At 48.0% G+C, this 61,631-nt stretch overlaps 2 protein-coding genes across 2 annotated transcripts; one reads left to right on the top strand and one right to left on the bottom strand.

Moving 5' to 3' along the window:
- The first annotated feature begins 917 nt into the window (after positions 1-917).
- On the top strand, positions 918-37,436 carry mettl9 (methyltransferase 9, His-X-His N1-histidine). The gene is made up of 5 exons (XM_072269160.1): positions 918-1,383; positions 6,500-6,690; positions 11,144-11,353; positions 13,250-13,434; positions 34,662-37,436. Exons 1-5 carry the CDS (start codon positions 1,291-1,293, stop codon positions 34,865-34,867), a joined length of 885 nt encoding a protein of 294 aa, XP_072125261.1. The 5' UTR covers positions 918-1,290; the 3' UTR covers positions 34,868-37,436.
- Positions 14,521-30,406, bottom strand: LOC140203209 (immunoglobulin superfamily member 6-like). Its single transcript, XM_072269161.1, has 6 exons — positions 30,239-30,406; positions 25,154-25,507; positions 22,494-22,579; positions 18,335-18,376; positions 17,345-17,434; positions 14,521-15,605 (listed from the first exon to the last, which is right to left on the bottom strand). The coding sequence occupies exons 1-6, from the start codon at positions 30,306-30,308 to the stop codon at positions 15,546-15,548; spliced, it is 702 nt and encodes a 233-aa protein (XP_072125262.1). The 5' UTR covers positions 30,309-30,406; the 3' UTR covers positions 14,521-15,545.
- Positions 37,437-61,631: the final 24,195 nt, after the last annotated feature.

The following is a 61,631-nucleotide window of genomic DNA, read 5'->3' as shown; positions in this document are numbered from 1 at the left end:
CACACACACACACTCACACTCTCTCCCACACACACACACACTCACACTCTCTCCCACACACACACACACACACACACTCACACTCTCTCCCACACACACACTCTCTCTCTCTGACACACACTCACACTCTCTCCCACACACTCACTCTCTCTCACACACTCTCTCTGTCACACTCACACTCACATACACTCACACACACACTCACTCACACACACTCACATACACTCTCACACACACACTCACTCACACACACAGACACACACTCACTCTCTCTCTCACACTCACTTTCTCTCTCTCACACTCACTCACTTTCTCTCTCTCTCTCACACTCACTCACTCTCTTTCTCTCTCTCACACTCACTCACTCTCTTTCTCTCTCTCTCTCACACTCACTCACTCTCTTTCTCTCTCTCTCTCACACTCACTCACTCTCTTTCTCTCTCTCTCTCACACTCACTCACTCTCTTTCTCTCTCTCTCTCACACTCACTCACTCTCTCTCTCTCTCTCTCTCTCTCTCACACACACAATGCTACTACAGCTCAGGCATCATCTGTAGAAAAGAGTGGACAGACGACGTTTCGGCAGGACTCGGCCCGAAACGTGGACTGTTTAATCTTTTCCATAGACGCTGCCTGGCCTGCGGAGTTTCTCTGGCATCTTGTGCGTGTTGCTCGGATTTCCAGCGTCTGCAGGTTGTCTCCGCTTGCTCTCTAAGTCGTGCTGCCCCGGTTGCTGGGACGCCCATCCCGACCAGTGGCGGGTCTCAAGTCGCAGCGGTGTTCACTGAGGTTACCGAGAGAGGAGGTTACAGATTTCCCTCTGCCGGTGGGAGGCGGGCCGAACGCAGCTCCGCTTCTCCCGGCACCTATCAGCAACGGGAGGAAAAGGAAGTTGCATTTAAACCGGGGGAGCCGGCCGGGGAGCGGAAGTCCGGCTCGGGTTTGCAGCGTCCCGAAGCCAGCGTGCGGCTGCGGAGTCGGTTGTGTCTCTTGGCGGATTTCACGCTGCGGACGCCCCCGGCGCTGGCCGGGCGGTCAGACGGGGGGCAGGGTTTGACGAGGTGGCGAGAGAGCATCCGCCTCTCCCCCCGGAATCCCCGGCCTCTGTGTGAGCTCGGGGCTCAGGGCTTCCCCCGGAATCCCCGGCTCGCGGGTGGCTGAGGGCTTCCCCCGGAATCCCCGTGAGCTCGCAGGGGGAGGGGAGGGCTCCCCCCGGGGTCCCCAGCACGGCGCTGAGGTGCGCGGCGCTGCTGCTCTGTTACTTCGCGGCTCTTTTAGAGCTGCGGAGGATGTGGAGCAGCAAATACCTGAGAAGCCCCCTGACCCGCGCCCTGCTCCTCAACGCGCGGAGCCGGCACAGCGACGACCCCGACAGGATGCAGGTACACGGGGGCGGGGGGCGGGGGGCGGTCGGTCAGCGTCTGTGTACGGAGAACGTTCCTCGGGACTTGAGGGGGAGAGGAGAATGGGTTAGAACATAGACCAGTACAACGCAGGACAGGCCCTTCGGCCCACGATGTGCCGACTACATCTCCTGCGAGCCCTTTATCATCTATGTGCCTAAGAGTCTATTAATGTCTGCCTCTACCACCATCCTGGCAGGGCGTTTCACACTACCGCTGACCTCCCGTACATTACTCCAATCACCTTAGAATTTTGTATTGGCCATTTCAGTCCGGGGAAAAGTCTCTGGCTGTCTACTTGTTCTAAGTCTCTTATCATCTCGTACGCCTCTATCAAGTTACCTCATCATCCTTTGCTCCAAAGAGAAAAGCCCTCGCTCCCTCAATCTATCACACCGAACAACAAGTTTTTCACAAGTGTTGCTTCCTCAGAATTTTTTTTTGGGTTTATGATAGATTGCTTGAAGAACACAAATATAATTTCAAATTTCTATTGTGTAGGGATTAGGAGAAACAGGGAATTAACTTTCATTGCATAGAATTAGAAAGAGGTGACATTTGAAGGTGTTGAATCGTGGATAGAGCAACGAACTGGAAGGGTAAAAAGACCCTGATGGGAGTTGTATATAGACCCCCAAATAGTAGTAAGGATGTGGTCTACAAATTACAACAGGAGGTAGAAAATACATGCCAAAAGGGCAATATTACATAGTCATAGGGGTCTTCAATATGCAGGTAGATTGGGAAAATCAGGTTGGTGCTGGATTCCAAGAGGGAGAATTTCTGGAGTGCCTATGAGATGACTTTTTAGAGCAGCTCATGTTTGAGCCCACTAGGGGATCAGCTATTTGGAATTGGGTGTTGTGCAATGAACCAGAATTGATTAGAGAGCTTAAGAGACCTTTACGGGAAAGTGATTATAACATGATCAAACTCACCCTGAAATTTGAGAAGGAGAAGCTAAAGTCAGATGTATCAGTATTACAGTGGAGGAAAGGGAATTGCAGAGGCATGAGAGAGGAGTTGGCCAGAATTGATTGGAAAAGAACACTGGCAGGGATGATGGCAGAGCAACAATGGCTGGAATTTCTGGAAGCAATTTACATCCCAAAGAAGAGGAAGTATTCAAAAGGCTAGATGACACAACCATGGCTAATGAGAAATCAAAGCCAACATTAAAACCAAAGAGAGGGTATAAAATAGAGGAAAAATTAGTGAGAAGGTAGAGGATTGGGAAGCTTTTAAAGACCAACAGAATGCAACTGAAACAATCATTAAGAAGGTAAATATGGAATACAAAAGTAAGCTAGCAGTAATATTGAAGAGCATACCTAAAGTTTCTGCAGATACATGAAGTGTAAAAGAGGGCGAGAGTGGATATTGGACTGCTGGAAAATAATGCTGGAGAGGGAGTAATGAGGGACAATGGTGAAGAGGTAGTAATGGGGGACAACGGTGGACACACTGAATAAATATTTTGTATCAGTCTTCACTGTGGAAGACATTAACAGTATGGTGGAACTTGCAAATGTCTGGGTGCATGAAGTGTGTGAAGTTATAACTAGAAAGAAGGTTCTTGGGAAACTGGAAGGTCTGAAGGTAGATCAGTCACCTGGACCAGATGGACTACACCCCAGGGTTCTGAAAGAGGTGGCTGAAGAGATTGTGGAGGCATTAGTAATGATCTTTCAAGAATCGCTGGATTCTGGTCTGGTTCTGGTAGACTGGAAAATTGCAAATATCACTGCACTCTTCAAGAAGGGAGAGAGGCAGAAGAAAGGAAACTATAGGCCAGTTAGTCTGACCTCAGTGGTTGGGAAGATGTCAATTATTAAGGTTGAGGTCTCGAGGTACTTGGAGGTACATGATAAACTAGGCTGTACTCAGCATGGTTTCTTCAAGGGAAAATCTTGCCTGACAGATCTGTTGGAATTCTTTAAAGAAATAACAAGCAGGATAGACAAGGAGAATTGGTTGATTTTGTGTACTTGGATTTTCAGAAAGCCTTTGACAAGGTGCCACACTGGGGCTGCTTAACAAACTATGAGCCCTTGGTATTACAGCAAAGATTCTAGCATGGATAAAGCACTGGATGTCTGGCAGGAGGCAAAGAGTGGGAATGAGAGGAGCCCTTTTTGGCTGGCTGCCGGTGGCTAGTGGTGTTCCACAGGGGACTGTGTTGGGACCGATTCTTTTTACATTATCTGTCAGTGATTTGGATGATGGAATTGATGGCTTTGTTGTAAAGCTTGCAAATGAGATGAAAATACGTGGAGGAGCAGGTAGTTTTGAGGAAGTAGAGAGGCTACAGAAGGACTCAGACAGATTAGGAGAATGAGCAAAGAAATGGCAGATGGAATACAGTGTCAGAAAGTGTATGGTCATGTATTTTGGTAGAAGAAATGAAAGGTTTGACTACTTCCTAAATGGAGAGAAAATACAAAAAAACTGAGATGCAAAGGGACTTGGGAGTCCTTGTTGAGGATTCCCTAAAGGTTAATTTGCAGTTTGAGTCTGTGGTGAGGAAGACAAATGGAATGTTAACATTTATTTCAAGAGGACTAGAATATAAATGCAAGGACGTGATATTGAGACTTTATAAAGCACTGGTGAGGTCTCACTTGGAGTATTGTCAGCTGTTTTGGGCTCTCAGGTTCACGAAAATGATTTCAGGGTTAACTGGCTTGTCATATGAAAAGCGTTTGTCTCTGGGCCTGTATTCACTAGACTTCAGAAGAATGAGGGGTGACCTCATTGAAACCTATCGAATGGTGAAAGGCCTTGATAGAGTGGGATGTGGAGAGGATGTTTCCTATGGTGGGAGAGTCTAAGACCAGAGGACACAGCCTCAGAATAGAGGAGTGTCCTTTTAGAATGGAGATGAGGAGGAACTTCTTTAGCCAGAGATTGGTGAATCTGGAATTCTTCGCCACAGGCAGCTGTGGAGGCCAAGTCCTTATGTATATTTAAGGCAGAGGTTGATAGATTCTTGATTGGTCAGGGCATGAAGGGTTACGGGGAGAAGGCAGAAGATTGGGGCTGAGAGGAAAATTGGATCAGCCATGATGAAATGACAGGGCAGACTCGATGGGCCAAATGGCCTAATTCTGCTGTTATGTTTTATGGTCTTATAATGTGTTTAATTGCATAACGGTGTTGACGCTTTGCAATAGTTCAACTGAGCTAAAAATGTTTCATTGATGATTTTTGTTTGTACTCAGTGTCTGAGGCTTCTCACTTAAATGTCCAACAATAATCAGCCAGCATTGATGGATTCCAGTTGCCCTGATACCGTTTCACCATGACCGCAATGTCCTGGTGAAACCTTTCACCGTGCTCGTCTCTGACAGCACCAAGATTTGCATGTTGTCTACTAGCTGCATGTAGTTTGGTGCTCTGTAGTTGCCAATAAAATTTTCAACAGCATCTTTGAATGCCTTCCATGCGATTTTCTCTGGTCCCACTAGGAGTTCTTCGAATTGCCTGTAATGATGATCTGTTTGATTTGTGGACCAACAAAATTGCCTTATTTAATCTTGGCATCAGTTATTCTGAATTGAATTATGAATTGAAATAACGAATGTAGGCAATTTCAAAAGAATGGAGTGTGATAGGGAAATTTCATGGTGATTTTCATGATCAGTATTCAGGAAGCAAAATCTTGTTGTCTAGTGTCGTCTTAAGAAATCCAGACAACATCCTGGTGAATCTCCTCTGCACCCTCTCTAAAGCTTCCACATCCTTCCTGTAAAGAGGCGACCAGAACTGAACATGATATTCCAAATGAGGTCTAACCAGGGTTTATAGATTTGGGTTAAAATTCTCAGAAGCAGAAGGGTGGGGGTTGGTGGATGGAAGAGATGATGTGGATTAGTTGGAGATGATACTGGACATGGGATTTGACCAAGAACGAGGCAGTGAGGAAGGTTTATGATGCCACGTACTGAGAAACAGTGAACAGCGTTTGTTTGCAGGTCATCCAGATAGATCATTCCAGACTTAAGCCCATCGAGGTAGTGCAGAAGAAAAACTGCAGGATTTGGTATTACATTTACAGAGAAAGTGCACTGCAGCCAATAAAGTGCAAGATCATAACAAGGTAGATTGTGAGGTCAAGAATCTATCTTATCATACTGGGGGACTGATTGATAATGGGGTAGAAGCTGTGTGAGCCTGATGGTATGGGCTGTCAGGGTTTTGTATCTTTGGCCCAATGGGAAGGGGGAGGTCAGTGACCAAAGGTGTTGGGGGAGGCGGCGTAGGGGAAGAGGCCCATTGAGTCTGCTCTGCCATTCCATCATGGCTGATTTATTTTCCCTCTCAACCCCATTCTCCTGCCTTCTCCACATAACCCTCGACACCCTGATTAATCAAAAATCTGTCGACTCCACTTTAAATATACCTGATGACGGCCTCCGCAGCCGTGTGTGACAATGAATTCCACAGATTCAGCACCCTTTGGCTAAAGAAATTCCTCCCCATCCCCGTTCTAAAGGGACATCTCTCTATTCTGAGGTTGTGCTCTCTAGTCCTAGACTCCTCCGCTATAGGAAACATCTATCTTATCCACATCCACTCTTTCTAGACCTTTCAATAATTGGTAGGCTTCAATGTGATCCCCCCCCCCCCCATACTTCCAGAGCATAAAACACTCCTCTTACGTTAACCCTTTCATTCCTAGGATAATTCTTGCAAACCTTCCCTGGACCCTCTCCAATGCCAGCACGTCCTTTCTTGGATAAGGAACCTAAGAAACTCCAATTGCGATCTGACCAATACCTGATAAAGCCTCAGAATTGTACGCTGCATTAGAAGTCATTATAATATTGATATTTAGACAGGTACATGGATAGGAAGTGTTTAGAGCAGGGGTCCACAGACCCCTAAGTTACTGGTATTGGTCCATGGCATAAAAAACATTGGAAGCTCCTGTTCCTTAGGGATACGGGCCTAATGCAGGCAAATGGGACTGGCTGATGGGGCATTTGGTCAGGGTGGCTGACCTGGGCTATGTGACTGACCGGAAAGGGTGGAGGTACAGCAGAGAGTTGGAGTGCCGGGGACTGACATGGTGGACTTTTTGCTCCTGTTCCAGTGGTACACGTGTGACACGGAGTCGCTCCCCGCGCATCTGCGGCTGCGGTTTGTTCAGAGTCACCTGGACGCTGGGACCCAGGCGTTCCTGAAGCAGTGCTCGGAAAAGTCCAGCTGGCTCTTTGTCCAGATGTACTACTCCCTCGTCACCTCGGTCTTCGGCTTCTTCATGTCCAAAACCTCCATTAACGGGTAAGGAGGGGCAAATGATACCTGTGTTGCTGCTGAATGTGCTGGTATCGTACTGGTTAGCTCAGGTTCAAGTTTATTCCCATCTGACTGTACCTGTATACAACCAAACAAAACATTCCTCCAGACCACAGTGCACCTACAAACATATATCACACACAGCGCATCAAACAAAATATTACCATAAATCAGTTAATAAAATATAATTTAAAATGCACATAGTGCATTGCAGAGATGAGCAGTAAACAGCTCCCTGTCCTAGTGACAAGACCTCAGCGGTGGCAGGGTATTCATTAGTCTCACAGCCTGAGGGAAGAAGCTGTTACCCAGTCTGACAGTCCTAGTCCTGATGCTGCTGTCCCTCCTTCCTGACGGTAGTGGGTCAGAGAGATTGTGCGATGGGTGGTGGGGATCCTCAGCAATGCTTTGGGCCCTTTGTCTGCAACTCGCCTGGTAAGTGTCACAAATGGGGGAGGTGGGGGGAGACCCTCTATGATCCTCTCAGTGGTGATTTTTACTGTCCTCTGTAGGGTCTCGCGGTTTGATGCCTTGCAGCTTCTGTACCACACGAAGGTGCCTGGTCAGCTTCCATTACGGATGAAGGCAGTATGGAAAATCCTTTTTGTGTTGTCTGACCTGACCATCCTTGATCTCGCCCTAACCCCACTAAGGGAAGGAAATGTAGAGATGTATGAGGATCTCAAATTCCTCGAGCCAGGGCAGCACACCGAACGTGCTGCGAATAAACTATCCCCATGACGATACGGAGGCCAATCCATACTGCAGCACAGAAACAGGCCATTCAGCCCATTGAGTCCATGTTAGTCTTTGAACACAGACGTAGAACACTACAACACGGAAACAGGTAATTTGGCCCATCTAGGCTGTGCTGAACCATTAAACTGCCTACTTGCACTGAGCTGCACAGCGACCATACCCCCTCATTCATTTACCCGTCCAAACTTCTCCTAATTGTTGAATGAACTTGAATCCACCACTTCCACAGGCAGCTCATTCCACACTCTCACCGCCCCCTGAGTAAAGACGTTCCCCTTCTACAGTTCACCTTTCACCCTTAACCCATGACCTCTGGTTGTAGTCTCACCCAACTTCACTGGAAAAAGCCTGTTTCCATTTACTGTATCTATACCCCTCGTAATTGTGTATAGCTCTATCAAATCTCCCCTCAATCTTCTACGCTCTTCCAATCTTATTCACATCTTTTCTGTAGGTTGGTGACTGGAACTGCATGCAATACTCCAGATTAGGCCTTAGCAATGTCTTGTACCACTTCAGCAATTGCCCTGCACCCGTCGGGTGGCCAGTCGTTAGGATGTGTTTAGCTCCCAACCCAAGGCCTGGAGCTCGCAGTCTGAGATCTCCATTCTGACTATTCGAAGGAGGGGAATCGTGAAGGAGCATTCGTGCCTGCTCTACTATTCCAAACCCCAACTCCTTCCTTCCAAAAATCAATCACCGTCCCCGAGCAGACTGGGTACCTGGTGCTCCGAGCCTGTGTGGGACGGGGAGCTGTGTAAACCTGTAACATTATCTCCGTTCTTGCATCCATTGCCGCTGTCCGACCTCCTGAGTTTCTAGCACTCTCAGCTTTTGTCTTGGATTTCTGGCATCTATGGTTTTGTGCAAAAATTAAATTAAAAGCATCCATTAGTCTTGTGAGACCATGGATCTTCGCCTGGAAAGTCTTCACTCTCCAGGGTGCAGGCCTGGGCAAGGTTGTATGGAAGACCAGCAGTTGCCCATGCTGCAAGTCTCCCCTCTCCACGACACCAATGTTGTCCAAGGGAAGGGCATTAGGACCCATACAGCTTGGCACCAGAGTCGTCGCAGAGCAATGTGTGATTAAGTGCCTTGCTCAAGGACACAACATGTTCCCTCAGCTGGGGCTCGAACTCACGACCTTCAGGTCGCTCGTCCAATGCCTTAACCACTTGGCCACGTGCCCACACTAGGTTTTGTGCAAGAGGAACAGCAAATGTTGGAAATACTTGGTTGGACAGTACCTGTACGGAGAGAGAAAGGGTCAACACACAACCAATTCTACAGATACTGGAAATCCAGAGGAACACACAATCTCAGGTTGGAAACCATCTGTCAGAATTGGAAGCAGGGGGCACCTCTGATTGGATGAAACCGGCTAATGGTGGGGATGAGGCGGCACCAAGGTGTTCCAGCCAATGTGTGAATGGGAGCTGCTGGGGAGTGGGAATATGGATGGAGAAATGTTGGAGTTGAAAGGTACCGAGCGGAAAGCCGTACCCGGCAGGTCAGGAATTGTCTTACATTCCCAGAGGAGGAAAGAATTGTAAAGTAAAAAAACGAGCTGAACCATTATCATAGATGGACAGCTGATATGGAAACAAGAATCTTTTACCTGAGTTTGCAAGTAGCTGTGACACCACTCTCTGGCTATAGAAATTTCTCCTCATCTTCATTCTAAAAGGATGCCCCTCTATTCTGCGGCTGTGTCCTCTGGTCTTAGACTCTCCCACCGTAGGAAACATCCTCTCCACATCCACTCTATCAAGGCCTTTCAACATTCGATATGGTTCAATGAGGTCACCCCTCATTCTTCTGAATTCTAGTGAATACAGGCCCAGAGCCATCAAACACTTCATACGACAAACCATTCAATCCAGGAATCATTTTCATGAACCTCCTTTAAACCCTCTCCAGTTTTAGCACATCCTTTCTAAGATAGGGGGGCCAAACCTGCTCACAATACTCCAAATGAGGCCTCACCTGTGCTTTATAAAGTTTCACCATTGCATCCTTGCTTTTGTATTCTAGTCCTCTTGAAATGAATGCTAATGTTGCATTTGCCGCCTTCACCAGAAACTCAAACTGCAAATTAACTTTTGGGGAATTCTGCACCAGGACTCCAAAGTTCCTTTTCACCTCAGTTTTGTGTATTTTAGAAAATAGCCGACCCTTTCATTTCTTCTAGCAAAGTGCATGACCATACATTTCCCGACACTGTATTCCATCTGCCATTTCTTTGTCCATTCTCCTAATCTGTCTTTCTGTAGTCTCTCTACTTCTTCAAAACTACCTGCCCCTCCACCTACCTTCATATAATCCGCAAACTTTGCAACAAAGCCATCAATTCCATCATCGACAACGTTCACATGAAATGTTAAAAGAATTGGTCTGAACACTCCCCTGTGGAACACCAAAGTCATGGGCAGCCAACCAGAAAAGGCTCCCTTTATCCCACTCTCTGGATTTTATGTTGGCTTTGACTTCTCTTGTTAGCCTGGGTTGTGTCATCTTTACTTTAGAATACTTCTCTCTCTTTGGGAAGTATATTTCCTGTGCTTTCCAAATTGCCTCCAGAAATTCCAGCCATTGCTGCTGTGCCATCATCCCTGCCAGTGTTCTTTTCCAATCAATTCTGGCCAACTCCTCTCTCATGCCTCAGTAATTCCATTTACCCCACTGTAATACTGACACATCTGACTTTAGCTTCTCCTCAGCTTTCAGTGTGAGTTTGATCATGTTATGATCACTTTCCCCTAGGGCTCTTTTACCTTAAGCTCTCTAATCAATTCTGGTTCATTGCACAACACCTAATCCAGAATAGCCGATCCTCGAGTGGGCTCAACCACGAGCTGCTCTAAAAAGCCATCTCATAGGCACTTTAGAAATTCCCCCTCCTGGAATCCAGCACCAACCTGATTTTCCCAGTCTTCCTGTATATTGAAGACCCCCATGACGATTGTAACATTGCCCTTTTGGCATGCGTTTTCTATCTCCCGTTGTAATTTGTAGGCCACATCCTTACTACTGTTTGGGGGCTGTATACAACTACCATCAGGGTCTTTTTACCTTTGCAGTTCCTTAGTCGTATCCAATTCAGGTGCAAGCTGTCCCTTCTGTACAGGTCCCACCTTCCCTGGAAGAGAGCCCAATGATCCAGAAGTCTTCTGGCCTCACTAGCCCATAACACATTTGGCAATCCTGAGATCACAACCCTGGAGGTCCTGCCCTTTAACATAGTGCCTAACTCCCTGAACTCCCAATGCAGAACCTCGTCACTTGTCCTACACATGTCATTGGTACCTACATGGACCCTCACTTCAGAATGCTGACGACTCCATCTGAGATAACTCGGACCCTGGCAGCCTCGAGGCAACGTACCACCCGGGAATCTCGTTCTCCTGTCCATTCCTCTAACAATTCCCTATCACCAATACACCAAATACGGTCTCACCAGTGCCTTATAAAGCCTCAGCATTACATCCTTGCTTTTATATTCTAGTCCTCTTGAAATGAATGCGAACATCGCATTTTACCTTCCTCACCACGGACTCGAGCTGCAATTTAACCCTTAGGTTAGGTGCAGGAGAAAAGATTTGATCTTTGGGGAGGGTGGGGTGTGCCGACGCTGGGTTGGAGAATTCCTCAGCTCTGACTCTCCCCTCTTTCTGTACAGCCTACTGGGACGAGGCTCGATGTTTGTGTTCTCGGAGGCACAGTTACTCGGTCTGCTGCAGGAGGGTCCTGACTGGAGGGCCAGCCGGATGCTGGATCTCGGAGCCGGCGACGGCGAGGTCACCAACGTTATCCGCCCTCACGTGGATGAGGTTTACGTCACCGAGGTGTCCCCCACCATGAAGTGGCAGCTGAGGAAGAAACGGTTCAGGTAACCAGCACAGGCGAGTCACCGGGGACGACGGGAATGGCCGGGGCAGCAGATAAAATCCAGCGGGGGGGGGGGGGGGGGAGGTGCAGTGGGAGGGATGGAACGGAAGTCAGAGGCGTAGCAGTTGGTGTAACGCTTTACAGCGCGGGCAATAAGCTTGGGGTTCACTTCCCATTGCTGTCTGTAAGGAGTTTGTACGCTCTCCCTGTGACCGCGTGGGTTTCCTCCGGGTGCTCTGGTTTCCTCCCACAGTCCAGAGACATACTGGTAAGGGTTAGTGAGTTGTGGGCAGGCTATGTTGGTGCCGGAAGAGAGCTGACACTCGTTCATGCAAATGTGACATTTCACTGGATGTTTCAATGTGCATGTGACAGACAAAGCTGATCTTTAAACAGAAGCTTTTCACTGTGTCTCAGTACGTGTGGCAATAATGAACCTTTTCCAGTTTGTTAGGTGGGAGGGTCACAGGCAAGAGGGTGTATCCTCACCCAATGTCTTTGTAATATGGGAGGAGAGTTCCTGTACATTTACATGAATTAGGCAATTATAAAGAATTATATAAAAATAAAGTTGGAGATTAAAATGAGAAGTTGGGTCTTTATTCTTTGGAGCGTAGAAGGTTGAGGGGGGACTTGATAGAGGTATTTAAAATTATGAGGGGGATAGATAGAGTTGATGTGGATAGGCTTTTTCCATTGAGAGTGGGGGAGATTCAAACAAGAGGACATGAGTTGAGAGTTAAAGGGCAAAAGTTTAGGGGTAACATGAGGGGCAGCTTCTTTACTCAGAGTGGTAGCTGTGTGGAACGAGCTTCCAGCAGAAGTGGTTGAGGCAGGTTCGATTAACGTTTAAAGTTAAATTGGATAGATATATGGACAGGAAAGGAACGGAGGGTTATGGGGTGAGTGCAGGTCGGTGGGACTAGGTGAGAGTAAGAGTTCGGCACGGACTAGAAGGGCCGAGATGGCCTGTTTCTGTGCTGTGATTGTTGTATGGTTATAATATGAATAAAATGTGAATAAATACACAAATACCAGCAGGTATTTACAATGTAAACAGCATTATAAACAGTGGTTTAAAGTGTTTACAGTGCAGTGACAGGGTTAATAGATAGAGGGGGTGGGGGTGGGTACTAACTAGAATGGTTGATCAGATGAGTTGCCCGGGGGAAGAAACTTTTAAGAGGGAGTGAAGTTTTTGTTTTAATAGCCTCATAATGCTTTCCAGAGGGGGCTTTGGGAGAGGCAGTTTTCCAGTGGGTAGTGTCCACTATGATTTTCCTGCCCGCTTCATTGTCCGGGACACATGCAAATCCTGAAGGTAGACTGGAGCCAATGACCTTTCCTACTGACCCAGTTCACCGTGGTTTTGGTACACTGCCAGGGGACGCTGCACTAAACCAGACAGTAATGAACTGATGTGAGGGTGCTCTCTGTGAAGAATTGAAACAGTATGGGACAGGGCAGTACGGTGACATAGTGGTTAGCACAACACTGTTACGGGGCCGGCAGCCTGGGGCCGTTTCCAGGCTGCTCCGCGAGGAGTTTGTGTATTCTCCCTGTAACCGTGTGTTTCCCCTCCTACATTCCAAAGACATACGGGTCAGTAGATTAATTGGTTGTATGGGTGTAATCGGACAGAAAGGACTGTTCCTGTGGCATATCTCTAAATAAGTATGTTCTGAAGATTAAGGAATTTTACCAACAGTCACAGAAAGTACAGCCTCTGCCGAAGGAGAGATGGTTCTCCAACATGACACCCAGGAACCTGAACAGAGAGACTGTGGAGTTGTGGGCGGAGAGGAGTCACATTTCTCCTGACGTTGAAAATCATCTCCACGGTTTTAAGGGCACTCAGCTTTTTTAATCTGAGCTCTTGTCCCCCTGGGATTTGTAGGGTGCTGGAGATCGATGAGTGGCAGAATACGGGCTTTCAGTATGACATCGTCAGCTGCCTGAACCTGCTGGACCGCTGTGACCGGCCCCTCACTTTGCTGCGGGACATCCGGAGCGTGCTGGAGCCCCACAGGGGCCGCCTGCTGCTGGCTGTGGTCTTGCCCTTCCAGCCCTACGTTGAGAATGGTGAGTAACGTGTGGTCTGTGACGGTGGGCGGGGATGGTGGTTGTGGGAGGGATGGAGCCCCTCACTGACTGAGGCCAGAGTGAGGCATGAGCACGTCCCTCGCTTGTCCGGGTCAGACAGAGTCAGCTTCCTCCTCATGGTCTAAACTAACCTCCCCTCAAAGAACTCCTCCTCAGGGAGGTTGTTATATTCTGGGCTGGGCCCTCTGGTTCTGGACTCCCCCTCCCCATGGCTTTCAATCCAGGCCTTTCAATATTTGGTAGGTTTCAGTGAGATCCCCCACATTCTTCTAAACTCCAGCGAGTACAGGCCCAGAGCCATCAAATGCTCCTCATACATTAACCCTTTCATTCCTGGGGTCATTCTCATGAACCCCCCTCTGGGCCCACTCCAAAGTCAGCAGATCTGTTCTTAGAAGTGGCCCTAGCTGCTCACAATACTCTGTGCGGTCTGACCGATGCCTTATAAAGTTTCAACATTATTCCATGCTTTTATATTCCAGTCCTCTTGAAATGAATGCTAACATTGCGTTTGCCTTCCTCACCACCAGCCCAACCTGCAAGTTAACCATTAGGGAATCCTGCCCAGTGACTCCCAAGTCCCTTTGCAACTCTGATTTCTGACTTTGCTCTCCATTTAGAAAATAGTCTATGTCTTTATTCCTTCTGCTAAGGTGCCTGACCATACACTTCACTACACTGTTTTCCATCTGCCACTTATTTGTCCATTCTCCTAATCTGTCTGAGTCCGTCTGCAGGTCTCTGTTTCCTCAACACTACCTGGCCCTCCACCTATCTTCGTTTCATCTGCAAACTTGTTTGCAAAGCCATCAATTCCATCATCTAGATCATGGATATATAACATAAAAAGTAGTGGTTTTATGTTATAGAACCCCTGACACCCCCCCCCCCCGCCAAACACCAGTTATCTCCAGCAGCCGATCAGAAAAGGCCCCTTTATTCCCACTGTTGGCCTCTTGCCAATCAGCTAATCTTCTATCTTCACATCATCTGCAAACTTTGCCACGAAGACACCAGGGAGCAACTTGCATGAACCTGCTTGATTTGATTCAGTCAGTTCAAAAGTTTTAATCTTAAATATTTTAATGAGCTTTGGTACAACAACTTCTATATTTTCTAAGACTGACAGATATTTACTGAGCGTTACGTTTTGGCAGCTGACGAGACTCGGGTGAGGCCTCGCCCAGTTGATCAAGCTGTATTGTAAGCACGATCCTGTCAGTATTCCGTGTGCTGTCGGCGCCGGAATCGCATCTGGCCTGTGGATTGGTGTCCAAGCGAAGATCCGTCCCAGTTATCGGATGATGGGGAGGTGGCCCGTGGACCACGTGGTGGTGTGGGGCAGGAGGTGGCACGATGCATTTCCAAAGCCTGGATTACTGCACTCCGGAGTTCTGCCTGGGCCCAGTTGCCCTCTGATTGTGGGGGTGGGGGGGGGTCCTCTGCGGCCCCCCTGGGTGGAGGGGCTCCCATGGGGAGGATCTGCCAGGACCTGAACTCGGAGAGGGAGCAGTTCCAGGTGGTGATAGTTTGTGACAGGAAGGTGGTGTTCCCAATGTCTCGAGCCGGTGTTCTTGCCAGTGGCGGTGTTCCTGGGATTGGGCGGGGGGGGGGGGGCTTTGTTGGAGCAGCCTGACTGAGAGAGAGTGGTGCATTTTGTAGAGGGAGGGAGTGTGTGGGTGGGCTCTGGTGGTCATTGGGTCTACGAGGCTTTGGGTGGGAGCTGATGCAGGTGCCTTTGTGGCCAATTTTGCGGACGATGCAAACACGGGTGGAGGTGCGGGCAGCGTATCTGGGGAACGATTCGGAGAACGGGCAAAGAAGTGGCAGCTGGAGTACAGTGGGGTTGGTATCCACGGATGCAGGGTGTCGGTCGATCGGATGCTTTGAACCTCTACCTCGGGGAGGGAGCTGTCACTGAACGGCCTTCAGGTCCTGGTCCAGGTTCAGCCACTGCGTACAGAGGGGTCGTCCGAGGCAACGCGTGACCTTCCCCGGCTCCTCGGCAGAGGGGACGAGGAGGAACTTGCCTGGCCTGGAGCCAGTTAAACTTTAACCGATTCTCGACCAGACGGTCTGCCTTCTGGGTGTCACATGTTCTGATAGATGGAGTCATCAGTGGCAGCACTGTTGCTCTGCAGCTGTGGCTGCTAATGGGGGAGGCACAAGAGATGTCAGAACATTAAACAGGACACGAAGAAGCCCACTCTGCCCAGGCATCCCCTCCCTCCGCCACAGCACCATCCACTAAACGTGCCGCGGTCCCTCGCCAGGCTCCTGTGACATTCCGTAAGACTTGGGAGCAGAATCAGGCCATTCAGCCCATCGAATCTGCTTTGCCATTCCAGCATGGCTGATTTATTATCTCTCTCGACTAGAGTTGCCAACTGTCCCGTATTTGCCGGGACATCCCATATATTGGGCTACATTGGTTTGTCCCATACGGGACCGCCCTTGTCCCATATTTCCCCCACTAAGGTAGAGCGTTCCAATGAAACCTTTCATAAGCCAAAATGGCGTAAAATGAAGAAGCAATTACCATTAATTTATATGGGAAAAATTTTTGAGCGTTCCCAGACCCAAAAAAATAACCTACCAAATCATACCAAATAACACATAAAACCTAAAATAATTCTAACATATAGTAAAAGCAGGAATGATATGATAAATACACAGCCTATATAAAGTAGAAATAATGTATGTACAGTGTAGTTGGGAAGATTAAGCCAAAACCGATTTGTGTGGGGGAAAAAATCGGCACGTACGCGTATGTGCACGTCACGCATCCGCACACAGGTGCCCACGCAAGGCTTCATGGTCATGGTAGTCTTTCGCGGGGTAAACCCAAGTGTCCCGTATTTGACTGCTACTTTTGTCCCTTATTTGGGAGTGAGAAAGTTGGCAACCCTACTCTCGACCCCATTCTCGTCATAACCCTGACTAGTCAAGAAACTATCAGCCTTTGCTTTAAATACTGTATACCCACTGCCAGCTGTGCCAATGAATCCCACGGATTCACCACTCTCTGGCTAAAGAAATTCCTCCTCATCTCTGTTCTAAATGGATGTCCCTCAATTCTGAGGCTGTGCCCTCTGGTCCCAGACTCCCACTTTAGGAAACATCCTCCCCACGTCCACTCTATCTCAGCCTTTCAATATTCGATAGGTTTCAGTCAGATTGCCCGTCCCCCCATTCTTCTAAACTCCAGAGAGCCGTCAGATACTCCTCATACATTAACCCTTTCACTGGACCCTCTCCAATGGCAGCACCTCTTTTCTTAGAAAAGGGGCTCAAAACTACCCCCTCCCAACCCCAAGATCACCACATCAGGGAAGGATGCCGGCCTGAGACTGGCGGGAACACCGCCACGCGTAGATTCCCCCTCCGCATCACAGACCCTTTCCAGGCCCGCGTCCCGACAACCCCTCCACTCACGAGGGCTGCAGTGGGTAGTGAGGCTGTTGAGGCCGGGCAGAACCCCGGACTGCGATCATCGAAGCTGCTTGTGGAGAGGCACAAGAGACGATGTTGAAGATGTCAGAACATAGAACGTCACTGGAAGATGCTATTCAGCCCATCTAATGGGTGCCTACTAAAGTCATAGGGCACTACAGAGCAGGAAAGAGCCCTTTGGCCATCTAGTCCATGCTGATCCATTAAAACCTGCCTATTCTCATTGACCCACACCCAGACCATCCATGTACTTCTCATCTCTCTCAAATGTTGAAATCCTTCCAGCTAGCTCGTTCCACACTCTCACCACTCTGCGAAGAAGTATCAAACCCACCATCCAACAGCTGGGCAGCCAGCGAGGTTTGCAGCCGCTGCGTTGGGACAGCCTGTGTCACGGTGGCGGGGGGAGGGGGGTGCGAGCTTGCGGCATACTTACAGAGGGGGGGGTCTGACTCCCCTTGCGGAACTTGCAGTTGAGCTCGCGGGTGAGGGCTTGTACCACACGACTCTTCTGTTCCTTGTCCGGCTGTGGGTGGGGGCGGGGAGAGAGAGAGCCGGTCAGTGGCGGATTTGCGGGGTGCGGGGGCTTGCGGCTTGGAGAACGGGGAGATGGTCAGCAAGGGTGGGGATGAGGAGAGAGTCTGAGGAGGACAGGAGCAGGGAGTTGGAGTGGAGAGAAGGTTGGGAAGAAGGAGCAGGGTGGGGGAGGGAAAGGGTTCGGAGACACGGGGGGGTAGAGAAAGATACAGGTGGGGGGGAGAGGGGAGCCGGCAGGAGAGAGAAATGATCATTGGTGGGACAAAGTTGAGAGGAGGAGGGAGATAGGAAGGGCGAGGGACAGTGTCAATGCAGAGGGAAGAAGATAGACAATGGAAGAAGAGGGGGAGCTTTTGGGACAAGGGGAGTTGTGTTTCTATAGAAACACAGCACATCTCAGGTTGAGTTACACCCCTTGAGTCAGTGGTCACTGTTGAGACCCCCCCCCCACCACCCCTACCTGACTCTGGCACAGCAAGATCCCAGAAACAGCGTGGCCACTGACAGGGTGTCAAACTGACCCTTACTGCAGGGTCAGAGTCTGCCCAGGGCTGGCGTTTTTGCCTCCCTTGGAAAGCTGCATCTGCCTGACAGGTGGGAGGAGGGTTAACAGGGCTGCCTGGCGGTGTCGCCCCTGGCCCCTGGCCCCTCGCGCACTGCCTGGCGGTGTCGCCCCTGGCCCCTCCCTCTCGCGCACTGCCTGGCGGTGTCTCCCCCTCGCCCCTCGCGCACTGCCTGGTGGACAGTGGGCCTGGTGTCTGTGGCAGGGTCGCTGGGTGCAGACTGGGGCAGAGGGAGAGGAGGAGAGCCAGAGCTAACACAGTGAGGGGCGATTGAGGAGGTTAGCGGGAGGGTCGGTGTATAGAGCTGGTATGGCGGTCTCACTTACAGCTTTGCCATGGGGATCGACCCTCAGCGACCAGAGGATTTGCTGCAGAGAAATAAAACAACAGGATGATGTGGTGGCTGTAAAATTCATCTTCCCCGTCCTTGAACTCAGCTCCCATGCTCAAAGTTCGAAGTAAATTCATTATCAAAGTACATAATATGTCACCATATACAACCCTGAGATTCATTCTTCTCGTGGGCGTACAAGGTAAACACAAAGAAAAACCATAGAGTCACTGAAAGATGGCACAGTACAAGCCAGGCAAACAACAAATGGGCAACAAAAATTAAACTGCAAATACAAAAGAAAAAAAGCAAAGTAATAACAATAAATATATAAATAATAAATATTGAGAGCAAGAATTTTAGAGTGCTTGAGAATGAATCCATAAGTCATGGAATCAGTTCAATGATGGGGCGAGTGAGGTTATCCCCTCGGGTTCAGGAGCCTGATGGTTGAGGGGTGATAACTGTTCCTGAACCTGGTGGTGAGAGTCCTGAGACTCCTGTACCTCCTGCCTGATGGTGGCAGTGAGAGGAGAGCATGGCCTAAAGGGAGGGTGGCCCTGATAATGGGTACTGTTTTCCAGCAGTAAGGTTCCTTGTAGGTGTACTCAATGGTGGGGAGGGCTTTACCCGTGATGGCTGGGCCATCTCCACTACGTTTGTAGGCTTTTCCGTTGACAGACATTACTGTTTCCATACCAGGCCGAGATGCAACCAGTCAATACACTCTCCACCGCACATCTATAGAAGTTTGTCAAGACTTGAGATGACATGCTAAACTTTCTTTTTCTTGTACCATTGTAATCCCAGCACAGTGGGTGGAGTTGGGAGAGACTGCATGTTCTTGTACGTGAGTCACTACCAGTTAAAGTGTAGCTGTCGGAACATTGCCCTCTAACGTAGGAGACACCGAGTCCAAAAGGAGATGGATATAGATGCATAGTGACTCCACATCCAGTGTAGATCTGGCCTGTTACCGAGGCCACAGTACGGGATGTGCTGTGAGGCTTATCCCGAGTAACCTCTGGGACGACTGGTTTCTATTGAGTGGTGAGAAAAGCCAGACTGGCCAAGTTTGCAAACAGTACAAAGAGCGAGGCAGGCTGTGTTCAGGGAGCAGGGAGTCTACAGAAAGACTTGCAGGGATGAGAAAAATGGGAATACAAAACCACGTCACAGCCCACTACCGGCCCCTCGGCCCACAATATTGTGCTGACCTTTTAACCTACTCCAAGACCAATCTGACCCTTCCCTCCTACATTGCCGTCAATTTTTCTATCATCCGTGTGCCTATCCAAGTTTCTTCAATGTCCCTAATGTGCCTCCCTCGACCACCACCCCTTGGCAGTCTGTGTTTTTAAAAACCTGCCTCTGACATCCCTCACTTTATTTTCATCCCAGCTCCCTCTAAAGTTGCCCCCTCGTATTAATTATTCCTGCCCTGTCAGAAAAGTCTTTGGCTGTCCATTCGATCTTTGCCTTTTATCATCTTGTATACCTTTACCAAGCCGCTCTCATCCTCCGTCATTCCAAAGAGGAAATCATAGTTTGCTCAGCCCATTCTTGTAAGATATATTCTCTAATGCTCTCGTTATCCTGGTAAATCTCCTCTGCACCCTCTCTAAAGCTTCCACATCTTTCCTGTAATGAAGTGACCAGAACTGAGCACCATGTGGTCCAGCCAGGGTCTTGTAGAGCTGCAACATTACCTCGTGGCTCTTCGACTCAATTCCCACCCCTTCCACTTTGGCACTCACAACCCTCAATGAAAATTTCCCCTTCAAGGTCTCCTTAAATATTTCACCTTTCACCCTTAACCCATTGTCTCTAGTTCTCGTTTGACTCAACCTCAGTGGAATAAGCCTGCTTGCGTTTACCTTATCTCTACCCCTCATAATTTTGTATCTTTCTGTCAAATCTCCCCTCGTTCTCCTACGCTCCAGGGAATAAAGTCCTAACCTATTCGACCTCTCCCTAGAACTCAGGTCCTCAAGTCCCTCCCAGCAACTTCCTTGTAAGTTTTCTCTGCACTCTTTCAATCCTATTGACGTCTTTCCTGTAGGTGGGCGACATGAGTCGGGGTGTGAAAGGTTACGGGAAGGAGAAGGGGGTTGAGGGAAATGCATTGGCCATGATGAAATGTTGGCGTAGGCGATGGGTCGAATGACCTAATTTGGCTCCCATGACTACGGCAATGCACTGTACTCCAAATTAGGCCTCAGCAACCTTCAACATAACATCCCAATTCCTGTAGTCAGTACTCTGCTTTATGAAGGCTGTGCTGAACTCTTTTAGTGACCCTATCTACCTGTGACACCACTTTCAAGGAATTATGGATCGGTATTTCCAGATCCCCCTGTTCTACTGCAGTCCTCAATATCCCTACCATACAAGCCCTCAAAGTTCAAAGTAAATTTATTATCAAAGTACATGTATGTCACCATGTACAACCCTGAGATTCATTTTCCTGTGGGCAATCACAGTAAATACAAGAAACACAATAGAATTACTGAAAGGTGGCATGCAACAGATTGGACATACAATCAATGTGTCAACGACAACAAAGTGTGCAAATACTCAAAGAAAGAAATAGATAAATAGATATATATGTATATTTAAATATGGAGAACGTGAGATGAAAAGTCCTTGAAGGTGAGTCCATAAGGCCATAAGATATAGGGACAGAAGTAGGCCATTCGGCCCATTGAATCTGCTCTGCCATTCAATCATGGGCTGATCCAATTCTTCCAGTCATCCCCACTCTCCTGCCTTCTCCCCATACCCTTTGATGCCCTGGCTAATGAAGAACCTATTTATCTCTCCCTTAAATACACCCAATGACTTGGCCTCCACAGCTGCTCGTGGCAACAAATTCCACAGATTTACCACCCTCTGACTAAATTAATTTCTCCGCATCTCTGTCCTAAATGGACGTCCTTCAGTTCTGAAGTCGTGCCCTCTTGTCCTAGACTCCCCTACCATGGGAAATAACTTTGCCATGTCTAAACTGTTCAGGCAATGAGTTGTGAGAACATTTCAAGGATGGGCAAGTGAAGTTGAGTGAATTTATCCCCCCTGGTTCAATAGCCTGATGGTTGAGGGGTAATGACTGTTCCTGAACCCGGTGGTGTGAACCCAAAGTACCTTCTTCCTGATGACAGAAGCGAGAAGAGAGCATGTCCTAGGTGGTACGGGTCACTGATGATGACCTATTCAACCTTTCCCTATAACTCAGGTCCTCAAGTCCCAGCAACATCCTTATAAATCTTCTCTACTCTTTCACTCTTATTGACAATGTTCCTGTAGGTGGGTGACCTTGGTCTCATGAGTCAGAGCTTGAGAGGTTATGGGAAGGAGAATGGGGTTGAAGGAAGTGGATGGGCCATGATGAAGTGTCAGAGTAGACAATCTACTTTCCTGCAATAACACTCCACTCTGTGTAGACGTGCTCAATGGTGGGGAGGGCTTTACCCATGATGGACTGGGCTGTAACCACTACTTTTTGTAGGATTTTCCATTTAAGGGCATTGGTGTTTTCGTACCAGTCTGTGATGCAACCAGACAACCTACCCTGTCCCATCCCGACTTATCCTCCAAAAAGTGCAAAACCTCCACCATGGATGTGATGGTCACGTTCCCAAGGAAAATGCACTATGTTTCCAGTATCTTTAATTTTGGGTGGTGGGATGGAGCTCCTTCCCTCTGCTAGCCTGCAGGTCACCCTTGGGCAAGGTGTGGCACCTGCTTCGCCCCCCGATCAGGGTCACGTGAAACCATGGGAGCAGATGGTGGATGGTTGTACGAGCAGCCGGTGCAGATCACGTGACCACTCACACCAGACAGATGATCTCTGAAGAGTATTGATAATGGCTGGGGTCACCTATCTTGTAAAGACACCGCCCAGAAGGCAATGGCAAACCACTTCTATAGAAAAATTTGCCAGGAACAATCAGGATCAAAGATCATGATTGCCCACATGATATGACACTGCCCATAATGATGATGTCATACAACTTGACACATAATGATGATGCTGGTTCATTAATTTAAGGGGGCACAAGAAACAGGCTGAAGTTTGAAAATGGGTCAGAGTGATCCTGGAACCCCAAACAGGATCTGCCCTCCCTCCCTCCCTCGAGCTGGGAGCTACTCACCACGAGATAGACGGTGATGCAGATGGCGTAGAGCGACAGGACGCTGAGCACTAATGACTTGAGCCACAGGATCGATCTCTTCTGATCTGTAATGAAAAGATACTCCCTGCTGAGCAACACACGCACACTAAATGCCGCAGGAACTCAGTAGGCCTGGTAGCATCTATGGAGGGGAATAAACAGTCAATGCTTCATGCGGAAAAATCTTCAACAGCATCCCCCCACCCCCCAGCAATTACCCCTTGTCCCATCTCCAACCTTCCAGACTCTTCCACGGCCTTCTGCCCACTCTGGAGCCTTTCATCTCTGATGATGATGAGATATTGGAGAGGGTCAGGAGTAGAAGCAGGAGTGAAAGGGTTAATGTATGAGGAGCGTTTGATGGCTCTGGGTCTGTACTCGCTGGAGTTCAGAAGAATGATGGGGGATCTCATTGAAACCTACTGAATATTGAAAGGCCTAGCTAGAGTGGACATGCAGAGGATGCTTCTTATGGTGGGAGGTCTGGGACCAGAGGGCACAGCCTCAGAATAGAGGGACGTCCCATTAGAACAGAGATAGATGAGGAATTTCTTTAGCCAGAGTGTGTTCAATCTGTGCCGTGGATAGCTGTGAGCCCAAGGTGTTGGGTGTATTTAAAGTGGAGATTGATTAGTCAGGGTGTCAAGGGTCACAGGGATAAGCAGGAGAATGGGGTTGAGAGGGAGATTGAATCAGCCACAGTGGAATGGTAGAGCAGACTGGATGGGCTGAATGACCTAATTCTGCCCCTACAGTACCCTGCAAAAGCCTTAGGCATGTCTATCTATCTATCTATCTGAAGATTTTTACACAGTACTGTATTTGTCAATATGGAGTGGAGAGCAAATTTGTAAATCTGGTGGGAGCAAAGGATTTCGGGAATGGCGAGGGTGGAGCACCGTGGGAGGGGTGTGGGACAGCTGGCAGAGAGGGGAGTGCCAGGGGTGAGGGGATAGCGTGGGTGCAGACTGGAGACCCCAGCCAAGGTAATTTGATCCCAAACAATTGGTTTATTAATCATTACAGAATGTGTCTCTGGTGCTTCCCGCTCCCTCCCCTCTCCCTTCCCCTTTTTCCAACCATGATTCCCCTCTCCCTGCCCCCTTCCCACTCTCAGTCCACAATAGAGACCCCTATCAGAATCAGGCTTATTGTCACTCACAGATGACATGAATTTTTTTGGGGCAGCAGTACAATGCAATACATAAAATTACTACAGTACTGTGCAAAAGTCTTTGGCGTCCTGGCTATATATGCATGTGTCTAAGATTTTTGCACAGTACTGTATGTCTTTAGGATCTTAATTCAACCACAAGTCCTCTCTCCTGTTCAAACCTCACTCCTTCTGAACACAGTGCCTTCCGCTCTCTCCACACCAACTGCAGACACAAATAAAATCCCTCTCGTACTGCTCTTTTCTGTTGTGAGATCACCACGGGTCCGGCGCCTCTGATGCGTCTGCAGACGGTCTGCCGTGGAGTGAGGGGGCCATGCGTGTGCGCTGACGGGTGGGTTGTCCTGCCTTTCTGCCTGGTGTGTTCTGTGTTGTATTGAACGTTGTGGGCATGCCACGTTGGTGACACTTGCAGGCTGCCCCCAGCACAATCCTTGGTTGTGTTGGTTGTTGACACAAACGATGCTCACTGCATGTTTCAATGTACACGTGATAAAGAAATGCCCACCACCTAGGCCGTGCTCTTTTCTCAGGTAGAAGGTACAGGTGCCTCAGGACTCACACCTTCAGGCACTTGAACAAAAGGGGATAACTACACTCCTTCTATTTCTGGTGTTCCTACAACCAACAGTCTCACTTTAAGGATTCTTTATCTCAATGTCTCATGTCCTTGTTATTTATTGCCTTTTTTTTGCATTTACACAGTTTGTAGTCTTCAGCACTCTGGTTGACCTTTCATTGATCCTGTTTTTATAGATTTGCTGAGCATGCCCGTAGGAAAACTAATTTCAGGGTTGAATGTGGTGACATGTTTGTAGTTTGATAATAAAATTTACTTTGAACTTTGAATCTGAATTACTTCATGAAAGTCCGAGCCTCAGGTGCCTACTTGCAGGAATTGTCAGTCCAATCTCAATCCATCTCATAGGTCTAGGATCACTGGTTTCTCCCCTGGGACCCCCGTCCCACCTCTCAGCTGCAGCCGGGGTCTTGCCCTCTCTCCTCCCACTCCCAAACCCTGGACCTCTCTAAAGGTCAAAAAGATGAGATCAGTACTGATGAAGGGTCCCGGCCAAAACGTCGACAGTTTATTTGTTGCCTGACCTGCTGAGTTCCTCCGCTTTCTTATGTTTAAGATTAGCTTTATTTGTCACATGCACTTCAAAATACACAGTGGAATGCACTTGCATCAATTACCACAGACCAAGGATGTACTGAGGACAGTCTGCAAATGTCGCCATCTCCTGGTGTCGTACAACATTGCATGCCCACAACTTACTAACCAGCACATCTTTGGACTGTGGGAGGAAACCAGAGCACCTGGAGGAAACCCACAAGGTCACAGGGAAAATGTACAAACTCCTTACAGGCAGCGATGGGAATTGAACCCGGGTCCCCGGTACTGTAAACCGTTGTGCCGCTATTGTGTTCAAATGCCCGTGTGCATGCGGTGTCTGCGTCTCACCTCCAATCCTCGTCCCGTTTCCCATTTTCCTGGCCTGCCCAGAGGGGACAGGGTACGCCACACAACAGTAGTAAGTGACGCTGTCCTCCCAGCTGACCCTCGGGATATTCAGGCTTGCCACCCAGCTCTGGGTTGCTCTGTCTGGCTGAGGCTTGTCAGTGGCCTGCTTAACCTTGCAGTCATCCAAGCACTGGCTCCTCGTCTTGCTGCCGTGGATACTGAACCAGGTGACAACAGGGGATCCACTGCAGTGACAGGTGGTGAAATTACAGGAGATGGTCAGGTTGCTGGTCAGCTGATGAAGAATAAGAGGAGCCTGGCTGACTGTTACAGTGCATACCCGTGCGGCCACACCTGTTGGGAAGAAATATTGTTCCTCAGTACTTCCTTGCTAATATTAAACACATCACTGACAAGACCTCCATGTCCATGCTAAGGAGGCTGAAAGAGATTAAGGGTATTGATCTTCATTAGTCCCCCTCCCCCCCCCCATTGAGGGAATGAGGAATAAGAAGGCTTCCTGAACAGCCGGTAAGCCGGCTGGTGGCACAGTGGCATCAGCGCCGGACTTCAGAGCGAAGGCTCCCGAGTTCGAATCCAGCCGGCTCCCTTGCACGCTTTCCCTCCGTGCTGGGTTGAGCATCGAGCTAGCAGCTCGGCCTCGTAAAAACAAGAAAGTCTGCTAAAAAAAACACGCCGTCGTGACAGCGTCCCGATGACTGCGCTCGGAGTTAATGGCTTTCTTCTTCTTCTTCTTCTGAACAGCCGGTGACTCACAGTCTGAGCAAGTGCAAGTTCAGTTTATTGGTATTCAACCATTATACCACCAAACGAAATGACGGGTTCCTGTGATGCATGTATAACTCACACGACACAGCCTAGACCGGACGTGGAGAGGACACTGGGAGAGTCAGCAAAGTAATAGTACCACAAATAAATTAACAAATAGTTAGGTGCATTTGCAACACAAGTTTAAATGTAAACAGTTTAATGCTACTGAGTTTAGTAGTCTCACGGCCTGGGGGAGGAAGCTGTTTCCATCCTCACAGCCCTTCTCCTCCTACCGTACTTCCTGTAGGATGCAGATGGCATTTACCAGGACGTTGCCGGAATAGAGGGCATGCGCTATAATGAGAGGTTGGACAGAGTTGTGTTGTTTTCTCTGGCACAGCGGAGGCTGAGGGGGCCCCGATAGAGATTTATAAGATCATGAGGGGCTTGGATATAGAGTAGACAGACAGTATCTTTTCCCCCAGGGTCGAAATGCCTGATATCACAGGATATGCATTTAAGGTGAGAGGATAATTTCAAGGCAGATGTGCGGGGCAAGTTTCTTTTACTCAGAGTGGTGGGTTTCTGGACCATGCTCCGTGGGGTGGTGGTAGAGGCAGAAACATTAGGGACTTTTAGGAGACGTTTAGAAGGGCACATGAGGAAAATGGAAGGGTATGGACATTGTGTAGGCAGTAGGGATTATTTAGGTTGCCCATTTGATGACTAATTTGTGGGTCAGCGCAACATTGTGGGCCTGTCTGGCCCTGTCCTGTTCTGCTCTGTGTTGTGTTGTTGCATAGAATGGGAGGGATCATTGGCGATGGCAAGGCAGCACTCTGGGTAAACTTCTGTGACAGAAGATGTTGTCGTTTGTGACCAGACCCTATCACGTGGCTCTCAGGGCAATTTTGTTTGCCTAATGCTTTCTATTTTCAGGAAGCCAGCAGCTTTATGTGAGGAGGAGATTTCTGAAATTCTCTGCATGGTTACCGGCAGTGACCAATACCGGTTTGGGCAATTGAGGAAGAACAATGTATCTGCAGAACTAAGGATTTTACTTAATCATAAAAGATTCTGCAGATATATTTATATCAAAATACGGTGCAGAACAAGCCCTATTAGCCAAGGAGCTGCACTGCCCAGCAAACCACCTATTTTTACCCTAGCCTAATCACAGGACAGCTCTATAAGACTGTATGACACAGGAGCAGAATGAAGTCTATTCCATCTTGGCCAACTCATTATCCCTCTCAACCCCGCCTTCCGGCCCACACCCGCCACGCTTAACGTCCCGACCAAACAAAAACCTCTCAGCCTCCTCCGTAACTATACCCAATGACTTGGGCTGCACCGACTCTCCACCCTCTGGCTAAAGAAATTTTCCCTCATCTCCATTCTAAAGGGACTTCCCTCTGTTATGAGACTCTCCCACTCCATCCAGACCATTTAATAATCAATGAAATTTCCCCCTCTCCTCTGGACCCCCTTCAATACCAGCATATCTTTTCTTGAGTAAGGGGCCAAAGTGCTGTTCGACCAATGCCTTATGAAGCCTCAGCATTACATCCTTGTTCTTGTCTACTTGTCCTCTTGAAATGAATGCTAGCATTGCATTTGCCTTCCTCACTACTGACTCAACCTGCAAGTCAACCTATGGGGAATTCAGCACGAGGACTCCCAAGTCCCTCTGCACCTCTAATTTAGAATTTTCTCCCTTTTGAGAAAGTAATCCACACCTTTACTCCTTCTACTAAGTGGATGACCATACACTTCCCTGCACTGTTTTCCATCTGCCACTTTTTTGCCCATTCTCCCAATCTGTCTTGAGTCCTTCTGCAGACGCGGTGTTTCCTCAACACTACCTGCCCCTCCACCCATCTTCGTATTGTCTACAAACTTGGCTACAAAGCCATCAATTCCTTCACCCAAATCATTGGACATACAACATGAAAAGATGCTGTCCCAATACCGACCCCTGTCACCAGCAGCCAGCCAGAAAAGACCCCCTTTATTCCTGCTGTTTGCCGATCAGCCAATCTTCTATCTGTTTTTCTTGTAATACCATGGGTTCTTATCTCATTAAGCAGCCTCATGTGTGGCACCCTGTGAAAGGCCTTCTGAAAATCCAAATCAACTAACTCTGCTTTGTCTATCTTGCCTGTTATTTCCTCAAAGAATACTAACAGATATGTCAGGCAAAATTCACCCTTGAGGAAACCATGTTGACTGGCCTATTTTACCATGTGCCTCCAAGTACCCGGAAACCTCATCCTTAGTAATAGACTCCAACATCTTTCCAACTACTGACATCAGGCTAACTGGCCTGTAATTTCCTTTCGTCTGTCTTCCTTTTCCAGTCGTCAAGACCCATGCCAGAACGTAGTGATTCTTGAAAGATCATTACTACTGCCTTCACAATCTCTTCAGCTACCTCCTTCAGAACCCAGGGTGTATGCCATCTGGTCCAGGTGACTTATCTTACTTCAGACCTTTCAACTTCCCAGGCACCTTCTCCAGAGTAATAGCAACGACACTCTCGCATTTCTGGCATTTTGCAAGTGTCTTCTGCAGTGAAGATTGATGTAAACTGCCTTCTGTTACTTTTTAAAAGCCTCCCAGTCCTCTACCTTCCCACTAATGTGCCCCCTCTTTTGCTTTTATGCTGTCTTTGACTTCCCTTGTCAGCCACGGTTGCCTCATCCTTCCTTTGTGCGAATATAATTATTAGGGAGATTGGTGGTCTCTCAGTTTTCCCTATTTCAGGCAAAGAGCATACCACTACCACCGGACCCTAGCTCTGTACTATCAGAAAAATAAAACTTACTTATTTTCTTACTTGGATCCTCTGCCTGCCCTTGTCCAAGCCTGTTGAGGAAAAGCCGGACCACTCTAACAATGCCCCACTCCAGCAATGGCCATTCCACCTACACCTCCTTTCTTTTTATTGACACCGTGCTGATTTCAGCACAGTAAGAAAAAAGCTGCAGGCTCCAGAGTGCATTTTAATCTTTGCACTATGTCTCTAGTGAATGAACCCTTGCACACCGATAATAACCAACTACCGTACTAATCGGTACACCCTTGGACCTTGGGAGGAACGCGGAGCCAACTCATTCCCGCTCAGGAAGGATGTACAAACGTCTTGGCCCGAAGCCCTTCATCAGGAGTGGAAAGGAAGGGGGAAGGAACCAGGAGTAACAAGGTGGGGGAGGGGAGGAAGTACGTACAAGCTGGTAGGTGATAGGTGAGGGGGAGGGTGGGTGAGTGTGGGGTGAAGTAAGAGGCTGGGAGGCGATAGGTGCAAAAGGCAAAGGGCTGAAGGAGAAAGTGAGGAAGAGGGGTAACCAGAGTCAGTTATCTGGACTATACAGCTGGACAGCACAGTAGTGTAGAGGTTAGCTTAATGCCTTTACAGCACCAGTGACCCAGCGTCAGACAGAATGAAGCTCCCTCCACACTGTCCCATCACACATATCTCCAGGGTCAGACACACAGTGAAGCTCCCTCTACACTGTCCCATCACACACTCCCGGGGTCAGACAGAGTGAAGCTCCCTCTACACTGTCCCATCACACACTCCCGGGGTCAGACAGAGTGAAGCTCCCTCTACACTGTCCCATCACACACTCCCGGGGTCAGACAGAGTGAAGCTCCCTCTACACTGTCCCATCACACACTCCCGGGGTCAGACAGAGTGAAGCTCCCTCTACACTGTCCCATCACACACTCCCGGGGTCAGACAGAGTGAAGCTCCCTCTACACTGTCCCATCACACACTCCCAGGGTCAGACAGAGTGAAGCTCCCTCTACACTGTCCCATCACACACTCCCGGGGTCAGACAGAGTGAAGCTCCCTCTACACTGTCCCATCACACACTCCCGGGGTCAGACACACAGTGAAGCTCCCTCCACACCGTCCCATCACACACTCCGGGGGTCAGACAGAGTGAAGCTCCCTCTACACTGTCCCATCACACACTCCCGGGGTCAGACACACAGTGAAGCTCCCTCCACACCGTCCCATCTCTCACACACACACACAGACACCGGAATCAGAGATAAGACACAACGTGAAGCCACATTGATTCTGGGGTTAGTCACTACGCAGATCACCTGTCCTGAGTGGGGAACCACCAGCATCCTGTTGTAGGACTCGCGCACTGGCCTCTGCTGCCTTTGACTCTGTCATCTCCAAGCTGACATCATGTGCAACTCCAGCCTGGGCTGGCATCCAGGAGGGACAGACTGTTCACCTACCCCGAGGGAGTGGGGGGTGGGGGGTGGTGTGGAGCGAACGAGGGGTGTCCTCACCTGCCTTGTGGAGTTGCATAGCCTGCAGTAACAAGACGAGCAGCCGTGTGACCCGCTCTCTGGGTACCATGGTTCCAACACTGTAGCTCTGCACAATAGTTCCTGGTTGTGAAATGACTTCTTTCTCTCTGAGAACTGCTGCGGGGAGCCGAGGTTGTCAAACTGCGGATATTTGGTGCACATGAGTGCCGTGTCACTCACCCGCAGCGTCTTGAGTCAGTGTGTGGTTCCTCTTTCAATGCCAGTCAATAGATGGAACTGTAGCAGCACACAACCCAGTCCTGTACTGAGTCATAGAGACCACAGCACAGAGACAGGCCCTTCAGCCCATCTGGTCCATGTCAGCCTCATTCTGCCCTGTCCCATCGGCCTATATCCGGATCGTACCCCTCCCATCCATGTACTTGTCCAAACTTCTCCTAGAAGTTGCAATCGAACCCACTTCCACTGGCAGCTCGTTCCACCCTCTGAGCGAAGGAATTCCCCTTAAATATTTCACCTTTCACCCTTAATCCATGACCTCTAGTTCTAGTCTCACCTGACCTCAGCGGAAAAAGCCTGCTTGCATTTATCATATCTATACCCCTCATAATTTTGTATCCCTCTATCAAATCTCCCCCCATTCTCCTACACTCCAGGTATGTTTTGTAGGACTAGATGTTAACATCCCTTATTTTCACTCCTGAGATATGCTGTCTAGACTCTGTGGGGTGGCCAAGTGAGCGTGGCATCTTCTGGGTTATCGAGTGGGTGTCCTCTTTCCTCAGTGTTTCGCTGCTAGGCCCACAACATCCCCGGAGGGTTCAGCAGTGAATACCAGTGGCCCAGGCTCACCCCCTAGTTGCCTTTCACTCACCTGGGGGCCCAGATGGAATCCTTTCTCTTCATCCAGAGCTACTGACTACCCTTTTCAGCCACTCTGGAGAGGTCTTTGACTGCTTGTCGGTGTGTCTGCCCCAGACACCCCACCCTGCAAAAACTCATTTCAGGGAGGTAGCACCATCAATTTGTGGGAGACTTCCTGGAGAGGTGGGATGTCTGCAATAGAGTAGCTCCTTAGCAGCTAGCCAGCTGGTTTAAATAACGTTAGCTATGCTAATGAATGAATGACACCTGTTAAACTCACCTCAACATGTCTTTTACATTTTAACCCACCATGGGCAATAGAAAAGTCGTTGTTGCAAACAGTGCAGTGAGCAACACTGTCATTATTTTGACCCCTATTAGGCAGGGGTACACTTTAGTGTAGTCTGGGGTGATGTACGTTTTATATTTTCTTTGGAACACTCTGCCATGGCGCGCGCGCTCTTGCTTTTCTCTTGCTCGCTGTCAAAAAAATTGATTTCCGTGATATTGTATATAATTTGCGGGCATCAGGGAGCCACTATTAATATGCGGGAGACTCCCGGAAGTTCCGGGAGAGGTGGGATGTCTGCTTCCCTTGCACTCCCAACTCCCGGAGTAGCCTTGACGTTGATGTGGCTATAAATCCTCTGCGGCCTACTTCGACCAGTCAGACCCTTGCTTTCCAGCCACGTTGTTGCACATACCTCAGCATACCTCAGCTTCTCACGCTCGTAGGCCTCCTCCACCGCATCCTCCCAGCTCGATGATGTAAATGAGACAGAGTGAGGCCAGCCATAGCACAAGGTCTGGTCTGAGTTGGTTTCCATGATTTCAGTTGGGAAGCAGGGCCTCTGGCCTAAGTCTGCCACCATCTTCCAATCACGAGCCCTGCCTAGCTGCCCGGTGTCTGGTCTCGATGTATCGAGTCTGGCTTGACCCTCACCTTTCCGGACAAATGCTGTTAACGGCCAGCGGGATGAAGGGGGAGGGAGTGCGTTGACGCTCATCCGCCGATTTTCCAGCACTGCTGCGAGACACCGTAGTACCTGGTTGTGTATCGGCCTTGAGTAAGGCTGGTCTTGCAGCCCACCAGAATGTGCTTTAGTGTTGCTGAAGTCGGGCAGAGGGAGCATGTGGGGTCGTCTCCTTCCCACTGAGAGACGGCAAGACATCGTAGGCAGCCTTGATGGTGAAGCTTGCTCTGAATGTCCCCATCTCCCAGAGCTCTTTCCAGGAGATCTTTCCTTTCTCCACTCCCTCCACCTCATCCATTGCCCCTGCCTTGCTGCCTGAGCCTCGGCCTTTGCACACCTTGCTGCCGATGTAGGGAATAAAGTTTGAACCTATTTGACCTTTCCCTGCGACTCAGGTCCTCGAGTCCCAGCAACTTCCTCGTGAATTTGTGTGTGTGTGTATTGACGAGGAGTTCGTCTCACTGCTTGAGTGTACAGTGAGCAGAGTGGGTGAGTCACGTTGGCTTTGGAGTGTGTACACTGTACATGGTGTAGAGATAAATATCGGCTTTATTTGTCATGTGCACATCAAAACGTGCGGTGAAATGTGTTGCTTCGTGTCAACAATGTGCAGGGGGGTCAGCCCACAAGTGTCTCTGGACTCCCTGCGTCAACAACTCACTCACTCTAACCCGTACGTCTTTGGAATGGGGGAAGAAACCAGCGCAGTCACGGGGACAGTGGAATGGGGGAGGAAACCGGCGCGGTCACGGGGACAGTGGAATTGGGGAGGAAACCGGCGCGGTCACGGGGAGAAAATGTAGAAACTCCTTACAGACAGTGGCGGGAATTGAACCCCGATCTTCTGACTGCTGGCGCTGAAAAGCGTTACGCTACTGTGCCGTGTAACGCGATACAGTGAAGAGTTTGAATTGCCAGCTCTTTATGCAGATCGTTCCATTACACCGTGCATTGAGGCAGATAATGACTCTGGGCCAGTGCTCGCTAGAGCTAAGAAAGAGGGGGATCTCACTGAAATCTATTATTGAATGTTGGAGGCCCTAGATAGAGTGAATGTGGAGAGGATGTTTCCTATGGTGGAGGAGTCTATGACCAGAGGGCACAGCCTCAGAATAGATGGATGTCTATTTAGAACAGAAATGATGGGGAATTTCTTTAGCCGGAGAGTGGTGAATGTGTGTAAATCATTACCACACTGACGGCTGTGGAGGCTGAGTCATCGGGTATATTTAAAGCGGAGGTTGATAGATTCATGATTAGCCAGAGTGTAAAAGGTTACGGGGAGAAGGCGGGAGAATGGGGTTGAGGGATAGTAAACCAGCCGTGATGGAATGGCCTAAATCATAATGATTTAGGTTGTGAGGTCAAGGGTCGGTTTTATCGTACTAGGCAACCACTGTCTCAGGACGGCGGGGACGAAGCCGTGCTGGAGCCTGGTGGTACGTGCTTTCAGGCTTCTGTATCTTCTGCCCGGTGGGGGAGAGGGTGTCTTTGATTCTGCTGGCTGTGGGAAGCATAGATAGATCCCATGGAGGGGAGGCTGGTCCCTGTGATGTGCTGAGGTGTGTCCACAACCCTCTGCGGTCTCTTGTCACGGTGACGGGTTTATTTATTCCTTTAGAGATACCGGGTTGGATGGGCCCAACAACCCCAGCTTAACCCCAGCCTAATTACGGGACAATGTAGAATGACCCGTCGACCGGTTTGTCTTTGGACTGTGGGCGGAACCCGGAGCACCCGGAGGAAACCCACGTGTTCACCGGAAGGAATGTATCGGCAGTGCCAGAATTGGACTCCGACCTCTGGTACGACTGCAGCTGTAATAGAGTCGTGCTAACCGGTTCCAGACAGGAGTGCCGTTTCTGAATGTAAATCAAACACACACAAATTTTACAGCTCAGTCTGTGAAGAAGAAAAAAAATATCCCGAGTAAAACCAGATTTCAGTGCAAAGGAAACTGCCGTCAGAGACAAGTGCTAGTCCGGAAAGTTCCTTTGCTGAGGGAGTGGGTAGGGTCGTGCAGGTAGGTTCAGGAACCGAATGTTGAAGGGAAGTAGCTGTCCCTGAACTTGTGCGATTCCAGTCTCTGGCCTGACAGTAGCAGCAAGGAGAGGCTGGTGGGGTAAGGGGAGGTGACAGTGTGTTTGCTGATGGCATTTTCTCTCTCCCACTCCCTCTCACACTCCCCCACCCACTCTCTCCCATCCCCATCCCCTTTCTCCCCCTCTCCCCTCACTCCCTTACCCCTCTCCTCCCTCTCTCCCTTCCCCTCCCCTCCCCTCTCTCCCTTCCCCTCCCTTCCCCCCCTCTCTCTCCTCTCTCTCCCCTCCCTCCCCCTCTCTCTCCTCCCCTCCCCCTCCTCCCCCTCCCCTCCTCTCTCTCTTTTCCTCCCCCTCCCTTCTCTCTCCCCTCCCTCTCTCCTCCCCCTCCCCTCTCCCCTCCCCCTCCCTCTCTCTCCCCTCCCCCCTCTCCTCCCCCCTCTCCCTCCCCCCTCTCCTCCCTCCTCTCCCTCCCCCCTCTCCTCCCTCCTCCCCCTCTCTCCCCTCCCCCCCTCTCTCCCCTCTCTCCCCCTTCTCTCTCCCCCTCCGTCTCCCCTCCCACAGGTGGGAAGTGGGAGAGACCCTCAGAGCAACTGGAGGTGTCGGGGGACACGTGGGAGCAGCAGGTGTCCAGCTTCAGCCGTGACGTTCTGGACCGTGTGGGCTTTGCCATTGAGTCCTTCACCCGCCTGCCCTACCTGTGTGAGGGCGATCTGTACAACGAGCACTATGTGCTGGATGACGCGGTCTTCGTGCTGACCCCCGTGTAGGGTGCTCTCCTCCGCCTTCCCCTCCCTCCCTCCCTCCTCCTCTGCTCTTCCTGTCTCCACCACCTCCCTCACGTCCTCCTCACCCCTTTTCTATCCTCCTCCACCTCACCTGTCCCGGCTCCCCACCCCCATTTTGCCCCCTTTACACTCCCACCCGTCCCCCACCATAGAGGGTGTGTCACCAGGCCCTCTCAAAAGCATGCGCATCGGGCACACGATGACGCCCACGCCCTCTCGTTGCTGGCATGCGTGCAGCGGAGGGGATGTCACCCTGCCCCACGGAAGTCGCGAGCGGAGCCACAGTGGGGACTGACAATCAGCTGACAAGGAGGAGCCGAGGGGTCTGGCGGGGGGGCTCGAACCCCGTGTCTCAGTACAGTCACAAGCCTCTGCCTTAATCTGACACTATCAGTGGGTATTTTACAGACTCGCCCACATTGTGCTGTTTTGGAGAGTTTTTACAAACTGGTTCAACTATAAAAACGTGTTTTGTGTTGACCTTCTGAATGTCATTCTTGAAACCGTGTCAATGCAAACTGTGCAACTCAACATCGAATTTAACCACAAGACGTGAAGCCAAAGTCAGGCTAAGCTTATTACCACGGTCTGAGTGAGATCGCTTGTCGAGTATGATGTTCTCCTGAGGCATTGTCCTCAGGTGGCTGTGGGACCTATATGATCCGGGATGTCAGGGTGGGTTTCCTCAATGGGGAACGCCTGTGAGTGACTTTGTTTAACGTGGGGAGGCTGATACACGGGCAGCCGCCACACGGTCCTGGACGGATCACGGTCAGGGTCCAGTGACACGGAATGCAAGACGACTGGGGACCAGTCACTGCTGCTGCCTTCCTCCATGTCGTCATCTCCCAGCAGCTCTGCAGCTGAAGTCTTGGTTGGATCGCTCTTTGTCTGGACCCTCTCTCTCTTGACCTCACCGTTATGGGTGATCCCACCCGGAGCTAATTGCCAAACTCCCAACAACATCACTGTTGGGACCTCGGCAACCCCCCACCAGAACAAGGTGATGATTCTCGGACAGGTATTATCAAAGTGGGTCTATGTCTCCTTGAAATTCATTTTCAGAATCACCGGGATATGCGGTGAAATTTGTTGTTTTGCAGCAGCAGTACAATGCAAAACATAATAACAAGACCTGTAATTTACAGTAAGTGTGTGTCTCAATATTGGTGATAGGAGCACTTGGAGCTGCAACACCGGGACTGGGCGGGAGGCTCCAACAAATCCTGGGAGCAACGTGTGAGATCTCGGTCCGAAGAGCACACTACTAGGAACAGCAAGGACACTGCAGCAAACCCTCAAGCTTCCAGGCCTCTGGTAGAAGGGAAAAATACACACACACCACCCATAAGGGGTGAGAAAAGCTAAAATATATTACAAGTTAAATTAAGCAGATAGTGCAAAAAGAGAGTGGGAAAAAGGGAAGTGTTCACGGGTTCAAAGTCCGTTCAGAAATCAGATGGCAGAGGGGGAAGAAGCTGTTCCTGAATCGCTGAGTGACACGTGGGCGTTTACAGGAAAATAAAGAATACAATAGAATTTATGAAACACCATACATAAAGAAAGACTGATAACCAATGTGCAAAAGAAGAAAGATCATAAAAATAATTAATAAAGTAAATAAATAATACTTAGTGCGTGAGTTGTAGGGTCCCTGGAAGTGAGTGCATAGGGTTGTGGAACCAGCTCAGGTGAGCGTAGCTGTCCACACTGGTTCAGGAGCCTAATGGTGGGGAGGGATTTTCCTGTGATGGCCTGGGCTGTATCCTCCACTTTCGTAGGCTTCTCCATGCTTGGAGATCAGTGTTTCATACCAGGCTGTGATGCAACCAGTCAGGATACTCTTCACTCTACATCCAGGGAAATTTGCCAAGGTTTTAGATGACATGCAGAACCTTCACAAGTACTGTATCATCAATACTGATACATTAAATGTTTAGTATCTCACATTCCTGACATGAAATGTGTTAAGTTTGGAGGCACTCGTTTTAAGATAAGAAAGGGTTAAATGATTACAGGGCTTACAGTTAAACGTTACTTGTATTTGAAGTTGACATTGATCTGTGTTAATCTCTTTGTCAATTTAAAAATATGACCTTATTTCAGATTTCCTGCCTGTGTTCTTGTCTCCATACTTAGAACTTCCCAGATCTTCTCCCCTTCTTGAGGTTCTGGCCCATTTGTTACTCCCCAGATTTAATCTCCAAACTCTGGACAGCTTCAGCTGCCTAAATCCTCGACCCAAAGAGCCAAATGCTGGAAGAACTCAACCAGGCATGCAGCATCTGTGGAAGAAGAAACCAGACAATGTTCAAATTCAAAGTCAAGTTTATTGTCCTGTGCGCATAGATACAATGAGAAACTTGCTTGTAACAGCATCACAGGCACAGAGCATCAGACAAGCAGTGCTCACAAGAAAAACATCAATTATGCATATTTTTTTCCAAGAAAGAACAAAATAAAACTCAAGTCTACTTGAGTAGACAATGATCATGGGATTGCTAAACTGTAGTAGTTAGGGTTCTGTTAGTTCAAGGTTGGAATGTTTGAAGGGAAGTAGCAGTTCCTGAATGTGGTAATGTGGGACTTGAGGCTTCTGAACCTCCTGACCAGTGACAACTGTGAGAAGGTGGCAGGCCTTGATGGTGGACATTGCCTTCTGTAGGCAGTGTCTCCTGCAGGTACTACCGATGGGGAGGGACGTGCCGTGATGTACTGGGCAATGTGAACCATGTTGTTAGCTGCTTTGCCTTCGACAGATGCTGCTTGACTGGCTAACTTCTAACAGCTGGTGTTTTATGCAGACTAGGAAAACACCAGCTCGTGCTCCAGCTGGCTAGTCTACACCCAAAAGAATGAAAGGTGCATTTTGTAATTTTAAAGAGATTACAGATTTGCTTTACTTGTCACATGTACAACGGAACATACAGTGAAATGTGCCTTTTGCGTCGACGACAAGCACAGTCCAAGGGTGTGCTGGAGCACACTTCTGTGTTGGCGCTACAAGTGTCACCATGTGGCTGGTGCCAACGTAGCATGCCCACAGCTTACTAACCTGTACATCTTTGCAGTGTATGCGGAAACCCACGTCGTCACGGAGAGAACGTACAAACTCCTGGCGGACAGTGGCAGGAATTGAACTATGGCTTACTGCCATTATAATAACATTACACTAACTGCCATCGGTTTATACTTTCCATTCCTCTTGTTCGCTCAGGTTTTCTCACTTTCTTTTTTCCAAAACCATCCAACGGGACCACAACCTTCTGGGTTTGGAGGTTTGCGTGCCTCAATGACCTGGAGAGCTATATTGACTGGAGTCAGGGCTTTTTGCTTTGGCTCTTGGTAGGGTCACCCATGCCAAACAGGTCAAAGGGTAGAGGCCAGACTAAGAGTGGTTCAACAGTCCTCCAGGTTCAGAGGTTCAGCTCAGGGCGAGCAACCCTGACTGGTAAAATAGAACATGACATCTACAGTATATTACAGGCCCTTTGGCCCACAATGTTGTGTTGACCACGTAACGTACTCCAGAAACTGCCTGGGATTTCCCTACCACATAGCCCTCTGTTTTTCCAAACTCCATGTGCCTATCTTAGAGGCTCTTAAGACCTTTCAGACAAATCTGCAGGGCAACTGAATTATAACCAAAACACACCATTCTACTACAGTACTTGACAGAAGTCTTGAGAGAAAATATATCTGCCAAAGACTTCTGCGAAGTACTGTAATAATTTTACCTATTGCATTGTCCTGCTGCCACAAAAACGTGGGTAATGATCAACCTCCTCTGATATAGGATCTCTGTGGTGGACTGAGAGTGGGAGAGGGGAGGGAGCAGGAAGCACCAGAGAGACATTCTGTCATGTTCAATAACCAGTTGTTTGGAATCTAGTGAGTTCGCCTGGTGTCTCAGGCTGGGTGTGTCTGTACCTGTGCCGCCCTCTGCCACCTGTCCCACACCCCTCCTGGTGCACCCCACTCCCTGGCCCACATTGACAAATACAGTGCTGCGCAAGTGCCCTGCAACATAAAGTTCACTGGCTGTAGCCAACACAGGAAAAGACGGAGTTTGTTTCCAGTTGGGAGGAAAATGCATGGACGATTCATATGCAGAATACTTCTCAAACAAAAGAAAAGACAGCTGAAAACAAGATGATTTAAAAAAAACTTCCATCAACACATGGCTACGAATGATCTGCAACTCAATGGAAGAATGAAACAAGTAAAACAAAATTGTTACGGAAACAGCAATGAGGAATCCTACATCTGAGTGTGGCAGTATTCCCGAGTTTCCAACCGGGACAGAGTAGTGAAAACCGAGAGGGGCTACTGACAGAGGTGGAGGACCTTCATTGCTGCCCTCAAAGCTAGTGGTGTAATTGGCAGTAAGTAAAACACCACAGTCCCACACACACACACCCCTTTGGTTTTATTTACCTCCGCCTTCTGGTTCCATCTGCCACTCACCTACACACCTTGCCTAATGTCCATTCGCTGACTGGACCTTATCAGATTCCGGGATCTGCAACTTTTTATTCCCATTTATCAGCTTCCAGCCTCGGTGTCAAGTGTTGCTAGTCAACCGGACTCAAAAAACACCCACATTTTCCTCAAGGAAGAGGTACAGTCGACGTTTCGGGCCGAGACGTCGACTGTACCTCTTCCTAGAGATGCTGCGTTCACCAGCAACTTTGATGTGTGTTGCTTGAAATTCCAGCATCCGTAGATTTCCTCATATTTGCATTTTCCTCAATTACACTTTAGTCGGGCACTAGGAGAAGAGCGCGGCTCCTGTCAAAGGTTCAATTTAATGTCAGAGAAATGTATACAATATACATACTGAAATGTTTTTCTTTCGCAAATATCGACAAAAACAGAGGAGTGCCCCAAAGAATGAATGACAGTTAAATGTGAGAACCCCAAAGTTCCCCCCAGCTTCCCTCCCTCCCATGCATAAGCGGCAGCGAACAACAATTCCCCCACCCACTGGAAAAAAAAGCATCGGCACCCACCAGCGAGCACTCAAACGTGAGCAAAGCAACAGCAAAGACACAGACTTGCAGTTACCCCAAAGACTTCACGTTTCACCCAGTATTTGACACACCTCAGGCTCTCTCTCTCTCTCTCTCCTTCATAAGGGAGAGGGAGGTGTCTCCATTTTCCCAGCGAGTGGGGAGACATAACAAATAACTTGATGGTTTACAATGTTACGTCAATTTTTTCAAGCTCTGTGCTAGAAGATCTCAAAGATCTGGGATCTCCGGGCACACAGCCACAGATATTCCATCTCCCCTGACGACACACGGGTCTCCTGCCGTGACACCGACCCTCGATCTGCCTGTCTCCAGCCCTGAGATCCTAGGCTTCCAAATCCAAGCCGGACTCTTAGGCCGAACCCTTGGTCTGCTGTACAACAGCCAGTTATAAAACCCTGAGAACGGGTCCCTTTCTCACAAAGAACCGAAGCCAGCGTGTAACTCCAGGTCAGGGTTTTCAAAAGAACCCTGAAAGGGAAATATAAAGATGTTAACGATGGAAATAGAACTGTTTCTGAAGATGCAAGCAAAAGAGTCACTGTTTAGTGCCATTATCACTTCGCTCTGAATGGGAACAGAGAAATGCCATTTTCATCCAGACACCACAGATATAGACCAATCAGTAACCCTTTGGCTATTGGAATGCAAACAACACATTTCACTGTCTGTTTTGATATACATGTGACAAATACATTTTGAATTATTGAGATACAGCACACAATGGGCCATTTCAGTCCTTGGAGCCACACCAGCCAGCAATCCCCTGATTTAGTCGTAGCCTAATCATGAGACATTTACAATGACCAATTAACCTACCAACCAGTAGGTCCTTGGACTGTGGGAGGAAACCAGAGCACCCAGTGGAAACCCACACAGTCGCAGGGAGAATGTACAAACTCCTGGCAGGCAATGGTAGGAGTTGAACCCTGGTCGCTGGTACTGTAAAGCGTCGTGCTAACCACCACACCACCGTGTTGCCCTAATCTTACCTGCATGATCAATTGCCAATTGTATGACAATAATACAAGTGTTCATAACCAACAGAAACTACAAGCTAACAGCTAACAATACTTCAAGGTTAGTGTAAGTAATTGCCCCCTGGTTGCTGTGTGCCTTATTTACGCTGTGCTACACAGCACACTAACAGGTTCTTCCGGCCCAATGAGCCTGTGTATCTATTTACACCAGTGTGACCAACTAACCTATTAACACAGAAGTTTTTGGAATGTGGGAGGAGACCTATGTGGTCACAGGGAGTGATACAACCTTACAGAGCCATTTTTAAACAGAATTGACCATTTGGTAAACTGTGTTCAAATACCTTGTTTGCATGATCAATCACCATTCACAATACAGGTGTTAAAAGTCAGTAGAAACTACAAGCTGACAACCGATTCTCATTTTCAGTACCCTGGATGAACTCAGCAGGTTGGGCAGCATCAGTTAGAAACGATGTCGACGTTTCGGGCTGGAACCCTTCGTCAGGACTGAAGAATGAAAGATGGGGAAGGATTTGAAGAATGCTTGTAGCTTGGAGTTCATCCAGCGTACTGAAAGTGTTGCTTTGATCACAGCATCTGCAGATTATTTTGTGTAACCGATTCTCATTGCCAGCTTCAGGCAGGAGGTACAGGAGCCTGAGGGCACACACTCAATGATTCAGAAACGGCTTCTTCCCCTCTGTATCAAATTTCTGAATGGGCATTTACCCCATGAACACGACCTCACTACTTTTTATTTCTGTTTTTGCACTATTTATTTAATTTAATTACTGTATCTATGTATGTATTTACTGTAATTCAAGGCTTTTCTTATTATATATTACATCGTACTGCTGCTGCAAAGACAACAAATTTCATGACATTGCAGGTGATATTAAACCTGATTCTGATGCTGCTTTGAAGTTAATTTCTCAGCCAGTGTTTCGTGAGAGGTCACTAGAGATTCTGTTGATAATTGGTGAGTGCTGTACTGCACGGAGGGGAGGGCGGTAGGCTGATACTGAGCGCTGTACTGCACGGAGGGGAGGGCGGTAGGCTGATACTGAGCGCTGTACTGCACGGAGGGGAGGGCGGTAGGCTGATACTGAGCGCTGTACTGCACGGAGGGGAGGGCGGTAGGCTGATACTGAGCGCTGTACTGCACGGAGGGGAGGGCGGTAGGCTGATACTGAGCGCTGTACTGCACGGAGGGGAGGGCGGTAGGCTGATACTGAGCGCTGTACTGCACGGAGGGGAGGGCGGTAGGCTGATACTGAGCGCTGTACTGCACGGAGGGGAGGGCGGTAGGCTGATACTGAGCGCCGTACTGCACGGAGGGGAGGGCGGTAGGCTGATACTGAGCGCCGTACTGCACGGAGGGGAGGGCGGTAGGCTGATACTGAGCGCCGTACTGCACGGAGGGGAGGGCGGTAGGCTGATACTGAGCGCTGTACTGCACGGAGGGGAGGGTGGTAGGCTGATACTGAGCGCCGTACTGCACGGAGGGGAGGACGGTAGGCTGACGAAGAGCGTGAAGTGCATTTTCCAAGCTTTGAACGGACTCGCCCAGCTTGGGGTGTGATTTCAGCCTCTCCCTCCTGAATGACTTCCCCAAACCTCCCCTTGCGCGCCGCTGACTGACTTATGGGAGCGAACAAACTGTACAGGTGTAGTAGAAAATTGGAGGGTAATTTTCATTCTAAAGAAAGAATACTTGCAGGAACATAGTAGGCCAGATTTTGCTGAGCGCTCTGAGTATGAAGAATGGCTGCAGAAACATTTTTCATCATATGAACCCATTGTACAAATCTTTGCAAGGTCCCGAAGAAAATGTTTTGACTTGAAGTGACAAGATTCTTAGATTTAAAAGGAAACTGAATCTTTGGAAAAATCACTTTGCAAAAGTAAATCTTGAAATGGTTCCACTGCTAGTTGGGCTTGAGAGTGAGGAAGGATTCAGGAAGTCTCGCATCTTATTGAAAACCACCTGGAAGAACTGCAGAACAAAACTGAACAGTATTTTTCCTCCCTTTCGACACAAGTGTATGTCTAGGTGTGAGACCTTTTCTCTGAATCTTCTGCTCAGCCTGAGAACTTGACTTTGAGAGAAGAGGAAGAACCTTGTGAGCTGCACTCTGATCAAGCACTCAAGATGAGATTTACCGACCTGCCCCTGGACAAGTTCTGGATTTCTGTGAAAGAAGAGTATCCGGCCATTCATAGGAAAGCAAATAACATTTTACTGCAGTCTTCAACTTCTTACATGTGTGAGCAAGCTTTTTCTTGTTTAACAAGCATCAAGAGCAAGGATGAAAAAATCTCATTTCAACTGAAGGTGAAATCTGTGTGCTTATCTCGAGTTCGACCCAGAATTGAGTATTTGTGCAGCAAAAATCAAGCACAGGTTTCACATGCTGGGCCTATATTTGACCCTGATCACGTCACTTAGTAAGAAAATATTTTTCAAAGTCTTGTATAAAAATGTATCTTATGCTATATTTTTATTCATATTAGTCTTATAGTTTTTAATAACTTTACTATTCAACATTGTCAATAAATTTTCATGTTGTAAATAGCATGAAATTAAAATCAATTTACAGCTTTAAATTAAATCTACTGAGCCTACATTTAGCAAAATTAAATCTGATTTTGGCTTCAGCCGGTAATTTAACAGAAATATATTATGCTTGCCTTATGAGTTTTTAAAATTTATGAAAGGGAAAGAAAGAGATTAATTTCAAGAAAGCTAAGCTAAGCTTAACTGCCTTTTATTTTCAAGAAAGAGTTCATTCTCTTCTCAAAAAAGCATTGGCAATTACTCTTGGATTATATCTACAATTTACTGATCACACTAACGTACTGTGAGCTGGAGACATGATATTTTTTACGCAGGGATTCCCTGAGACCTGAACTTTGTTTCAAGGGTTCCTCCAGGGCAAAAAGGTTGAGAAAGGCTGTGGTAAAGTATTCCCTAGTTGGTGTGTGCTTTGCATTCTTCGATTGCATGCATCCTTATCTTGTCAAATGGCTCCGGTCCCCTGCTGTGTAAAGGGAAGTCATGCTCCTCAAGGACCTTTCTTGCTTTTGTCTACTGGACATTATCATAAACTTAACCTTGCCCGCACATTTCCACACTCCCACATCTGGGTCCATCTGCATATCATCTCCCTCCACCTATCACCCCCTTCCACCTCTTTATATCAGTCCTCTCCCCTCCATTCTTTCAGCCATGACATGGCGCCTTAACCCTCAATGTCAACCACCTCTCTGCCTCCACAGGTGATGCCCGGTTTGCTGAGTTCCTCCAGCAGTGCTTTTTTTCTTTTTGGTACAGTTTTAGTTGCTCTCTGGATATTGGAATCACCCACTCTTTCTCTCCCTCCCTTCACTGTGTAAGTCCGAGCCCAAACCGGGCTTCCCACTACGCTGACTCCTCCTCCTGCAGACTGTTGACACTATCTTTCTGTCTGGTAGCTGGCCTTTGCTATGCTTAGTTTTAAAGTCAAGTTTTTGATCAAAGTAAATATATATCACCATATAGATTAGATTAGGTTAGATTATGAGGACACTCAGTCCTCGTTTATTGTCATTTAGAAATGCATGCATTAAAAATGATACAACGTTCCTCCAGAATGATATCACAAGAAAACACAGGACAGACCAAGACTAAAACTGACAAAACCACATAATTATAACATATAGTTACAACAGTGCAAAGCAATACTGTAATTTGATAATGAGCAGACCACGGGCACGGTAAAAAAAAAGTCTCAAAGTCCCGATATCCCTATGATTTCACGCAGACGGTAGAAGGGAGAAACTCTCCCTGCCATGAACCTCCAAGCACCGACAACTTGCCAATGCAGCACCATTGGAAGCACCCGACCGCAGCGGACTCTGAGTCCATCCGAAAACTCCGAGCCTCTGACCAGTCCCTCCGACACAGCCTCTCTGAGCACCATCCTCTGCCGAGCGCTTTGACCTCGCCCCGTCCGCCGAGCAACAAGCAAAGCCAAGGACTCAGGGCCTTCCCCTCCGGAGATTCTGGACCACACAGTAGCAGCAGCAGCGAAGCAGGCATTTCAGAAGTTTCACCAGATGTTCTTCTGTGCTGTCACGTACATCTCCATCAAATCAGGATTGTGCACGGCACCCTACTTGACAGATAACAGACATCACCACCGGAGTGGCCGCTGCGAGCTGCGTCACGCCGCCATCTTCTCCTCCCGAGATTAATACAACCCTGCGATAAATTTTGTTGCAGGTATTTACAGGAAAACAAAGAAATACAATAGAATTTATGAAAAAACTACACACAGCAAAGGCTGGCAAACAAACCAATATGGAAAAGAGGACAAATTTGTGGGAAGTTGGAGGACTGGGAAGCTTTTAAAAACCAACAGAAGGCAACTAAAAAAGTCATAAAGAAGGTAAAGATGGATACTAGCCAGCACTAATAAAGAGGATACCAAGTTTCTTCAGGTACATAAAGTATAAAAGAGAGGCGAGAGTAGATAATGGACCACTGGAAAATGATGCTGGAGAGGTAGTCATGGGGAACAATGAAATAGCAGACAGATTGAATAAATATTTTTCCATCAGTCTTCACTGTGGAAGACACTAACAGTATCGTGGAAGTTCCAGGTGTCAAGAGGCATGAAGCGTGTGAAGTTACCATTCTTGGGAAACTGAAAATTCTGAAGGTAGATAAGTCACCTGGACCAGATGGACCACACCCCAGAGTTCTGAAGGAGGTGGCTGAAGAGATCATGGAGGCAATAGTAATGATCTTTCAGGCATCACCAGATCCTGAACTGGTTCTGGAAGACTGGAAAATAGCAAATGTCACTCCACACTTCAAGAAGGGAGAGAGGCAGAAGAAAGGAAACTATGGTCAGTTAGTTTGGCCTCAGTGGTTGTGAAGACATTGGAGTCGATTATTAAGGATGAGGTCTCAGGGTACTTGGAGGCACATGATAAAATAAGCCATAGTTAGCATGGTTTCCTCAAGGGAAAATCTTGCCTGAAAAATCTGCTGGAATTCTTAGAAGAAATAACAAGCAGGATAGACAAAGGAGAATCGGTTGATGTTGTGTACTTGGATTTTCAGAGGTCCTTTGACAAGGTGCCACACATGAGGCTGTCTGATAACCTATGAGTTCATGGTATTACAGGGAAGATTCTGGCATGGATGAAGCACTGGCTGATTGGCAGGAGGCAAATGACTCGCTGCCAGTGGCTAGTGGTGTTCCACAGGGGTCTCTGCTGAGATTGATTCTTTTTACATTATATGTCAATGATTTGGAGGATGGAATTTATGGCTTTGTTGCAAAGTTTGCAGACAATACGAAGGTAGGTGGAGGGGCAGGTAGTTTTGAGGAAGTAGAGAGCCTACAGAAGGACTTAGACAGATTAGGAGAATGGGCAAAGAAATGGCAGATGGAATACAGTGCCGGGAAGTGAATGGTCATGCACTTTGGTAGAAGAAATGAAAGGGTTGACTGTTTTCTAAATGGAGAGAAAATACAGAAAACTGAGGTGCAAAGGGACTTGGGAGTTCTTGTGCAGAATTCCCTAAAAGTTAATTTGCAGGTTGAGTCCGTGGTGGGGAAGGCAAATGGAATGTTATCATTCATTTCAAGAGGACTGGAATATAAAAGCAAAGTTGTAATGTTGAGACTTGATAAGGCACTGCTGAGGCCTCACTTGGAGTATTGTGAGCAGGTCTGGGCCCCTTGTCTTATTGAAAGGATTTCTGAAACTCGAGAGGGTTCAAAGGAGGTTCACGAAAGTGATTGCAGGATTGAATGGCTTGTCATGTGAAGAGCATTTGATGGCTCTGGGCCTGTATTCACTAGAATCTGAATGAGGGGTAACCTAATTGAAACCTATCGAATGGTGAAAGGCCTTGTTAGAGTGGATGTGGAGAGGATGTTTCCTATGGTGGGAGAGTCTAAGACCAGAGGACACATCCTCAGAATAGAGGGGTGTCCTCTTAGAACGGAGATGAGGAGGAATTTCTTTAGCCAGAGAGTGGTGAATCTGTGGAATTCTTTGCCACAGGCAGCTGTGGAGGCCAAGTCTTTATGTATATTTAAGGCAGAGGTTGATAGATTCTTGATTGGTCAGGGCATGAAGGGATATGGGGAGAAGGTGGGGGACTGGGGCTGAGAGGAAAAATGGATCAGCCATGATGAAATGACAGAGCAGGCTCGATGGGCCAAATGGCCTAATTCTGCTCCTATATCTTATGGTCATTATTTATCACATGCTCTGTACATCACTACATAGGGTGAAGTGAATTGTTCGCATCAACAGCCAATACAACTTAAACAATGTACACAAAATGCTGGAGGAACGCAGCGGATCAGGCAGCATCTATCATCATCATCATGTGCTGTGTCATATAACATCATCATCATGTGCTGTGTCGTATGACATCATCATCATGTGCTGTGTCATATGAATCATTATGTGCTGTGTCATATAAAATCATCATCATGTGCTGTGTCATTTAACATCATCATCATGTGCTGTGTCATTTAACATCATCATCATGTGCTGTGTTATGTGACATCATCATTATGTGCCATGTCATATGACATGGATGATCACTGCTCCATTGGCTTCACATGACCTTGACTGGGCAGTTAAGCAGGTGCGACCCTTGTCCAAGGGTGACCTACAGGCTAGTGGAGGTAAAGAGCACCTTACACCTCCTTTGGTAGAGACATATCTCCATCCCACCACACACAGAAATCTAAAACAACACACACAACATGTTGGAGGAACTCAGCAGGTCAAGCAGGAAATGAGTGGAAATGAATAAACCATCAACATTTTAAGCCAGGACCCTTCAACAGGACTGGAAGGAGAAAGAAGCCAGAATAAGAAGGTGGGAGGGAGCAATAATATTTAAATGCTGAGAGATTACAGAGCTCTGAGATGCCGAGGAATACAGAATCAGAATACATGAGAGTCTGCCGATGCTGTAAATCCAGGGGTGAAGGGTGAGGCCAGGTGGGTTGGGGAGGGGAATGAAGTGAGAAGCTGGGAGGTGGTAGGTGGAAAAGATAATGGGCAGAAGAAAGGATCTGATTGTGGAGGAGAGTGGACCATAGGAGAAAGAGAAGGAGGAGGCACCTCAGGGGGAGGTGATAGGCAGGTGAGGAGAAGAGGCAAGAGGACAGAGTGAAGAATTGAAGAAGAGGGAAGGGAAAGGACCAATTTATACTAAATTTCCTCGTCTGTACCCTGTGTGTTCTCCCTATCCCTCCATTCTCTTCACATTCTTGTGTTGAATTGTGTGTCGAGTCGTTTACACTATTTATTGTACCTTTGTATGGTAACATAATCACTTTCTGTATTGCACTGTGCTACTGCTTTCAAACAACAAAATAGCAACATGCACTCAGTGGCCACTTTATTAGGTACATCATGCAAATATGTCATCAGCCAACTGTGGGGCAGAAACTCCATGTCAGACATGGTCAAGAGGCCAAATTCAAGCAGGCTTTAGATGATCTGAGCAATGGAATCAACACACACGAAACAGCGCACCCTAACACCTTCACCAACGCTTTGGGAGATTTTAACAAGGCCAGTCTGAAAATATCACTAAGCAATTACCATCAATAGATCACTTGCAATACCAGAGGAAACAACACACTGGACCGTCAAGAATGCGTACCGTAATATGTTGTTAAAAAGAAGATCACTCCCTACTTTGCTTGTTCTTTCTTTCCTCTCTTTTCTATAAGTGTATATTTCAGATAAATAGTATGTGGCAATTTATGGCATATATGACTATATGATATTGTATATATGTACAGTATCTGAAATACATCTTATGGAAATGTTTGTTTGATGATGAACTTCAATAAAAAATAAATTACAAAAAAAAAGAATGCCTGCCATGCTATTCCAAGCTCTGACTTCGGGAAGTCTGATTACCTGGCTGTTCTTCTACTCCCCGAGTATAGGCAGAGACTGAAGACTGCAGCACCAGCAGTGAGGACCGAGAAGGTTTGTTCAAGGGACGCACAGGAGCACCTACAGGACGGCTTTGAATCAGTGGACTAGACTGTATTCAGGGATTCGTCTTTGAATCTGGATGACTATGCTGCAGTTGTTACTGACTTCATTAAAACCTGTGTGGATGAGTTTGTGCCCACAAAGATTTACCGTACATTCCCTAACCAAAAGCCATGGATGAACCAGGAGCTACGTCGCCTGCCGAAGGCCAGATCTGTGGCATTCAAGTCTGGTGACCCAGACCTGTACCAGAAAACCAGGTATGATTTGCAGAGGGCTATTTCTAGTACGAAGAGACAATTTTGAATGAGGTTGGAGGTGATATCAGATGCACGGCAACTCTGCAGGGTTTGCAAGACATTATTTCCTACAAAGTGAAACCCAATAGCATGAATGGCAGCGATGCTTCACTACCAGATGAACTCAACGCCTTCTATGCCCACTTTGAAAGGGAGAACACAACTACAGCTGTGAAGATCCCTGCTGTACCTGATGACCCTGTGATCTCCGTCTCAGAGGCCGATGTTAGTCTGTCTTTAAAGAGAGTGAATCCTCGCAAGGTGGAAGGTCCTGATGGAATACCTGGTAAGACTCTGAAAACCTGTGCCAACCAACTAGTGGGAGTATTCAAGGACATTTTCAACCTCTCACTGCTATGGGCAGAAGCTCCCACTTGCTTCAAAAAGGCAACAATTATACCAGTGCCTAAGGAGAATAATGTCAGCTGCCTTAATGACTATCACCCGGTAGCACTCACATCGACAGTGATGAAATGCTTTGAGTGGTTGGTCATGACTAAACTGAACTCCTGCCTCAGCAAGGACCTGGACCCCTTGCAATTTGCCTATTGCCACAATAGATCAACAGCAGACGCAATCTTAATGGCTCTTCACACGGCTTCAGACCACCTGGACACCACAAACACCTACATCAGGATGCTGTTCATCGACTATAGCTCAGCATTTAATACCATCATTCCCACAATCCTGATTGAGAAGTTACAGAACCTGGGCCTCTGTACCTCCACCTGCAATTGAATCCTCGACTTCCTAACTGGAAGACCACAGTCTGTGCAGATTGGTGATAACATATCCTCCTTGCTGACGATCAACACTGGCGCACCTCAGGGGTGTGTGCTTAGCCCACTGCTCTACTCTCTGTATACACATGACTGTGTGGCTAGGCATAGCTCAAATAACATCTCCAAATTTGCTGATGATACAACCATTGTTGGTAGAATGTGCCAACTAGTGGAATGGTGCTGCAGCAACAACCTGGCACTCAATACCAGTAAGACAAAAAAGCTGATTGTGGAGTTCAGGAAGGGTAAGACGAAGGAACACATACCAATCCTCATAGAGGGATCAGAAGTGGAGAGAGTGAGCAGCTTCAAGTTCCTGGGTGTCAAGATCTCTGAGGATCTAACCTGGTCCCAGCATATCGATGTAGTTATAAAGAAGGCAAGACAGTGGCTACACTTTATTAGGAGTTTGAAGAACCTTGGCATGTCAACAAATACTCAAAAACTTCTATAGTTGTACCGTGGAGAGCATTCTGACAGGCTGCATCACTGTCTGGTATGGAGGGGCTACTGCACAGGACTGAAAGAAGCTGCAGAAGGTTGTAAATCTAGTCAGCTCCATCTTGGGTACTAATCTACAAAGTACCCAGGACATCTTCAAGGAGCAGTGTTTCAGAAAGGCAGCGACCATTATGAAGGACCTCCAGTACCCAGGGCATATGCCCTTTTCTCACTGTTACCATCAGGTAGGCGATAAAGAACCCTGGAGGTACACACTCAGTGATTCAGGAACAGCTTCTTCCCCTCTGCCATCCGATTCCTAAATGGACATTGAAGCTTTGGACACTACCTCACTTTTTAAAATATACAGTATTTCTATTTTTGCACATTTTAAAAATCTATTAAATATATGTAATTGATCTACTTGTTTATTATTATTATGTTTTATTTTATTTATTATTTTTTCTCTCTCTGCTAGATTACGTATTGTATTGAACTGCTGCTGCTAAGTTAACAAATTTCACGTCACATGCCGGTGATAATAAACCTGATTCTGATCCTTATTGTTGCTCAGACAAAACATCAGAATGGGAAAGAAATGTGATCTAAGTGACTTTGACCAAGGAATGATTGTTGGTGCCAGACAGGGTGGTTTGAGTATCTCAGAAACTGCTAATCTCCTGGGAATTTGATACACAGCGGACTCCAGAGTTTACAGAGAATGGTGCAAAAAACAAAAAACATCCAGTGAGCGGCAGTTCCGTGGGCGATAATGCTTTGTCAATGAGAGAGGTCAGAGGAGAATGGCCAGACTGGTTCAAGCTGACAGGAAGGTGACAGTAACTCAGACAACCACACGTTAGAACGGTGGTGTGCAGAAGAGCATCTCTGAATGGACAACATGTTGAACCTTGAAGAGGACGGGCGACAGCAGCAGAAGACCACGAACGTACACTCAGTGGCCACTTTATTAGGTACCCGAACCAGAGTCAGTGACAATAAACCTGACTGTGATCTCTACATAAAATATCTCTGTTCTACTTTCCTCTGCCCAGTGACACAGCCCTCATTGTTGCTTTGGTCAGCTCTACACCACACAGCTATCTGCCAGCCAGATTTTCAACACAGAACTCCCGACTCTTGTACGCACAGGAGATTCTGCAGACGCTGGAAGTCCAGAGCAATGCACACACGCTGTTGGAGGAACTCGGCAGGTCAGGATCAGAATCAGCTTTAATATACTGTGAAATTTGTTGTTTTGTGGCAGCAGTACATATTGAAACATATAAGATTATTAAGGGATTGGACACGCTGGAGGCAGGAAGCATGTTCCCACTGATGGGTGAGCCCAGAACCAGAGGCCACAGTTTAAAAATAAGGAGTAGGCCATTTAAAACGGAGTTGAGGAAAAACTTTTTCACCCAGAGAGTGGTGGATATATGGAATGCTCTGCCCCAGCAGGCAGTGGAGGCCAAGTCTCTGGATGCTTTCAAGAAAGAGATGGACAGAGCTCTTAAAGATAGCGGAATCAAAGGTTATGGGGAGAAGGCAGAATGGGGTACTGATTGTGAATAATCAGCCATGATCACAGTGAATGGTAGTGCTGGCTCGAAGGGCCGAATGGCCTACTTCTGCACCTACTGTCTGTTGTCTACAGTATATATAAAATGATAAAATTACAATAAGAAATATATGTGTAAAATAAAACAAGTACAGTAATGCAAAAAGAGAACAAAGATATTGAGGTAGTGTTAATGGGTTCAATGTCCATTCAGAAACCTGATGACAGAGGGGAATTATCTGTTCCTGAATCATTGAGTGTGTGTCTTCAGGCTCCTGTACCTTCTCCCTGGTGGTAGCAAAGAGAAGGGGTCATGTCCTGGGTGGTGGGGGTCCTTAATGATCGATGCCACCTTTCTGAGGCATCGCTTTTGAGCTTTAATTTATTGTTGTCCCTTTTTGCACGTCAATGCACTGTGAAGTGACCTGACCTGTATGAAGAATTTGCAAGCCAGACTTTTCACCGTATCTCAGGACGTGTCAATAAACCATTTCCAATACCTTGATGAGCCCAAGTGGCCGATAGGCCTATTGCTGTAGGTTTCCCACCCCTCACTGCATTAAAAACAGAATTAAACCCCACCCCGGCCCCTTTCTGATCTTCCCCTCCCACTGCCATCTCCTCTCTATTCAATGACTGCTTTTGTGAAAAACCTCGGGATTTGTCTTTCCAAGGTAACGGTGCCATACAAATGCAAATCGCCAAAAGGGCAGGTTTAATCTTACACCTGCTGACGTCCGCAGGAGGGGATTGAGACAGAAGTTCCTTGTCCCTTCGCCTGTGTGTGAATCGGGTCCCCCAGACAAGGCAGGTCCCGAGGCTTCACCTGAACCGCTGTCTCACCTCCGACGTTCAGCAGCACCTGAGTGGGGTAACCAGTCCTTGCACTCTCCACTTGAGGAACAATTCACCTGCTACCTGGTTCCCTCAGGTTAAAGGAAGAGGCTGGAAAATCCAGGGCAAAGTCACCAGTTCTCTCCCTCTCCTGTTCTGGCTCATTCCCTGAGCAGGTGCACCAGTGAATCCACAGCTGGAACTTACGGATAGAGCTCTCCTCACCTGAGCAGGTAGGTTGGATGTATGTGCTTGTCCTGTCGAACACCTCCTGGCCTGCTGCACTCGATTCTCAATACCCGTAGCTCAGATTCTCTGAAAACACTCAAACTTGGGAAAAGAAAAGTTGTTAGCTTCACAATCGTTTGACCAGTTTGAGAACATTTCCTGAACTTCTAATCTCTGAAAGAAATGTACTTTAAAACCGATTATTGTTTTATTTTTGTTTGGACAGTTTTTGGATTACTTCTGTTTTTAACTATTTGGCAAAGGAGCACTGAGAGGACAGAAGAAATTAGACCTTTCTCTCCACCCCAGTTTCTGAGGCAACGCGGTTCCAAGATCAAGATTCTGATCTCTATGTATCTTTGGTTTCACAAGTATAACAGAAAGTGTTTTAGTCTAACTGGTAGGAAGTTTACCCTCGAATGGGGAGTCTACGATTTTTGGCTGGGTTTCTTTACCATCGCTAGGTTTATATTCAGAACTCCCTCCCTAACAACACCCATCCGCCACACTCACAGCTACAACTGGGATTGGCAAAAACAGCTTTTTAAATTATAAAATGCAATTTGTTCATCAAAAAAAACTCCCAAGAATGTAAATATCGATGTTAACATCTTAGTCATAGAGCCATGCGATATGGAAACAGGCCTTTCAGCCAAGATGGTACCACTTGCCCGCGTTTGGCCCCAATCCTTCCAGTCCACGTACCTGTCTGGGTGTCTGTTAAATGTTGCTGATGCTCCTGGCCCCCTCCCCGAGGAGCATCACCTTGTCATGGGTGGGGAGGCCTGTGAGCTCCTGAGACTCCGAGAGTGATGCCGTCGGGAACTTTGTTCCTGGCAGGCTCACCTGTGGCAGTAAAGTCAAGGGGGCAGTTCCAGACCAGGAGCGATCCGACGGCGAAAGATGATGACACAGCACAAGGGCAGAGGAGGGCTGCGGCAATGAAAGGTCCCCGTTCCAGGCCACTGGAGCCTGACCCCGATCTGCCAAGGACCGTGTAGTGGCTGCTCGTGCATCAGCCTCCTCACGTTAAACAAAGTCTCGCACAGGCATTCACCCCGAAGGGAATTCCCCAAGGACCCACCAATAGATAGACAACCCCTTAGGAGAACACCTCACTTGACTCCAGTGACCGGACTACTAACGTACCTCCTCTGGCAGTTCACTCCCTATACTGACCCTCAGTTGCTCCTCAGGGTCCCTATTAAATCATTCCCCTCTGGTTTTTGATTCCCCAGCTCTGGACAAAAGACCATGTCGACCAGGATTCCCATCTAAGCAACCCCATTTGCCATTGGTTGACCTGGACTCTCTAATCCTTTCCTATCCGTGACGCTGTTTTCAATGTTGTTAATGTACCTGCCTCAACCACTTCCTCTGGCAGCTCGTTCCACACACGGGCCACACACTATGGCTGGCCCCTCAGCTTCCGATTAACCCTTTCACCTCCAGCTGATGCCTCCACTTCTCAATTCCCTGACCTTGTGTGTATTAGCTCTATTATATCCCTCATGATTTCAAAAGATCACCTCTCAGTCTCCATTGCTCCAATGAGCACAGTCCCAAACTGCTCAACCTCTCTACATAACTCGGTTTCTCAACATCCTCGTCCACGTATCTTCCTTGTACTCCTTCCAGCTAAATGGCATCTCTCTTACAGAAGGGGAACCAAAATCAAGCACTGGCTTGCCCACAGAAGACAGAGGGTGGTGGTAGACGGAATGTATTCTGCCTGGAGGATGGTGACCTGTAGTGTTCCGGGACCCCTCCTCTTTGTGGTTTTTATAAGTGACCTGGATGAGGGAGTGGAAGGGTGGGTTAATAGGTTTGCAGATGGCATGAAGGTTGGTGAAGGTGTGGATAGTGTGGAAGATTGCCATACATCACATCGGGACATTGACAGGATGCAGAGCTGCGTTGAGAAGTGGCAGATGGAGCCTCGGCAAGGAAAAGTGTGAAGTGATTCACTTCAGTAGGTCAAACTTGAAGGCAGAATACAGGGTTAATGGCAGATTCTTCGTATGTGGAGGAATGGAGGGATCTGGGAGTCCGCATCCATAGATCTCTCAATGTTGCTGAACAAGTTGATAGGGTGGTGAAGAATGTGTGTGGAGTGCTGGCCTTCATTAGACGAGATTGAGTACATGGTCAGAACAATGTTGTGGGCCGAAGGGCCTGTACTGTACTGTGCTGTGCTGTTTTATGTTTTGTGTTCAGTGGCTGGGCACATCTGGGTGCAGGTCGATGGCTGGGACGAGCCAGTTTCAATGGTTCAGATGGACTGGATACACTGAGTGCCTGTTTCTGTGCTTCAGTGTTTTATGACCCTGTGATACCAAGTCCAGCCTCACCAGTATCCGTATCGTAAGACCATAAGACAGAGGAGAAGAATTAGGCCATTCAGCCCATCAAGTCTGCTCTGCAATCCCATCATGGCTGATCAACACCATTCTCCTGCCTTCTCCCCGTAACCTTTGACACCCCGAATAATCAAGAAACTATCTACCTCTATTTTAAATATACCCAATGACTTGGCCTCCACGGCCACCTGTGGCAGTGAATTCCACAGATTCCCCACCCTCTGACTGAAGAAGTTCCTCCTCATCTCCATTCAAAATGGATGTCCCTCTATTCTGAGGTTGTGTCCTCTGGTCCTCGACTCCCCTACCAGGAAACATCCTCTCCACATCCACTTTATCCAGGCCTTTCAATACTCAATATGTTTCAATCTCCCCCCAAAGTCTTCTAAATCCCAGCGAGTACAGGCCGAGAGCCATCAAACGCGCCTCATTCATTAACCCTTTCATTCCTGGAATCATTCTCGTGAACCTCTGCCGGACCTTCTCCAATGTCAGCACATAAGGGGCCCAGAACTGCTCATGGTACTCAAAGTGCATACTCAATACATCCTAGCTTTTATATTGTAGTCCTCTTGAAATGAATGGTAACATTGCATTTACCTTCCTCACCACAGACTCAACCTGGAAACTAACCTTCAGGGAATCCTGCACCTTTCATAACAAGTACTGTTACCCTGTTACTTAATATTAGCGCTTCATTATCTAAAATCCATCTATAGATTTAAAGTAAATTCATGGGGTTTTAATTGTGTGCAGTTTTGGTTGTTTCGAACAACAAGCAAATGAGAATGTCTGCTTGTCCTTGTGATAGTAAAACCATGGGCCGTCAAGGTCAAAGGTCAAAGGTGAGATTATTGCCATGCATGTCTTGTGAGGAGAGGCTGAGTGAGCTGGGGCTCTTCTCTTTGGAGCGAAGGAGGATGAGAGGCGACTTGATAGACTGTACAAGATGGTAAGAGAAATGGATCGTGTGGACAGCTGGAGACATTTTCCCAGGGAGGAAACGGCTAACATGAGGGGACATAACTTTAAGGTGACTAGAGTAAAGTATGGGGGGTAAGTATTTACACAGTGAGTGGTGGGTATATGGCAGTAGAGGCAGACACATTAGGGACATTTAAGAGACTCTAAGATAGGCACATGGATGAAAGAAAAATGGAAAATTATGTAGGCGGGATGGGTGGCAGGGTGGAGGTACGTCTTCACCAAAGGGGATGTAAGGTGTCCTTCCCTCTGCTCGCCTGCAGGTCACCAGTGGGCAAGGTGTAACCCATGCTTAGCCCCCTGATCAGGGTCACGTGAAGCCGTGGGAGCAGCTGGTGGATGGTCGTATGAGCAGCTGGTACAGATCGCAAGTCCTGACGTCAGGCAATCTCTGATCATGGCTGGGGTCACCCATCTTGTAAAGACACGGCCCAGAAGAAGGCAATGGCAAACCATTTCTGTAGAAAAAATTGCCAAGAACAATCATGGTCATAAAAAGGCCATGATCGCCCAGGTCATATGACATGGCACATAATGATGATGGTGATGTAAGAGGGAAGGGTTGGTTTGATTAGGTTATAGGGTCGACACAACATTGTGGGCCGAAGGGTCTGTACTGTGTTGCATTGTGCTATGTTCTGTGTTCATTGCTGTGTTCTCAATGGTTTGGATCTGGGGATAGGATGCGGCCAAACCTGCGGAGCTGGTTGATTACCCTGTGTGTCTGGCACGTGGACTTTGCCTTGGGTGAAGACCCAGGAGAAAGTAAGTAAAACATTTTCACAATTCCTTCTGCCGAGGGCTGAGAGGCCAGGTGGGAGCAGGGAGGGAGAGAGGGATTCAGGTGAAGAAAGGAGATTTAGTTTAATTAACAATTCCGAGCTGTGTGTGATCTTTTCCCATATTGGGAGTGACAGTTGGAAAGCCATCCTCAGAGCAGATGTGTCTGAAACTAGAGGGCCCAGGTTCGGGAAAACGCTGGTTGACCACCCTCCATTGTACATCAATGAATCTGCCATGGGGAGAATGAAGAGCACCAAGTTCCTTGGATGATCTAATCTGGACCACAACATTCGTCAAGAAGGCACAGCAGCATTTACACTTTCTGAGATGTGCAAGGCCCCCATTTCTAACGACTTTCTACAGGAGCACCATTGAGAGTGCCCTGCTTGGTGCATCATTGTGTGATAGGAAGCTGCAAGGCATCGGACTGCAAGACCCTACAGAGGATAGAAAAAACCACCAGGAGGATCACTGAGATCTCCCTTTCACTATTTGTGGCATTTACAATGAGTGTTATATACTGTAGGAAGGACCCCAAGCATTGTTGAGGATCCCTACCACCATATCCCACAATCTCTGAGAGCCACTACCCTCAGGAAGGAGGGACAGGGGCATCAGGTGCCTCACCTTGCCTCGGCTCTGCCACATTGGATTGCCTTCAAGTCCAAAGGGAAGTTACAGACTGCCTTCAAAGTTTCAAAGTACATTTATTATCAAAGTATGTATAAACCTTGAGATTTGTTTGCTTACTGGCAGCTACAAAGCAAGAATCCTGAAAGAATCCAATTTTTAAAAAAAAGACCAACACCCATTGCTCATGAAAAAGAAGAAAAATAAACTCAAATCATGCAAACTTTTGAAGCGAGCAATGGCGATTTCATGCAACGCTATCAACGATTACATCCCCCAAACCTTCATTTCCATTTGTATTACTCAAGATCATTGTTGATACCTTCAAATTCTTCATAGTTCCTAACCTGTTGAAGTAGAGAGATTGTTTAATTTTTGCTCCCAGCCGTTTCTGGCATCTCCAGGCCTGAATGCTTGAAACCGCAGTGAGTAAAACAGTTCTGAATTGTCTTACTGCTTATTTCTCACCAACTATCAGTGACAAAAGTCAGAAACAAACGCAACTGATGCTATTTAAATACGGTTTACTCTAAGCGCGACGTAATGTCTCACGCACAAAATGGCGGAGGAACTCAGCCGGACAGGCAGCATCAACGGAAAGGGAAAACCAGTTGCTGTTTGGAGCCGAGACCCTTCATCAGGACTGGACAGGAACGGGGAAGACTCCAGAATAAAGTGGGGGGAGGGAGGACAAGCTAGAAGGTGACAGGTGAAGCCAGGTGGGTGGGGGAGGGGGGGTAAGAAGCTGGGAGGTGACAGGTGAAGCCAGGTGGGTGGGGAGGCGGGGTAAGAAGCTGGGAGGTGACAGGTGAAGCCAGGTGGGTGGGGGAGGCGGGGTAAGAAGCTGGGAGGTGACAGGTGAAGCCAGGTGGGTGGGGAGGCGGGGTAAGAAGCTGGGAGGTGACAGGTGAAGCCAGGTGGGTGGGGGGGGGGTAAGAAGCTGGGAGGTGACAGGTGAAGCCAGGTGGGTGGGGGAGCTGGGAGGTGACAGGTGGGAAAGGTGAAGGGCTGGAGAGGTAGCAATCGGATAGGAGAGGAGAGTGGACACGGGAGGAAGGGAAGGAGGAGAGGCACCAGAGGGACGTGATGAGCAGGTGAGGAGAGGAGGAGTGAGAGAGGAGCAGAAGAAGATGGTAATCTCTGATGCACAGGCGACGCCAGTGTCAGTGGTGGAGGAAGGGAAGCACTGTCCTTTTTCCACAACAAGGCTGGAATGCAATCCCCGAGCAGGTGGTAGAGGCAGAGACCCTCACAGTACTCCACAGAAGGCATCCTATCCAGACGCAACATCTATGGAGGGGAATAAACAGTCGACATTTCGGGCTGAGACCTTTCATCAGGACTGGGAAAAAAAAAAGATGCCAGAATAAAAGGTGGGGGAGGGGAAGGAGGCTAGCTAGAGGGTGATAGGTGAAGCCAGGTGGATTGGAAAGATAAAGGGCTGGAGAGGAAGGAATATACATACTGTGACCACTAGGCAACATACTAAACAGTTACATGCATATAAGATACAAGCAGGCAATTATTTGTTAAACTGCAAAGATAATTACAATTATACAGTCTAACCCGAATTAGACTCACAGCCCATCAGAGTGGGACATCTCATCCTAAACTCCCTCTTGCTGTGAACTTTCTGAGAAATGTTCGGTACCTGTTATGTTCCTGTTGTAACTCTCTGCTCCTCTTACAGGCCTACCAGCCAAAGTGCAGCAAATTCTGGTGAGTGACAGAATTTTGTTTAAATCAGAACTTCCTCCCCCATTTGTCACGGTCAGCATTTTAATCCTGTCTCTTACACTTCAGGACAAATTGTTGGAGGGGAAATATATCGAAGGTGAGATTCTGCCGTCTGTGCTTATGTCAAATGACTTGAGGCCCTGCCAGACTGTCTGCCTCCCTCCTAATGAAGATATTTCTCTCTCTCTCCCTCCCCCTCAGGAACTGTTGAAGCTATTGAATATCTCAGGTAGGTTCTTCACCCAATGCCAACCTGCGTTGACTTAGCGCCTTTCTCTGCCTCGTGACGTCTCAGAATCCTCTCCAGACAACCAGTTGACGTTGACATCCCGTGGATGAAACTGCACCATTCTGTAAAACTGTACATAAAGCTCCCACTTCTTACTGAACTGACTGAGGGATAAGTGGGGGCAATGTCTCTGGAGACAATCCCTCCCCCCATTATAACAATACAGAGCATCCTTCCCATTGTGGAACGACTAGAATCAACTGCAATCCTAAGATAGTAGATCGGTTGGTGGGGTAGAGATATGTCTCTACCAAAGGAGGTGTAAGGTGCTCCTTCCCTCCGCTAGCCTGCAGGTCACCCTTGGACAAGGTGTAGCACCTGCTTCGCCCCTGATCAGAGTTATGTGAAGCCATGGGGGCAGGTGGTGGATGGTCGTATGAGCAGCTGGTGCAGGTCACCATATAACCATATAACAATTACAGCACAGAAACAGGCCATCTCGGCCCTTCTAGTCCGTGCCGAACTCTTACTCTCTCCTAGTCCCACTGACCTGCACTCAGCCCATAACCCTCCATTCCTTTCCTGTCCATATATCTATCCAATTTAACTTTAAGCGACAACATAGAACCTGCCTCAACCACTTCTGCTGGAAGCTCATTCCACACAGCTACCACTCTCTGAGTAAAGAAGTTCCCCCTCATGTTACCCCTAAACTTTGTCCTTTAACTCTCAACTCATGTCCTCTTGTTTTAATCTTCCCCACTTCCCCACGCCAGTCCTGATACCAGGCAGACTATCTCTGAAGAGTATTGATAATGGCTGGGGTCACCAGTTTTGTAAAGACACTGCCCAGAAGGCTGCAATGGCAAACCACTTCTGTAGAAAAAATTGCCAAGAACAATCACAGTCCTGGTAAGACATGATTACCTACGTCATACAACACGGCACATAATGATGATGTCATACACGTCATAAACAGCACATGATGATGTCATACACAGCACATAATGATGTCATACACAACATAATGATGGTCAGCACAGCACATAATGATGATGTCATACACAACACATAATGATGATGATTGTACGCCTCCAATGCCACCCCTGACTGTGCACTCCAGACACCCACAAGACCATGCAAAAAAGTTGGGCCATACATCGCCTATAAACTTACCCCCCCAATATCATGGAAGCCTAGTGGGTAGTGTCACCCTTTACAGCATCAGGTACCTGGGTCATTTCCACCGCTGTCTGTAAGGAGTTTGTACGTGCTCCCCATGACGACATGAGTTTCCTCTGGGTGCTCCAGTTTCCTCCCAATTCCAAAGACATTCGGGTCAGTGATAGGTTGCCAGCAGAAGTGTGCCCCCTGTACAAAGTCGTTGTTGTTCTGCTCTCTGAACACACTCCAAATTCAATCCAACCCTTCCCTCCCACATTACCCATTTTTCTTTCATCCAAACGCCCTTAATGAATCTGCCTCTACCACCACCCCTGGCAGCAGGTTCCACGCACCCACCACTCTGTGTGTAAAAAAACTACCTCTCACCTCCCCCCAACACCATATCTTCCTCCAATCACCCTAAAATTATGGCCCCTTGTAATAGCCATTTCTATACTGAGAAGATATCTCTGGCTGTCCATTCTGTCTTAGCGTCTTATCATCTTATACCCCTCTATCAGGTCACCTCTCCTCCTCCTTCACTCCAATGAGAAAAACCCGAGCTCACTCAGCCTATCCTCATAAAACATGCTCTCTAATCCAGGCAGCATCCTGGTAAATCTCCTCTGCCCCCACTCTAAAGCCTCCACATCCTTCCCTTAAT

This window comes from Mobula birostris, chromosome 9 (assembly GCF_030028105.1).
Source record: "Mobula birostris isolate sMobBir1 chromosome 9, sMobBir1.hap1, whole genome shotgun sequence".
Classification (NCBI taxonomy): domain Eukaryota; kingdom Metazoa; phylum Chordata; class Chondrichthyes; order Myliobatiformes; family Myliobatidae; genus Mobula; species Mobula birostris.
Note: the sequence above shows the minus strand (reverse complement) of the source record. Positions and strands in the feature narration are given on the sequence as shown.

Excerpts from the sequence above, each read along its gene's own strand:
- mettl9 (XM_072269160.1), top strand. The coding sequence starts at position 1,291 with ATGTGGAGCAGCAAATACCTGAGAAGCCCCCTGACCCGCGCCCTGCTC. Across the intron at positions 1,384-6,499 it reads ACGACCCCGACAGGATGCAG|TGGTACACGTGTGACACGGA; the intron begins GTACACGGGGGC and ends CTCCTGTTCCAG. Across the intron at positions 13,435-34,661 it reads CCAGCCCTACGTTGAGAATG|GTGGGAAGTGGGAGAGACCC; the intron begins GTGAGTAACGTG and ends CCCCTCCCACAG.
- LOC140203209 (XM_072269161.1), bottom strand. The coding sequence starts at position 30,308 with ATGGTACCCAGAGAGCGGGTCACACGGCTGCTCGTCTTGTTACTGCAG. Across the intron at positions 25,508-30,238 it reads TATGCAACTCCACAAGGCAG|GTGTGGCCGCACGGGTATGC; the intron begins GTGAGGACACCC and ends TCTTCCCAACAG. Across the intron at positions 15,606-17,344 it reads GGAGTCAGACCCCCCCCTCT|CAGCCACAGCTGCAGAGCAA; the intron begins GTAAGTATGCCG and ends CTCCCCCATTAG.